We start from the raw sequence: 70,975 nt of genomic DNA, 5'->3' as shown, positions 1-70,975 counted from the left end.
AAACAATTTAATAACATTGCCATGCTCCTATACAGTCAAATGAACATTCAAAAGGACATGATTTTTCTGAGTGTTTATTTCAGAAAGTTAGAGTTGGATGACTGCAAATAAAACTAATAATATATTAATACATAATGTTAAAAATATACAGTTGGTCATTCTTTTTCCTATTCTACCACAGCTAACTGATTGGAAGTCAGTCTTAGTAACTACTACTAACATAAGACCCTCATTAATAAGTGAAGATATATAGGAAAATCCATAATATATCTAAAAAACATCAAAGATAAAATGATGATTAATAAAAATACAGTGACATCTTAGTTCGTATAAGAAACAGGATGACTATGAAAGCAAAGCCCACGATCATGTACAGGCCATGGAAGCCTGTGGCTGTCACGAGTGTTGACTTCTCCTTCATCTGAGGTTGTAAAAAGTGCTTTGTATAATCCTGAGGTTTGCAGCTATTGTAACCTCCTGAAGAGACTGCAATAAAAACACTTTCTAGAATATCCTGACGATTTCCATCTACCAGGCTATGGTGAGCTCAAGCAATACATACTTCAGAGGACAGAAGACAGGCATGTTGGGAAGTGGGAATGACTTCTACTGCACTTAGGGAGAAAGGGCATGTTGCTACTCAGCCTAGTACAAGTGTAGAAGCAACACCTCAGTGATTAAACCTTAAAGACTCTATAAAAATGATAACAACTGGTAGGAATAAACCTTCAGAAGTGCCTTCTCAGACCTCCCATCATAAGCACAAGCATAATAAAAACACTGAGCTTTCACGGTCTCACACAAAATTATGACAATGGCCGGAGAGGCTCCTAAAAGACATCAGGGCTGGGATTTACTGTAGGATGCACATCGGTTGAGTGCATCGCTATGTGTTATGAAATATGTGTTATTGACAGGGTGAAGGCATATTCTTGAATAACACAACCAAGAACACTACAAATTCAAGGAACAAGGCTACAATGACAATACCTAATTTCATGATGGTTACTACTTGGTAGGGCTAGGATTGCTTCACCCATTAAGTACTTAAATGGCCAGCTGTGATATTAGCCATTAGTTTCTCACTGTAATTCTCACTTAGAAACCGAACCTAATACTTTCCATGTTCACTAGCACAAGAATAGTGAAAGATCCTTGTAGAGGACAGTCAGACAGTCATGCTTCTGTTTTATCACAGAAGCTGCTTATGACCAGTCCTGCTCACAGACAGATTGCTAATTCCAAATTTATAGACAGTTATGCAGATATTCTTTACCAACTGAACCACCAGGGAAGCCCTAATAGCTCAGTTGGTAAAGAACCTGCCTGCAATGCAGGAGACCCTGGTTTGATTCCTGGGTCAGGAAGATCCCCTGGGGAAGGGATAGGCTACTCACTCCAGTATTCTGGCCTAGAGAATTCCATGGACTGTATAGTCCATGGGGTCACAAAGAGTCAGGCATGACTGAGCTACTTGCACTGTCACATGCAGATATTATTTTTTTAAAAATGTGGTAACAGATCTAGTACCTTTGTCAAGCTAATGAATGAGTAATATAAATATGAATAATCAACTTCGTCCTTCATAGTTATTACCATCCGATATTTGCTTTGAGAGGAGCTGAACTACTCATTGTTAAAGAGAAATGATCCTTTCCTCTCTGAAACATTGGTGAATCATTCAGTTGGGTGTGGTGAATAAAATACTTAAGGATCTAATACATAAAAATGCAATAGGCAAAGCGATAGATTTTTCGCTCCCGTTCTCAAAGGATGGAATATTTTGTATTTGCCCTGATTTTATGTCTTGACTTCATGTACAATTGTATATTGATATTTTTAGTTGAAATACAATGCTGCTAAGTTGCTTCAGTCGTGTTCGACTCTGTGTGACCCCATAGAAGACAGCCCACTAGGCTCTTCTGTCCCTGGGATTCTCCACGCAAGAACACTGGAGTGGGTTGCCATTTCCTTCTCCAATGCATGAAAGTGAAAAGCGAAAGTGAAGTGACTCAGTCGTGCCCGACTCTTAGCGACCCCATGGACTGCAGCCTACCAGGCTCCTCTGTCCATGGGATTTTCCAGGCAAGAATATTGGAGTGGGGTTCCATTGCCTTCTCCATGAAATAGGACTAAAAATATTGATATAATACTAATAAATCATGTTGGTATGTGTGGTTGTCACACATGATTCACAGGAGATTTAAATTCACAGTTGTCAATGTAAAGGAGTAATGCTATTTAGCTTCTTCATGAATCTATACCATGAATGAAGAGCTTTCTCAACGTATTTCACTGAGGAAACTACAAGGATGATAGGCATAATACTATGCTTCAACTCATGGATTTCCAAGCATTGCTCACAACGCAGATCTGATTTTCAACATTAGGGTTCTTTCAGTGTCCTTGAACAGCATTTGTTTTTCTGTTCAGTTCAGTTCAGTTGCTCAGTCGTGTCCAACTCTTTGCGACCCCATGAACCGCAGCATGCCAGGCCTCCCTGTCCATCACCAACTCCCAGAGTTTACCCAAACTCGTGTCCATTGAGTTGGTGATGCCATCCAACCATCTCATCCTCTGTCGTCCCCTTCTCCTCCTGCATTCAATCTTTCCCAATATCAGGGTCTTTTCAAATGAGTCAGCTCTTCACATTAGGTGGCCAAAATATTGGAGTTTCAGCTTCAACATCAGTCCTTCCAATGAACACCCAGAACTGATTTCCTTTAGGATAGACTGGTTGGATTTCCTTGCAGTCCAAGGGACTCTCAAGAGTCTTCTCCAACACCACAGTTCAAAAGCATCCATTCTTCTGCGCTCAGCTTTCTTTATGGTCCAACTATATATTCTGTATACAGAAGAAAAAAACTCATGAGTATAAAACTTAATCACATAAAACGAGTATATGAATTGTTATCTTCCCGACCCAGGGATCAAACCCACATCACTTCCATCTCCTGCACTGGTAGGCAGATTATTTACCGACTGTGCCACCTAGGAATCAATATACATTTCAAGAACCACTGCCATCCGCTTCTCCTGTTCATGACCAAAGTTGCATATTTCTGCAGTCATATTCATAATAGCATGAGTCACACTGGCCAACAAACAGAAGCAATCTAAGTGTCCACGGACAGCCAATTCCATAAACAAACTGTGGTATACACACAATGGAATATGATTCAGCCCTTCAAAGATGGTAATTCTGACAATGCTACAATCTGGATTAACCTTAGGGTCATTATATTAAGTGAAATACACCAGACCAAAAAAGGACAAACGTTCTGTGATTCCGCTAGTATGAGATATCCAAACAAGTCAAATCCAAAGCCAGAAAAAGCAGAAAGTGATTCCCAGGGAACAAAGACAGTTCATGTTTCATGGAACACACCCAGTTTCCTTTAGGGAAACTGACTTCCCATGATATCTCCAAAACCAATTATACAAATAATTGGAAGCCATATCTAATCAAATAGGAGAAAGAACATTGGAAGAAGTACTCGTAAGCGTATTGTTTAGTCAAGCAACTGTTATGTTGGGTACTCCAGTTATTACTGGGACAAGTCAGTTCCTCCAATGATGATGGGTATAACTGAAAAATTATTACAAATTCATGGGATGTGATGTCTACATGATAAATGTGTTCCTCTTATGCTATTGCTTCAGGTATGCCTACTTCAGCATGAAGGACTGCACTTAAAGGGATGCCTACTATTCCAGCTCAAGCAACAGATAGTGAAGTGTAGATCATTGTCCTTTGTTGAAAATAATCAGCAGTTTGTTAACATATGTAACATGCCAGAGCAAGCCTTGGGATGGAACTCTAAAAACAGGTTAGGCCCTCTTTTTGCCAAGCCCTGCAATAAAATACAAATCAAAAAAAGAAAAATAGCAATGCTTTTGTCAGGACTTCCTCACCTTTTCTTTCTGGATGGCAGGAAGCAGACATTGAGGCCAGGTGACTGCAGGATTTAATTGTGAGCTAACATTGGGTGGGGTGGAAGCTCATCACTCTAGTAAGAATGTGGCTCAATTAAACCATTGGACTTTCATTCACTTCATGTACATAGAGTTCTATAATCCTTCATTAAGGAATTAAATAAGTTATACTTCCTTATACCTTCACAATCTCTTGGTTTACACGAATGTAAATTCCTAGTCCAGCACTTATACAATGAGTATTACAGGTAGTAATAGTGCATAAGTGATGATGATCAATGATGGGAAGTTTATTTATTCTCTGTTTGAATTCTCTATTTTTACATAATCAAGCAGTGAAATATACTTACAGATGTGAATATTTTAGTGGCATGTATAAATACATGTTGACTAGTGTTATGATAACTCATAGTGTTGGCACAATAATTATCATGGTATTATGTCTTTTTCATATATTCCTTTTGAGATTCTGTTCCATTATATGTTATCATAAGATATTCAATACAGTTTTCTAAACTATACAGTAGGTCCTTGTGGTTTCTTTCATATATAGTACTATGTATTTGTTAATAATTCAAATACAAACTGATACGCAAATATTCATAACGACATTATTCACAATAGCCCAAAGGTAGAACCCATTCAAGTGTCCATCGGTGGGTGAATGAATATGCAACACAAGGTATATTCAAAAGCTTGAACAGTATTCTACCATACTGAAATGGTATGAAATGGTCTTAAATGGTTCTGCCACTGTGTAAGACATTACAGAAATTACTCCAAAACTAACACATGGAATGAACATATATTTCAATTCTAAATCATGCTATGTACCCAAAAGGTTTGGAAAAAGGGGCTGAAAAATTGCATATTTCTGCAGTCATATTCATAATAGCATGAGTCACACTGGCCAACAAACAGAAGCAATCTAAGTGTCCACGGACAGCCAATTCCATAAACAAACTGTGGTATACACACAATGGAATATGATTCAGCCCTTCAAAGATGGTAATTCTGACAATGCTACAATCTGGATTAACCTTAGGGTCATTATATTAAGTGAAATACACCAGACCAAAAAAGGACAAACGTTCTGTGATTCCGCTAGTATGAGATATCCAAACAAGTCAAATCCAAAGCCAGAAAAAGCAGAAAGTGATTCCCAGGGAACAAAGACAGTTCATGTTTCATGGAACACACCCAGTTTCCTTTAGGGAAACTGACTTCCCATGATATCTCCAAAACCAACTATACAAATAATTGGAAGCCATATCTAATCAAATGAATGTAGACATAATTTTACAATTTACACCAACCTCACTCAAACTTCTCAATGGACAAAAGGCAAAACTGTATCTATGGTACCTCAGCTTTGCTTAAAACTGTATCTACAGTACCTCAGTTTTGCTTATGAAATTTAACCAAAAAAAAGAACAAAACAAAACACTAAAGTCTATCCAAAAAAGGATATAAAATTTATGACATGAACTTTAAAAAATTATGAATTTAAACTGTGAAAAACCTTATTCACAAAACTTACACACAAGCCACAGAAAAATACATTTACAAAATACATATTTGATAAAGGATTGTACTCCAACTATACCAAAAAATCTGGAACAAACAACCTCATTAAAAATGTATAAATCTGAATGCCTGGCCAAAGAAAATATACAGATAGTAAATAAGCATATCAAAAATACTCAAAATCATATATCATTAGGAAATTACAAACTAAAACAACAGTGAAGTAGCACTGCACACCTATTAGATCCAGTAAACTGAAAAAAAGCGGAGGGGGCGGGGCTTCTCTGGTGGCTCGGTGGTAAAGACTCTGCCTGACAATGCAAGACACTCAAGTTCGATACCTTACTCAGGAAGATCCCACATGCCAGAGAAACTTAGCTGGATTTTTCCACAGCTAAACAAGGCTCACCAGTGACCTGAACACTACATGTTTAGCACTTAGTAAACAGCTTTGAAAAAGTATCCAGACAAAAACTATCACACAACAGCAGCTCTACTTGTAACAGCTAAATATCAGGATGTCTTTGGTAGATGACTGTGTAAGCAAATTGGGATACATCCAAAGTGAAGGGAAGAAAATGCTACTGCAAAATATACCTCTTAAGCGTGAGAATTAGTTGGACCTAATTAACTTTTTTTTTTTAAAGAGGACACATGATCATCTCTGAAACCCAAGTTCAAGACGGCTCTTCTGTGAGTCACATTTACAAGAGAAATCTCATTTCAAAGGAATCCTTGGTATATACCAGATAGAAGGATGACAGTCTTGTGAAACTCCTTTTTTTTTTTAATCAGTAGGGAAAGCTAAGATGTAAATCTGTACAACAACCATACCCTTCCTTTCCTTTGGTTTTATTTTTTTTTTATTTGGCTGCGCCAGGTCGACCTTCATTGAGGCAAGCCAGATATTTAGCTACAGCATGCAAACTCTTCATTGCGGCATGGGAAATCTAGTTCTTGGATCAGGGATTGAACTTGGGCCTCCTTCTTTGGGAGTGTCCAGTCTTAGCCACTGGACCACCAGGAAGCCCGGGTTCTGTTTTTAGATGAAGATGCTATCTAAGGTGCTATCTTGGGCCATTTCAGTCACTGACTCAGTTTCCTGAGTTTCTCCAAAGCATGCACAAGGTACACATTATTAAACTGGTTTGCAAAAGAAGTAAAGGTAGTTCATACTACAACACTCTATGCTTACAAATATCTAAATGGTAAATGGCATGTTATTTATTTTTAATTACTATGGGGAAAAAAAGAATGCAGGAGTCATGCATATTACAACATGAATAAACATTAAAACCCTCTTTAGAGAAAAAAATCCATATAAAAAAGCCCACCCAGATCCCATATTCACCGGGTCTGCTTTAAATCCATCAAGTTGGTCCAAATAACTGAAAATCTCAATAACACTCTAAAGCCCTTTCCTCTCGAAGTAGGCCCCAGGTCCCCTTGGGGAGGGGGTTGGGCCCTCTTCCCTCCACACTGCCAAAGGGTGGAGCAAAGCTAGCTCTTTCAGAGGTACAAAAAGAGCAATTGGATGGATTTTCAAGCTCTTGTTGGGCTGCAACAATTCAGGGCCCACTCGAGTGAAACAGGCACCCTGTGGCCCCTAGGTAGGATATGCAGGTTCACACCCAGGATGTGTTCCCATCAAAGCCAAGAATTTTCTGACAGACCTAGGCTTACTAGAGCTGTCCTACAGAGCAAAGGGGACGGAAGAGATGTGTGGAGGTGGGTCTGCCTTTCCCTGTGAATGTGGGGCTACTACTCCCCATGGCCCCAAGTTCAGGGATAACTGCCCCTAAGAAAGGAACTACAAGAAGCACTTTGCCAGGAGGCTGGCACTAGAGCTTTATTATTGCTTAATAATTGCTTTAGATTTCTTGTTGGTTAGTCATGATCTGTGCCATTCCTAACACCATACTTGTGTCATTGAAATAGGGAAGCTGAGACGGACAATACATGCCTTCTGGCAAAGTTACTTCACTCTGTAATAAATTTGATCCTCATGGTCTATATGGGATTTGTGCTTGGCTTGGGTTGGAATTCTTGGTTCAATAAACCTTAGAGGGTTTATTAACTGTTCATGTTTTTGTCCTAGTGGTCATGATGCTGGTTCTTTGCATCTGTCTGGGACCCAAATGCTTTTGAACAGCCACTTTATTGTCAGGTGATCAACATGATGATACAACAGGAAGGTAAGGGAAAATCAAGTCCAAACAACCATGGCATATTACCTCACATTTGTTAGAATGACTCTTATTAAAAACAAAGACAATCAACAGGGACTTCCCTGGTGGTCCAGTGGTTAAGACTCCATGCTTCCAGAATGCAAGGGATATGAGATTGGTTACTTGTCTGGGAATTAAGATTCCACATACTCCCTCAGCATGACCAAATAAATAAACACTGAAAGTAAATAAATATAATCCACCCATTAAAAAAAATACCTCACAATATAGTTAGCCATGGAGATGACTGAACAATCAGCCTCTAAGCGGTGAAGGCCGGAATTTCTAAAGTTCCTTGTATTCATCAACTTTCAAGCAAAAAAATGAACAAAAGAGAGGAACTGAGAGACTGAATATGCAAACAGACAACGGCCAGCCCATGAATAACCAAAGAACTGGAGTTCCCGTAACCTCTGCAGTCACCAGCCCAAAATGGTCAGGATTTTGTCAATGACTGCCAGCTTCCCTGTTTTATTTTGCCCCAATTTCCAACTTGAAACTGCCCAAAGAAAGCCAAATATATTCTCCAAGTGAATCACCCAAGATGCTGTTTCTAGTTACTTTAGTGCCTTCAGCCTCCTCATGCCAAGAGCCTCCACAGTATACCTGAAGCCTCCCCCACTATTTTTTTTCCTGTAAAGCTTTCTACCTCCTCTGCCTGCCTTTGAGTCTCTGCCATAAGCAAGAAGATGGTGGCCTCTTCCTTTGCAATAGCAAGTGCAGAATAAATAAACCCTGCATGTTCTCTTTTGGGTGGTCTTATTTCTACAAAGCTATATGGATGATTCAGCTCTCTTAAAAAGTACAATTTTCCATGGTGGTCCAGTGTTTATAACTCCATGCTTCTATTGCAGGGGGCATGGGTTCAATCCCTGGTTGGGGAACTAAGATCCTGCAAACAGCGCAGACAAAAAAAAATTCTATTTTTTGCCATAACACTTCTTTTAATTTCTTTCAATGACTGTCCTTTGAGAAACTGCAATCTTTCCCTCTTCTGTGTCATTCCTGACATTAAAAATTGTTTCCTATGGGCACTTTCCTGTTGGTCCAGTGGCTAAGACTCCACACTAAATAAACCCATACACACACACACACACACACACACACACACACATATATATATATATATATATATTTGTTTCCTGTAATCTTCTTTATTAATATGTTCATGAAGTCCTCCAACTGCTTTACCCTGGAGTTCTGAAAAATCCAAGAACTTTGGCTTCTCACGTCCTGTGGCCAGAGAGTCTCAAGGAAAAATTTCAATTTTTAAAATTGAAGTTTTAAAAATTTTTTAGTTTAAAAATTTTAAAAAAGTTTTAAAAATTTCAAGTTTAAAAAATTTTTTTAAAACTCCCAGAAAAAAAAGGTACAAGACATGGAGCAAGTCACTTGCTTTTGTTGAGAGGAGCTCCTAAGGGCAGAGTCTGTGACAAGGCATATATGGGCTCCCTGAAGTCCTTCAAAGTCCCTTGCCTCCGGTAGCAAGAGGCAGCCTTATGTTCTTTTCTTCTGGGCTATGTGTGTGCAGTTGCTCAGTCGTGTCCAACTCTCTGCACCCCCATGGAGCCCGCCAGGCTCCTCTGTCCATGGGATTTCCCAGGCAAGAACACTGGAGACCCAACCCAGGGATCGAACCCATCTCTTGCACCTTCTGCATTGGCAGGCGGATTCTTTTCCACTGTGCCACCTGGGGCTAGATCCTTCCCAACCCACAAGAATGACCTTCCTCTATGGGAAAATGAAAAGTGCAGAAAAGGACTGGACCACAGGTGAAAACCAAGTGCAGCCTGAAAGAGTACCATTGACAAAACTGACATCAATAAAAATAGGGATATAAAAAATGAACTTTGCATTTTTATTCAAAAAACTGATGGTCTGCATGATAAATACAGTCTGTGTCTGAAGCATCAAAAATTTTTTTTCTTGAAAAATGATTTTTTCCCTCTTAGTTTTAGAATGCACTTACCTCGACTCCCCACACCAATTTTGAACTTGAACTGCGCAGTGTCATCTGAAAGGATGCAGAATCATGGTCTCTCCTGGGGTGATACATAAGTGCTGTGGTCACACTGATTGGTGGTCTCTGGTCACGGCTCCCTCCATGTGCCTGGCCCAGTTCCTGTGACACTGATGTCCCTGAAGCTGACACAGTGAGACAACCTCCCAGTCACAGCCCCCCTGAGAGATTACCATTCACCAGGTCCTGTGACTTAGCACATTCCAGAAACTTCTGAAAAAATATCTTGTCACTTGATACAGCAATTGAAATCTGAGTTGCACAGATTAACGGATTTCTTTCAAGCATTCACATACGTCCCTCTTTAATTCTGGGAGTGAAGCTTATCCTCCCAGCTGTTAGTTAACACAGCCACCCAGCCAGCCTCTTCTGCAGGCACAGCACCATACTCCACAGTGAAAAACTCTCTACATACAGGTTCTGGTTTCTCCTGATCTCAGCCAAGAATTATTCATGTGAATCCCAACTCCCTAAAGATGTGGGAAACTCTACAAAGTTCTTTTAATTATTAAAAAAAAAAACTTTGGCTGTGCTGGGTGGCATGTGGGGGATCTTAGTTCCCTGACCAGGGATCGAACTAATGACCCCTGCTGTGGAAGCACAGAGTCTTAACTACCAGACTGCCAGGGAAGTTCCTATAAAGTTCTAGTGAGCCTGCCAAGGTTGTTTCCGTGGAGAAGGGATGGAGTGGGGCAGGCAACCTGAGTGGATGGTGCTTTCTGGATGTATAGGCCCACCCAGAGGGTAAGCACCACATGCAAATTCACGTGGAAGGGAGGGTGTGCCCCACTGTGGCACATGCCGTTCAGAGCATGTCTTTCCAGGGACACAGAGATAAGGATTTCTTCTGCACTTTCTAGAGTCACCCTAAATACCACCATCCAAATACCCCACATATAAACATGCTCAAAGGAGAAGAAGGAAATATCCACTCCTCTGCCTGGAAAAATGCTCTGTTTCTAGTGGGGGAAACTCTGCTTTCCCTTTTATGTTAAGCGTTTGTCCGAGACATGTTCTCAGATATTATATTCAAATACCTGCTCAGTTGCTCAGTCGTGTGTCTGACTTTTGTGATGCCATGGACTGTAGCCCACCAGGCTCCTCTGTCCATGGAATTTTCCAGGCAAGAATACTGGAACAGGTAACCATTCCCTCCTCCAATATTCAACTACATTTCTAGCCAAATAAGCTGACCTTGTGGCTAAGCAATCCTGTGTGGAGCTTGGTGGAGAATGTGCCTTTTCAGAAAAATAAACCACACATACACACACACACTACTAATGGAAGGTTTCTCCTCTTGAAAAAGGAGTTTTTCATATTTTAGTATTAGCTTTTTTCAACACGGGTTTCTAAACATTCAGAGGCAAACAACTGAGTCTAGAAATTACATTCATTTCCCCTCCCTGAGGTCTAGATTGAAGGAGGCACTAAGGGCTAGGAGCTGGAGCACTATGGGCCTGGGGCAGCCCCTGGGTGACTTACGCACCTGACTATGTGTACACGTGTGCACCCAAGGCCCTCAGTATCCAGTGCACAATGTAACCACAAATCAGACTTACGTTGCTAATAACTTGTGTTTCCCTACTGACCCACCATCTGCTCCTTGCCAGATTTCTGAGGAGCTCATAGCATCCCTGCATAACCCAACAGGAAGTCATAAACAGAAGCATTTAGTATTTTAGATTTCATAGTGGTTCAGAGCAAAGTTTTTCCTCCAATGGACCTTCAGTCATGACAATGCATTTTACAGTCTCTCTCACAACTGTCCAACTCCAGCTTCAAGAAACAAACAGCAAATTACTAGACAAGAGCAAATACCTGCTCTGTTTTAGGGAAGGAATCCTTTGAGTGGCAGAACGAGCTTAGTTTTCACAATTACTATAAATGTGGCTGTTCATGTACATATTATACAAGACAAGTCAATAACATCACCAAGAGCCCCCACGGTCCTTCGATCAGTCTTACTTCCCCAGTGGTCACCACAATAGATCCCCTTGTGATGTCTTACTCTTTATATGGAAACTTTAAAATCAGAAACCTAATGTTTCCAACCAGAAGGTTATAAAGAGAAAAGAAGTTTACACATTGTATGATACATGATTTTATTTACATAACTGAAATGATTTTCTTAGTCACCTTGACTACAAAAGCAAATTGACACAGTATGATTTAATAACCTTTCATAAACAGATTTAACAAATTTTAAAACAGTAATACTCAGTAATACTTAAATACTTAGTAACTTCTGTGTATATGCATATGAAAATTGTCTGATAGACTAACAAGTATGAGTATCTGGATAACTCAGGAACAGACAATTAGGTTATGAGTCAAGGGTTAACTCCCCAGCACTGGGTCAGCCAGTTAGACTTGGAGTTCTCCCCCTGCTGAGGACAAATCTGCTACAGCCTCTCACACTGAGTAGGCATTTTTAATAACTTGAGAAAGTTTCTCCCTACTTCTGCATTTAACAAGACTATCATCAAGTACATCTGAAACCCACAAGTTTACTACCATGACTAGATATCTGTAAAAGAACTTATCACAGTGCGTCTGAACAATGGCCCAAACTAAAGCCATGTTACATCTGCAGTTAAGTGTTTTTCCAGTGCTCTCCCTGGGTGTGTACACACACACATGCGTGCACACACAGATGCGCATGCACACACACACACAGCTCTTCCACAAAACTCATCCAATTCTTCTTGGCCACAAAAATGCCATAATTTTTACCACTTTACCACTTTGGTGAAATGGCTATAAAAGCCAGCATTCTCATGAGACATCGTTAGGTTCTTTCACAGTGCTTTAAGTATGAAGACCAGGCAGTATTTTGGTAACTGACCCTCTCCTGCAAAGTGACAGCATTGGGACAGAAAGAAGAGCCACCAGGACTTCCCGAAAGCCACCCCCACAGGATGGGAGGAGTGCTGAGTGTCTGTGACCACAAACAAGCAGTGAAGAATGACAAGAAGCTTATGAGTCATGGTCAGAACCTAAGAACAAAAATGTCTGGCCATAGCAGCATTACGTTACAGACACAGCAAGAGTGGACACATGTACCTTTTCACACAAGCTCTGTAAGAGCCAAAACCCTGTCGTTTCCCCATCAGAACTGTCATCAGAGGTGTCACAGTCCTGGGTCATTTGTCGACACTACTTCTAACCTAACTAGCTGAGACTGAGCACAAGTCCCAACCATGAATGTGTGAGATGAGCCCCTGCCACTTTGGGGCACTGGATGGGTGGGTACTGAAGGCTGTGGTGGGGTAGGCTGGGGAGTTCACGGCAGCCAAGTCTCTGTGGTCAGCAATACTTGGATATGAGTCCACTCCACTCCAAGGCCCCCTCCTCCATACACTTCTCATCACAGGGGTGTGATCTCTCAGCCAGGTGGACAGATGTATCCTAGAAGCCCCCTCCCCTCACACCACCTACCTACATACCAAATGTGGCATCACGTCTCTCCATTGTGCTAAACCTAAGGATCATTTTAATCATAATAAGAATCAAATGTCTTCCTAAGAAGAGGTTACATGATTTAAAAAGAAACAAAACAGGATATTGAAGGTTGCGGCGAGGCCTGTCCAGAAGTCCCCTCTTCCCCTCCAGCCTTGGTCGGGCTTTGACATCCCTATGCAGCCTGGCCGGGCTCTTGTTTTGAACAAGGACATGTTTAAATCATGTGACCTTGTTTGGAGGCAACCAGAAAAAAGTCAAACAGTTCAGGTAGTGAGTGAGGGACCGATACGTGTGAGCGCGGAGTGCGTGGTGCTCACGGATGCACCGGTTGGGTGCTGCGGAGGGCTGAAGAAGGAACACCTACACCGTCCAGTGTGCTACATCTGCTGGGTGGCAAGACCGCCAGCCAGTGTGAAATGTGCAAATAGGGGCCGGCAGATCTGTTCTCAGCATGTTTCTTCCCCTCCAAAGTCCATTACTTTTCACAAAGAAATGTTAACTATCAAACGCGTCCATTAATTGTGCCGCCGAGGGTGAAACCATCCAGTTAGCATATACACTATCATTTGCATATCTCGGACACCCAGTGTTGGTGCCAGCGGCTCTTGTGGGTGGTACAGGACTCTCTTCAGGCCAGTTTGGGTCTGACATGCCTAAAAATGAAAACAGATCATTTGTTCTGTGCTGAAGAACCCAAACTTCATGTCCAGACAGTAAGGCCTTGGCAAAACTCCCTTTGAGGTTCAAACCAAACTTCTGGTTTCTGGGCCAACTGCCTGCAGGGTTTCATGCTCCAGGTTTCCAAAACATGTTTGGGAGAAGGGGGGAACATCACATGTTCTCTTGGTAACTGTAGCTTACCAGAAACTACCAATTTTGACTTTTATAAGCTTCAGACTCTCAAATCTGATCAATCTCTGGTGACCTGTTTAACTCTTTCTGTAAGGCAGCATAATGCAACAGCACCTTGTTGTACTGCCTGGATATACAGTGCTCTAACGTAAAGGAGCCTACTTGTCTTCCATCCCAGCCTACTACGGAGGAGGGGATCTTTCCAAATCAAGGGTGCACGCAGCCCAGTCCCACAGCGTTGACGGGACAAATGGCAAGGAACACTAGCCAGCAAGGAATCAATGACCCAGGAGGCATGCGAAAGGAACAACCTCGGCTGAAAAAGGCTTGAGACTCCAAGAGTTCAAAACACTCCATGATGAAGTTAGGAAACAGGAAAAAAATTTCAAGTATTAAAGACAGAAGAAGGAGTTTTGGCAAGAACCATATTTACTGTCCATTGCAAGACCACAGCACCACAGACTACGTTCTTTCAAAAAGCATTTTGCTCCAGCTTTTAGCACTGACTTCATAAGTGACAACTGTCATGACAGTGTGTGATACAAAGGATGTGAAAACAGTACTCTGTGTGTGTCCCTCCCACCGATGGTGGTCCCCAGCACCGGGTGGCCTCCAAGCCGCCCCCCTCCACTCACCCAGAGCCTGGGGGGCTGCTGGCTGTGTTCTCAGTGCAGGCAGGGTAGTTCTGGTTCTGCCTTTCTAGATTAAATGCCTCCCCAGGTCAGGAAAATGTACCCCAGTAGTTAAATTAGAAGTACTATGACTAAATCCCCACCCGGGAAATGACCGAGTCATCATTTCTCAATATCCCCTGAGAGTTCTGCCCCGCCCTCTCCTCTATCATCTTAAGCTGCTGGGCAATGTGATCATCACACATATTTTCACATCCTTTAAAAAAAACATAGTTTTAAAAAAAATGCTTGAATGTAAATGGATGCAAAGTCAGACATTTACAAACAAAAAGGTTCAGAGCAGACTTTGGTTTCATTCAAACCAGAAACACTCTTAAAAAGCATTACAGAGAGTAAGGACAGTGCAGAGAGCAGGAACAACGTGGCTAGAATCTAGTAAATGCATGTGAAATTCTACCATAGAGTTTGTTTTCAATCCACGTGGAGGGGAGGGTGCGAGGGAGGGGAACATTATTACAGTCCCCCAGGGGTGTCTCCTCCTCTGACAGGCCATCATCATACAACAGTGAGTTGGATGGGGTGGACACGGCCAGGTCCAAGTAGTCCTAGAAGGGAGAGAGAGCTGGTCACTCCTGGAGCAGGCCATTGCTGGACATGCCCACCCCTCCCCACCCCCGCCCTGCCTGATAGCAGAAGCCCCAGCCGAGTCCCACCCCACACCTATCAACCTCTCGCCAGATCTGAGCCCCTGGCCAGGTCTGTCAGCATGAGTTCCCCCAGCCTCTGGTCCTCATCACAGAAAATCACCTCTTGGAGGCAGAAATGTGTTCCCTCATTGTTCTGGTCCTCTCTCTGCAGCGCTAGGGGCACCAGGCCCAGCACTGGAGAACAGGCCTGTTTATAAAACCTGAGGCTCTGGGATTGCAGTCCCGTGACTCATGTGGGAAGGCCAAGACACATTCCCCATCTGCTCCACACTTTCTGGCTTCCCTCCAGGCACTCCTGCCATCTCCAATATCAAGTCAGGACCAAGAAATCTGAGTCATCGGTGTGGGTTTTGCATAAGATGCTGCTAGAGGCTTCAGCTCCCAAGCAGGATGATTTGTGAGGACCGGCTACTTCCACTGCCCTGGTTAAAGGTGTCAAGAATGCTTCCAGTGTGTTTCTGGCTGGTTCTCAGCACTGTTCTAGGAAAGCTGTCTGTAGGCATCAGCTATTACCTCTGTTTAGGGCAAATCATAGGATGTGCCCAAACGATACACCAAGGTTGGGTTTTATTCCAAGGGGCCCAGTCCATGCATCTTGCCTTCCATGTTTGGAGAAATGACAACTTTCAGTAACTGTGTCAATTTAAGGATGAAACCACCAGAGGGCAAGCAAGGTCTGTGTCTATTTTCTTTACTTGCATCCCCAGCATCTAAGGCAGAATACAGGAGGCAGCCCATTGCCCAATCAATATTAGTGAAAACTGTGTTGATTTCCTCTATCACCTAGAGTTGTAAACTGGAGGCACACAGATATGTTGTTTGGCCCACACTGAGCTTTTGGAAATTGCTATAAAAACTGGGAAACATAAACATCCCTTAAAAAGCCCTGGCATGCTGGCACTCTTATTCCTACAGGTTACATTGTCTATGGTAAGAGGTCCTTCAGAGCCAGCTGGGAGGCTACTATTTGTCACAGTTTCCACTGCTCCCTTCACTTCCCACCCCTAGCCGGACCCTTCATAGAATCTGAATTTAGGACACATTCATTCCAACTTTACTTCCTCAAGTTCCATTATTGAAAATAATTTTGTTTGGCTTTGGCATATCTTCTTCCCATCCCTGTCTGTGGAGGGCTCTTCCTAAGTGTCAAGGTAAAAATCCTGGTTTCTCCCTAATTTCAAGAAGTCCAAGAGGCCTGGATTAAGGATAAAGGTTCGTGCCCACCCCCCCCCGCCCCCAATCTGCCCTGCCCCCTACCAGGAGACGACATGACCATCTCACTCTGCACAGCCACACTCTGCCTTTGTATTGGGAATTCCATGAACTGGGGTGAGGGAAGTGGCACCAGGGATTGGCTCCGGGTACTCACTCTGCTCTTAACCATCATATCTAGGTCTTTGCTGATGTCGGCAAACACTGGCCTCTTGTCTGGTTCCCGCTTCCAGCACTGCAGCATTAGACTGTACCTGGTGAGACAAACAGGTGGGTGGTGACAATCCAGCAAGGATTGCCCAGTCACAACCACCACACCCAGTACAGTGCACCTGGGCCCCAGAGGCTCTGGTCCAAAATCCCAAAGCTGTTCCTGTGTCACTGACATCCTTCTCTGAGTTGGGCCAGGGTATGATGGGTCAGCAGGGGCTCACAGTGTCTGGCGCTGTGGTCCAGCCATGCTTGTTATGGCAGCTAAAGCAGAAATGCCAGTCCTTAAAACTCTTATGAAGGATGAACTGTGTATGAACACAAAAACCTGCCAAGCACACTCTGTCTTGCACCTCCCTCCCTCCCTCCCCTGGGGCTCTGGCAGGGCTGCAGGGGCCACCTTGTGGGTGAGTGCTCGGCCTGTGCCTGCCAGTCTAGGGTGCTCAGGGAGGCAGCACCTACTCACCCTTGCACTCCCACAGCCCTGAGCCAGGCACATGGCAGGTGCATGACAGACTTTGTAGAATGAATGGACCAGTGTGTGTCTAACTATGGACGACCCCCCTCTCATGTGTTCTCAACCTGTTCTCCAAGGATCATCTGATGGAACCACCATTTGATGAGAAGATTCTGGTGCCCTCGAGCTGAAGTCCAGGTGCCATCTGCCTGCTCTTTGCCTGCCTTGGTGTCTCCACTTGGGCGCTCCCCTGTATGTACCCCTGGGGCCATTCTGAATTACCTGCCCCTCCCCAAGCATCCTGGGACAGGTCTCTAGCCTTAGATTGAAGCTGCTCCCTCATCCTTCCACCACCTCTCCTGGGGTCCTGCTCCCCCTCAGCTTGTAAGTCCCCCCAGGAGGCCCACCCAGCCCCCAGTGGAATCTGGGTCCCCAGCATCTGCCATCATGCCCAAGGGTGGTTCTCTGTCATCTGTGCCTTTGTCTTAGCCCGTCGCTTCCAGCTGCCCAGCTCGCCTGGGGCTGGCACCCAGGGCTGCCCAGCAGTGGGAAAGGATGAGTGTGCATGACCCCACCCCTCCAAAACCTGGAGTGTCAGTGTCTGGGGAGGCTGGACCAGAGAAAGCATGCTCACATCTCCTCGCTGCAGTTGTCTGGCCTCTCCATCCGATAGCCTGTCTTCAGAAGGTTGAAGAGCCGCTCTGGAGGAATCCCAGGGTAGGGGTTGCCGCCCAGGGTCACAATCTCCCACAGCAGGACACCAAAGGACCACCTGCAGAACCAGAGGGCCAATGAGCGACTGCACTGAGTCTGTGGCATCCTCAGCGCCCCAGATATCCTCCCCCTGAGCAGCAACAGGACCCGAGTTCCCTGTACAGAGAGTGGTCCAAGTGCCCACAGTTTCAGCCTAGGCTGACCAGACAGATGGAAGTGGAATGGAGGCGGGACCAGGTGTCTGCCTGCCCTGCCCCAACCCCCTGGCAAGCTGCTGCCCAAGCTCAGCCCCCATATCCAAAAAGGGCAGGTGGCTGACCCCTGAGGTGGAGCTCTGTAGCATCAGAGACGGCACAGGGAATGCAAATGAGCACAGTGAAAAGCAGGTCGAACTGAGGCCACAGGGCACCAGGGCACTCTGCAAAACCCCTTCACCTTTTCTGTGTGCCTGGAAATTTTCATAAGATGTTAAAAGGAAAAAACACTCCAATGGGAAAATATCAACTGTGAGGGAAAATTTACTGTCAAGTGGGGACAAAATCATCACAAAACAGCATTATCACACAAGCCCGTTTACAGTAATAAAGAATGCCTGCATGCCACGGACAACTCTAGGCAAGGCCTGTGAGTGCTGGCCGTAGTTATTTAGGGATGGTGGGGCCCCATTGACTTTTAGTCTCTTCATTATGCTTTCCCCTGCATTTCCAGTTGTTTTACAGTCAACTTGGTAATCAGAACACAGCTGTTAAAACTGTTTAAGAATTGCCTTTTCACAGCCTACCTTATTTAAAACATGCAAGGCTGTTTACAGCAGAACATTTGGAAACAAGTCTGTTGTGGTTTTGAAAACAATTGAGAATGCAGTTGGACTTGGAAGACTGAGTTTTGGTCTTGGAGCAGTTTGGGTACCGGAAACCCATTCAAGGTCACTCCACCCTAAACCTGTCTCTGGGTGGGGACCAGTCTCCAGGGACCTGCTTGAAGCCCGCTCACACTCAGGCTCACAGAGAGGGAACTGTTCAGCTGGGACTGTGTGTCACTGAGATGTCCAAAGAGAGGGCAGGGGAGGTGGGGGAGGTAAGGGGGGCTGCAGCTATGGCTCACATCCTCATGCATTCCACCGTGGCACTCAGAACTACTGCCTGGGCCTTTGCCATTTGCTGTGTGAGTACACAAAGCTCCCCCATCCGCAGCCCCCCAGTTTGGGGAGGTCACTCTGGACGGCTGGAATGGGCTGACAGGGACTCAGGGCAACTCTGTTCCCCAGCGGAGCTGCCCAGACAGGTGCATACATGTAACCTCCACCCCAGGAAGGCAACACCCAGACTCACACATCACTCTGGGTGGTGTAGATATGATCAAAGAGGGACTCAATGGCCATCCACTTGACTGGGATCCGACCCTAAGGAAGGAGTGAAAGAAAGGCATTAACGTTGCTCTGAGATCCTAGGAACTGGTGTGTGTGGGGGACACATCTCAGGCTCTTTCAGCTCTTAGGGAACACTGAGTAATGACTCCAGTGTGTTCCTGGGTAGAGGCCAGCAGCCCAGCCTCACAGGTGCTGGAGTCCTAGCCCCGCCTTCCTAGGCTTGGCTGAGACCCGTGAGGGAGTCAGTCGGCCTGCCCACAGCTATACAAGGTGTGCTGGTCATGCACCACATCGCAAGGAATTGATGCTAAGTGCAAGCCAGGCCCCACTGTGGTCACTTCTCGGGAGATCAGGGGCACCGCACCCTGGGTGCTGCCCAGTGGGTAGGCTGGAAGCACTTCCATCAAGATCTCCCCTGATTTCTGAGGGTGAAGGGGTCTGGGAAGCCAACATCCAGTGTTTCCATCTTGGGAATTTCTGACACAAACGAACACACTAAAGGCCTTTCTAAGAAGCTCTGAGCGAAGAAATCAATGTGAGTGTCTTGAGTCTGATTTTTCCCTCTTATTTTATCCCAGGGCCCTTTTAGCATCCTCTGAAAGACTGTCCTCCACCATGGAGAGGCTGGAGTTCAACCTAACAAATCCTTTCTAATGCAACTTAAGAAATAGCTTTTTGGTACAAATAGATCAGCAGGCTTTCCTGGTGGCTCAGTGGTAAAGAATCCACCTGCAGTGCAGGAGATGCGGGTTTGATCCATGAGTCAGGAAGATACCCTGGAGGAGGAAATGGCAACCCACTCCAGTATTCTTGCCTGGGGAATTCCATAGACAGAGGATCCTGCTGGGCTACAGTCCATGGGTCGCAAAGAGTCAGACACGACTGATCGATTAAACAACAACAAACAGGTCAGCATCAAGGCACAACCAATTTAAAAAAAGGCATTTGCTTTGGATTTTAATGCATTTATTGTACTCCTTTTTTTTTTTAAAGTACTATTTAGGATTCATACCCTACATGAAGTGTGACTGCTTCGAGGGTGTGTGTTTCTAACAATGCAACCTGCAGGCTGTGCTCTCAGGGGCCGAGCTTGGGCACCTTGTGCTTCCTTGCTGGGTGACACAGGGCCTTCCTGAGGACCAGTGCATCAACAGGAAGTTCCATCCAGCCCCCTCCACGGGGTAGGGAGCACCCCTCTCCACTTCCCCTTCAGCACTTCTAAGACGTGCTGTCACAACAGAAACCCCACAAGAAATCAAATGTCATCCTCACAGCCCCAGGAGCACCTGGGCTTCACTCGCCCCTCAGAGCAAAGCTGAAGTGTATGTCGTGGCTTTCTGTGTTTTTCTTTTTGAGCAGCATCTGTTCTGAATGCCAGCTTAGCTGTGTGTCTTGAGGGGGCCTGTGATCTTCCCTGTCTAGTCTGTCACAGGGAGGCTACTAGAAAGGGATTGGGAGGATAGCAGCACCAAGAAAGTCAAGACCAATGTCACAGGGAAGGGGACCATACCAGGGAACCAGGTTTCCCAAGAAGGTCCCCGAACCACCTGTTTTAGTGACTTGGAAAAAGCTTCCCAAATCTCTACACTGCAACTCTGGACTTTGTCTCCAGGATCCTCCTGATTGCCTTCCAAACTCACTTAGTCAGCCGTTCCTAGGCCCTTGGACCAGGAGCATACCCTGCTGTAAAGTGGTTCAATCCTTTCTGTAAAGAATGACTAGCAAGCTTGAGTTTAATTCATTTCTTTTCCCCAAGCAAAGGACTAAAGTTACACAGAAAGTAAAACAGTGACCTTCACTCTGCAGCAGTGAGAGGAGCAACTGCAGACAAGAAGATTGTTATTTCTGCAGTGGTGGGTGACCTTTAGAAGTGATAGTGATGAAAAGTGAGAGAAGCTGCAGGAACCCCACTCCCAGCAGGGAGCTCCAAAACAGCACGTGTGGCTGTGAGGAAGAGAAGGAACAGGCTCAAGACTGAGTCCTGCTCTGGGTCTCTGGGGACCCAGGACTAGGAAAGAGTTCGGGGATGAGGACTGGAAGTTTGCACTCTAAAAACCCGCTTTATCTTCCTCAGATCAAAATCTGTCCCCACCCTGTGGGCTCCCTGACCATGCCCTCTGCCCTCAGGCCATCACACCCCAGAGCCTGGTACCTCGCTCCTCTTCACGTAGGAATCCTCTTCATAAACATCTCGGGACAGACCAAAATCTGAGATTTTCATCCTGTGGCCCTCGGCTACCAGGACGTTTCTGGCTGCCAAGTCCCGATGGACAAGCTGTGGAAAAGACAACAGCAGGGACCCCTGAACCCCGGGCCAATCGCTGGCGGAGGGGGCGCGGGGCTGGGGCGGCACGCACCTTCATCTCAGCCAGGTACTGCATCCCTCGTGAGATCTCCCAGGCAAAGGAGACAAGGTCGCCCATGGTCAGGGCCTGCTCCTCCAGGTTGTCCAGGTAACTGGAGTTGCGGCTGCCCCCGCTGCCCACGTAGCCAGGTCCCGCCTTGCGGCTCTCTCGGAGGAAGCCCCGCAGGGAGCCGTACTTGGCATACTCCAAGATGAGGAGCAGTGGCCCTAGGGGCAGAGCAGTAGGTACGTGGGCTGGCTGCTTAGGTGACCCTGGGCAGGCAGAAGTTGGGCCAGCACGGGGCAATCACTTCCAGCATCCTGAGGACTCAAGCCTCAGCTCACTCTCACATCACTCTGCTCTCCACCTTGCAGCGCTATGTTACTTCAGTCATGTCTGACTCTTTGTGACCCTATAGACTGTAGCCTGCCAAGCTCCTCTGTCCATGGGATTTTCCAGGCAAGAAGAGTGGAGTAGGTTGTCATGTCCCCCTCCAAGGGATCTTCCTGACTCAGGGATTGAACCCAAGTCTTTTACATCTCCTGCATTGGCAGGCAGGTTCTTTATCACTAGTGCCACTTGGGAAGCTCCTGCATCTTGCAGGGGCTTTGGATTCCAAAGCCAGCTGCCTGGACAGTTGACCACAACCTCTTTCCTGGGTGTCCAGGGCAAGCAGTCACTCCATTTGAAGCTGCCCTGGGAGATAACCACTGCTGCTCGGATGTCAGGAACTTTCTGTACCCCTGGTCTTGCCACAGTATGGCCTGGGGACAGCTGATGGAGGCAGAGGTTCTGGACTGCCCCTGGCCACCCTCTCCCTGCCCTGCCTGCTCTCAGGCCACAGTCCTCCCCGAGGCCCGGCCCTGAGTGCTACTGGTGCCCCTGCTGCTCTCTCTCTGTCGGCCTCCCATCTCCCTCACACCCCAAATACACATGCACCCACACGCACACACACACACACACACACACACACACACACACACACACACACAAAGTGGGAGGCCCCCAGGGACACACACACACACACACACACACAAAGTGGGAGGCCCCCAGGGTGGCAAAGCAGTTTTGGAACACCAATAGAGCAAAATGCTCTTATGTGAAAAACGATCTGCCATTGCCTTTGCCACCCCAGGCTGGGGTGGGGTTGAGATCACCTGGAGGTTATGGCATATCTAGTAGGTGCCCAGGAGACACTGCTCATCTCTGGACTTCCCTGTCTTAAGGGCTCGGCCTGGGGCAGGGTGCTGACAACCAGGATGTCGCCAGAGACCCCAGGGAACACTCCTGTGGCAGCCCTCATGGTCCACTGACACACAAGTTTCAGGCAAGGGCCAGAGAAACCATGCTTCCAGGAAGAGAGAGGACAGGTGCCAGAGAAGAAAAGGATGGGGATGAGGGAGAATGCAGAATGGAGCAGCCCAGAGCCCCTGGCTTGTGCCCAGCAGCTGCTAGTCCCCGGCTGGTCTTACCATCCTGGCTGCAGGCCCCGTACAGCTTGATGACTTGTGGGTGGTTGAGCTGCTTCAGGAGGTTGAACTCTGATAGCAGGTCCCTCAGCTCGCTTGGGGAGGCATTCTCTGAAATGCACAGAAACAAAGCAGGTCACAAAGTCCCTGCTACCACCGTGCTGGGTCACAGGCGCAAACAAGGGGTCTACACAGACTTGTCTCCTTCCCAGACATCCTACTCAGGTTCAGACTGAGGCCTGCCAGGACCTCACTGCTTGGAGCTACTCTCAGCCCATGGGAGGGTCAACAGCGGCCTCAATTGCCTACAGGGAGTAAGAACCAGAGGAGCGCACTTCCAAGTGAGCAGAGTCTTTCCACGGAAAGCCTTCTGGGCTGGGCTATGCATGCAAATGGCATTATTTCCCTGCAATCACCATCTCTCAAAGACAGTGGCGTTAACCCTTCGTTAACCCTTCTGGGGAGGTAAAGGGACTCCCTGGTGTCCCCAAACACCTGCCAACCAAGCACTTGGCAAAGGGGGGTGAGGCCCTGGAGAAAGGTGAAGGCCATGAGACTTCACGGAAGTCGTCTTGCCATGCTGAGTGTGTGTTTTCCAAGGGCAGAGATAGTTGTGCTCAGGAGCTTGGGTGTGGAGGTCTCCTGGCCAACTGTCCTCCTGGGTCATGGCCCCACATCCCACTGCCCAGTTGTGCCACTGCCTCTGGCTGTAGACTTGTCTGGAAATGAGAAGACAGCTGCAAGATGGGGCATTGGAACCCTTTGGACCACACATGAGTGACCCAGGGCCAGTCTCACTGTGCCCTCTTAGGGCCTGGGGTCTCATAGACAAGGGGCAACCCTAGTCTGAGGGCCTGGGTAAGTACACAAAAGTACCCGGCACTGCATGGCTCCCCGACTGCTGAACATCAGAGTGCATCAACCTAAAATGTGCCCATCACATGGCCACTGGGCCCTCAGTTGGTCAAGCTGAGGCAGAACTCAGCCATGGCAGAGGACTGTCTACCCAGTCCCTGCTGAGAAGCAGCAGTGAGGATACCCAGCATGTGCTAAGACTGGGGCAGTGCTGGCCCACTAAGGGCTGGGGGGGATGGGGACTGGGAAAGGCAGGGACCTGGGGGACAGGGGCCAGTCCTTACAGGTGGTCTCTTCACCAGGACCTCAGTGGACGCTTGGCGAAAGAAATTAATGGGGCAGACTGAGGTGGGGAGAGCTGTCGGTTTTGAACTTAAGGGCTTTTAATTTAAACTCGGATCTTTACCCAACACTGATACACAAGCAACATGGCTCTGAAAGCTTTCAAGGGAGGAATGTCTTACCCTGCTTCTCCAGGGACTACACCAGCCCACATCATCCATGGTGGAGGTCCCTAGACTGCAGCCACTCAAGAAGAGCAGGGGAGGCGTATTGGTTCTTCAGGAGGCAGCAGGCTGATTGCCAGAGTCCTGGCTGTCATAAGGGCTTCATCCACCCACTGGGGCCCCCGCAGGTGTGAGTGGCAGAGCCCCCTGTGTACTGCCTGGGCACGTACCTTTCAGCATCTTCACAGCCACAGTCGTGTACCCTGCTTTGCCTTTCAGCCGAAAGGCTGTGGCCTTGACCACTTTTCCAAATTCACCTTCTCCCAGAGTTTGTCCAAGCACCAAGTTCTTCCGTGGGAATTCCCACTTGGGATCCTCCTACATTGGGTTTGAAGGAAAAAGAGAGGGAAGAGAGATGGCGAAGGTAAGAAGAAAGGAAGAAGGCAAGAGCCGGCGGACAAGCTCCGTGTGCAGACGGCCGACTGTCACCTGAAGTGACAGGTGACAGTCACCATGTCCAAGGGCAAGACCCCACAGTCAGGCCCTGAGGTGCCATGACAAGATGCGTCCCCCCACAGGAAGGCAGGTGTTGCCACAGTCTGGCTGGACTCCGTATGCTCATACCCTCACTGGCCTCCATCTACTGTAGATGCCCTGGGCCACCTCAGGCCCAGGGCCTGGTATCTCCAGTGAGGGAGTCAGGGTTTACTCAGCACCCACAGGTGCTCACAGGGGGACCACAGCCTCTTCCCTGGGACTCAGGCCCAAGCCTCATGGCACCACCTCTGTTTTGGACACCAGGCACTGACAGTGGCCCAGGCTCCAGGACTTCCAAGAGAACTCAAGTGGCAGCTGTGGCCCCAGTTGCCTATCAGCCCTGCACTCCCAGCTACAGGAGGGGGTGTCAAGAACACCTTCCTGGTGTGGCAGCCTCTAGAAAGTTACCACTGTGCCCCTCAGGTACCCCCCCATCCCTCCCTGACAATGTGTGGAAGAGTCTGCTCCTCCCACAGCCCAGCCACTGGCCAGAACTTGCACACACCGGCCTTCCCAACACACCATGCCCACTGAAGACCCCTCTGGGGTGGGGTCTCCAAGACTGGCTCGAAGACCTGAACTCTGGGGATGCTGAAGCCTGTCTGGAACCTGCCTTCCCGTCAGCACTGGATGCCCAGGTCCCCAAGTCTTGCTGTGGCTGGGTGTGGGCATGGCTCCATGGGCTGCTTATGATGTGCCTGGCAGGCTCGCCTAACCCACAGACACACACTGGTGACCCACTGCCCCCCACCCAGGGACCAGAACCCTGTGTTCTTACGTCTGGGAGCACAGGCAGGCTCCTCTAAGCACCACGGCCAGGGGCGCCTTCCAGCCAGCTCCCCAGGTGTCCTGGTGTCTCAGCTTCCCCAATAACCCATGTTGTTTGTTCTTTAAGTTGCAAAAGAGGCAGTCGTGTCTGACTCCCATGGACTGTAGCCAGGCTCCTCTGTCCATGAGATTCTCCAGTCAAGAATACTGGAGTGGGTTGCCATTTCCTCCTCTACCAAGAATCCATAGTCAGGCTCAAAGGTGACAACACAGTCACCACCACCCTGGTGTCCACCCTGCACTGGATAACAGCTGACTGCACACAAAGACTGGGCTAAGAGGGGATATCTCTGATTTGTTTCTCTTTAAAAGTGTTAAAACCCCAAAGTGTCCTCCCCACTTTATGTAAGACAGAACTAAGGCCAAAGGGTCGAATAATGTGTCTAAGACCTCAGAGCTGGTCAGTGTGGTCCTGGGCCTGCGGCCCAGCTCTGGCTTCTCTGCACTCTGGGCTAGAGGCTGAAAGTGGTCTGTGGCCCCCCCACAAAAGAACCTCTCTCATTGTGTGTCTCAGCACAAACCGCCAGGGCATATAAGGGAATCAAATGGCTCATCCCTGGGCCACGAGGGCCATTCCCAGATGTGGTGGCCACAGGGGCCTCCTTCCAGACTTTGCTGGTTCCAAACACTCAGCAGGTGGGAGGTCTCCAGCCCCCAGTCCCCATAGTATTTCAGTCTCCTCAGCAAAAACACTGGAGGGCAGACAGGCGGAGGAGCAGCCTGGCCGGGCAGGAGGTGGTGTCTGAGCCTCCCACACTAACTGCAGGCCCAGACCATGCCATGGAGGAGGAGGCTTGGGCTGATTCTCCCCTCTTGGCAGGCCAGTCACAGAGTCCTGGGGCCAGGCTCCCCTGATGGTGCCTGAGAGGCCTCTCAGCAACCCCACTCTCCAAGCCACAGGCAGAATCCCCTCCTGGCTGCGGCCAGGCCCCCCACCTGCCAGTCTCTCTCGCCTGGATGGGGACAGTGTTTCATCATGGGGCTCCTACCCAACAGACTCCCCAACAGAGCGACCCGTGGAAATGAAGGCAGAAGATCAGCTTCCAGCCCTAGGGTGGTCCTACCTTCTGAGAATAAAACCCACACACTCCTCCTCAGGGCCTCCCCCAAGGCTGCATCCTCCAGCACTTGGGGCCTCCGTAGGAGATATCTTAGGCGGGTACAGCATGGCCTGCCCTCTCCTTGGAGCCTAATGGCCCAGATCTCAGTCATTTAAATCCGCACCCATCCTTTTCCACACTGATTCACGCTCTCTGCCCCACCCCTGCCTTCTGCCCTCCCTGAAAGACAGCTCGGTGGAGGTTAGAAGACAGCTGGAAGCTCACGAGGTCCTCCTGGCAGGCAAGGATGCAACAACCCCAAGGGCCCTGCCCCTTCTGTCCCCCCCTCCTTCCCCAGCTGCCCTAGACCAGAGGCTACCCACAGGGCTACCTGGAAGGGCTGCCTCCCTGGCCCTGCTGCCACATGGAGAACCTCACCGGGATCTTGAAGGTGTCCACTAAGACCTGGTTCTCCATGGAGTCCAGAGAGGGCCGGCAGGCACCAGATGAGGAGTAGCTGACCGGGAAAGCTTGGGCGGGTCGACGGAAGGTCATCTCAGCCGAGGCAATGGGCGGCTTGTGGGCATTCTTGCGGTAGCGGTGGATGCAGAAGGTGGACAGCAGCACAGACAGCAGCACAGGTACGATGGAGAAGACCACAGCTGCCGTGATCACTGTGCAGCAGAGGTCATCACGCAGGGTGTCTGCGGGCGAGTAGGGGCTGTGAGAGTAGACACCCCACAAGGGGGACCCCCAATACCCAACAGAGCCACACCTGTGACAGCCAGAAGTGGCTGCTGTGACCGACTGTGAGCTGCCTGCCAACCCTCCTGACCCATGGCAGGTACTGTTCTGTATGTTTTTGCTACAAGAGACTATTATTGCCCTTTTCTGGAAGGAATGAGCATTTATAAACATCCTGCCTGAGGTCACACACCAGAGGTTGTGCACCCCTGCACCTCCCCCACCCTGGAACGTTGCACTGAAGCCAGAGGCCCAGGGGCCCGGGGGGTGGGAGAAGTTCTTCTCCTGCATTCCTAATATCTTCTGTATTTTCTTCATGTTCAATATATAGTGGAGAGGAAAGACAAGTGGCCCAGGATCTGGGCCATGCAATGACCACCCAAATGCCAGAAAAGCTCCCCATGTGTTCAGTGGGGCCCCCCTGTTCTAGAAGAAGCACCTGGAGGGTGCTGGGAGGGGGGACCCAGCTGGCCAATGCCACAGGCCCAGGAAAGGCTCTACACAGGCAGAGTCTGAGGATGCTATTTGGTGGAATAACTAGTTTTCCAGCCCAATCTTTATTATAGAACTTGAGGCCAGGGAATTCTTTGGTGGTCCAGCAGTTAGGACAAGGAGCTTTCACGGCTGTGGCCAAGATTCAATCCCTGGTTGGGCACCTAAGATCCCATAAGCCTTGCCAAAAAAAAAAATAAAAGGAACTTCGGGCCACAAGGCAGTCTTAGTAGCCTTGAGCCAGCTCCTTGTCTGCACACATGGGGGAACCAAGACCCCAGGGAAGGAGGAAGATCTCCTAGGTTTCTCTTCCTTCCTGCAATCTTCTCCCTTGCTCCCTGGAGGCTCAGGGAGGTGTGGGGATCCCGGCCAGCTGTGCCCCCCACCCCCCCACCCCCCCACCCCCAATGCACCTTGGCTATCCTCCGGCTCGCAGAAGCACTTCTTCTTCTCAGGGAAGCAGTTGCAGATACCGAAGCCAGCTTTAATCCCCCGGCGCTCCCCAGGTTCGTGCCCACCAATGATGCTGCCGCCCCCTGAGGACAGACACCACCCACTCAGCAGCCCACTCTCAGCCTCCAGGGGGACCTGGCCAGCCAGGACCACCAGACAGGATCATGAGAGGCCCCTCCCCACCTGATGTCAGCACTCTCACGCCCAGGGAGCACAGTGAGATCAGAAGTCTAGGTCACCCCAGGCAAGAGCCTCAGCATGCATGCATGTGTGCTAAGTCGCTTCAGTCAGGTCGACTCTTTGCAACACTGTGGACTGTAGCCCACCAAGCTCCTCTGTCCATGAGATTCTCCAGGCAAAAATACTGGAGTGGGTCACCAGGCCCTTCTTCAGGGGATCTTCCCAATCCAGAGATCAAACCCGCACATCTCCTACATTGGCAGGTGGGTTTCTTTACCACTAGCGCCATCTGGGAAGCCCCAGTTGCAGCATGATGAGCCCCCAAACCAGCTCCCTGGCTGCAGCAGGTGAGAGGAGGAACCCACAGGCTGCCCTGGGCCCAGGTCAAGGTCCACACTTGGTTACTTTTCAGAAGCAGAAAAGGGGCAGAGGGGGCAGCTGGCAGTCAGCAAAACGGGGGACAGGGAGTCGTGCCCCATGAGTTGGCTAGAGCAACACTGGAAGGGTGTGGGTCAAGCCAGCAAGCTCTAATTTGGGGGGAGGAGCGCCTTTATTAAAAAAAATGTTAGGAAAGGGCTCAGCACGCAAAACCCAGAAGCTTGGCTGGTCTGGCTGAAATGCAGGTGAGAGTCCAAGCCCCTTTAGCTTGTTACTCCCCCCACCCATTCAGGCTCCTGCTCGCTCAGAGTCACGGTGCAGGCTCATCGGGCTGCTTACGGAGGCAGTCCTGGGGGCAGATGTTGGGGTCTCTGCTCTCCACGGCGTCACAGTGGCCATCGGGGCAGGTCCTGATGCTGGGGGAGCAGGTGGAGAAGTTCCTGGTTATCCCTACAACACAGAGTGGGCAGTTATGACCACAAGGGAGCAGCTGCCCTGTTCAGACTGCAGAGCCAGGAGAGTCACACCCCAGGGCCTTCCAGGTCAACCCTGTACCCCACCCCATCCCCTGCAAGGAAGAGCAAACTGAGATCTGAGCAGAGAAGAACCACACACAGAGCCCCACCAGCAGGGCATCCCTGAGGTACAGGGCAGCCAGGATGGTGGGGGCCAGAGGAGCCAGGCAGTCCCAGAGCTGTGCCAGGCTCACATCAGAGAGGCCAGAAGAGACCAGATGAGGCTGGGACCCTCTCTAGGCTGCACTGTGGGTGGGACCCTCAGATTGGTGGGCCCAGCTGGCAGCCAGTTACTGTCCACACCCAAGGCTGCTCAGGTCCCTCCTATTTGGGTCCATGTCCCCTGGGCTGGGACCTCCTGGGTAGAGCCTCTCTGAAGACCACTTTGGATATTTTGAATTATTTTAAGGTTTGTGTTTTCATGAAGTAAAGCCAACCATAAATGACATGTCAACAGTGTAGTCTACCTTAATTCCTCCACTTCTTGGATGCACAGTAATATTACCAAGAGATCTTCGAAAAGTGTCTGTGAACTATGTGTTTAAAAACATTGGGTGAATAGGGGGAAGAGTGGGGAGAAGGGATAGTCAGGGAGTTTGGGATACACATGTATACACACTATATTTAAAATAACCAACAAGAACCTACTGTATAGCACATAACTCTGCTCAATATGCTATAAAAACCTCAACGGAAAAAGAATTCGAAAAAGAATATATACACGTATATGTATAACTGAATCACTATGCTGTACACTGGAAACTGACACAACATTGTTCATCAACTATGCTCCAATATAACATAAAAAGTTAAAAAAAAAGAGAAGGCATTGGGTGAATATAGTGGCTCAGATAGTAAAGCGTCTGCCTGTAATGCTGGAGACCTGAGTTTGATCTCTGGCTTGGGACAGTCCCTGGAGAAGGAAATGGCTACCACTCCAGTATTCTTGTCAGAGAATTCCATGGACAGAGGAGCCTGGTGGGCTACAGTCCACAGAGTCCCAAAGAGTCAGACACGAGTGAGCGACTAACACTTTCAATTTCACATTCACAACTGCACATGTATTTATGTGTATATGGGTAGAGAAATGGATATATACATGTTAATTACCATCTGGTTTAGGCACCAATACAGAAATTCAGAATTTTAGAATAAAGTAAAAAGAAAACACACACATCTCAACTTTGGCCCCGACCTTCTCAAGTCCAGAGCGAGCTCAGTCTCAGGCACCTGTGATCCCATCGGTGATAAACAGTTGGAAGGTTCTCTGTTCCCTGCGCTCGTGACCACCCTCTCCTGGCATCAGGAGCCACGGCAGGGACCAAGCGCAGGGGAGGACTAGATGGGCAGGGGTGGGGGGTGTCACAGAGGCTGGCAGGGCCCGCATGCACAGACCCTACTCCCCCTCAGCCCCCATCACGCTCCCCGCCGCCTGGCTCTGCCCAGGGCTTACCTTTGCCATCTCCCTGTCTCCACTCGCACCTGCCCGTCAGAGAGCCCAGGCCACCGCATTCCTCACATTCGGGCTGCCTCTTGCTGACCGCGCAGGACAGGGGGCAGCCAGGCTCTTCAGGCATGTCTAGGGGTGGCAGAAAGCAGTCATGGGGGGCCAGCCTGCCATGGGCACCCATGGGTGCAGGCAGCACTGGCTGGAGCTGTCCCGAGTTGAGCCCAGAGGGGAGGCAGTCACTAAACTCTGGGGGCGCAGGGTAGTGAGGGGGCTGCTGGGGGAGGGGTGGCATCATAGTCACACAGCAGGGGCAGCTAGGGGGCTGAGTATGGAGTGGGGATGGGAGGTGGCCAGACTCATCCAGGGACACGCAGGACACCCAGTTAAACTTGAACTTCAGAGAACAGTGAATACCTGCTTTGTGTAAATATGGCCCTAATATCACAGGGACATAGGGGAGTTTGTCTTCTAATTCACTGCAAAGGCTGCACGAGATGTACTTACACCACAAAAATTGCTCGTTGTTTACCTGAGATTCACACTCAACCTGGGTCCTATATCGTACCTGGCAGCCCTAAAACAAGCGCACACGTAGGACCCGCTGACAGAGGCAATGGGCAGCAGCGGCCACCCACAATGCTATCACACTGGACTAAACTGTGTCATGCCTCCCCCATCACCCTTCCAGTGCAGCTGTGCGCTGTCTTCTCGTCTTACAGAGGAGGCTCAAGAAAGCCCACTGATCAGTGACGGGGTATAGGACAGCACCCCTCTGTAGGAATAGCCCGAGGCTCTGCCACGCCCCATCCACCCTGACCCTTCCCGCAGCCGGGCACTCACACTGCCCTTCCACGGTAACGAGCAGCAGGGCCTGCGCTTGCTGGCGGGTTGGCTTCTCGGCGGCCACCACTGTGTACTGGAGCTGGGAACACTCGGGCCGCTGCAAGGCCTCCGTGTCATTCACGAACAGGGTCCCCGAGGTGTCCTCCGCCGAGGTGACCATCCCCAGGGCGCTGCAGTTGGCGCTGGAGGGCTGCAGCCTGTACTGCACTTGGATGCCACTGAACTCCTGGCAGTTTTCCACGCAGACTTTCCCGATCTAGGCATGGGATCACGGAACCCTTAGCCAGGTGAGTGGACCACCTGGGACAGTGGCTGGAGGGGCTCCATGCCAGCTGAGTCCCAGGACAGTTTCCCACTCAGCCCAGAGATGGTGGCCCCCAATCTCCCCATGCTCCATGCCCCTGGAATCTGCAGACCCATCTGCCTGCCTGGCCTGGCCTGGCCCTGCGCAGACCGTGACACCACCCTTCATCCCTGCTCCTGGGAGCCAGAGGTGAAAAGAACACAGGTGCCGGGCTTTGGTTTAGGGACTGGCCCGCCCGGGAGGCACTTGCTGGCTTGCCCGGCTCACCCCTCACTTGCTCCCTCATTCGGGCACAGAGGCAACCTGGGTGCCTCCCACACACCTCCCTCCCCTCTGGGCACCACTAGGGTCCATCCTCAGTGTCCTGCCTGGGTCGCCTGCCTGGTCAGCCAGAGCTCAGCACCTGGGCCATAATTCACACAGCAGGGTTGCTGTCCCACCCAGGTCCTGGAGCCTCCTCCAAGACTTGGGCCGGAACCCCTGGGAGAGAAGGGATACTTCTCCAGGGATGCCTCACGGCCGCAGTGGTCACTGGGGCCTGGACTCTCCTTTTCCCTACCTCACCACCCAAGGTGGAGTTAGGGCTGCTGGGGCCTGAGATCAGAAGCTCTGACCAGTCAAGGTCGAGGGCTGCGGGCCTGGCGGCAGTGGTGGCACAGGGCCCCCTGCCTGCAGCCACAGGCCAGGCCCTTGCTCAGCCTTGCTCAGGCCCAGGGCAGAGCCAGGCTCCACCAAGCCCACTCCTCACATCACAACAAAACTACCTCCTAGGCTCCGAGCACTTCCTTGTACAGAGCAGGTTCACTTCCACTTTCTCCTGTGATCCTCAAAATTGCCTGAGATCACCACTTTCAATTTATAATCATGAATGCTAAGGGGGGGCTGGTGAGAGACAGCAGTGTGTGTAAGGCTGGGCTGAGACTCGGGTCTCTGCACCCTCCTGAGTCCAGGCACAGTGAAAGACTTAGTGGTCAGGGGTGGGAGGTGTTGCAGAGGCTGGTGGGGCCCGCCCTCCCAGACCCCACTCCCACTCAGCCCTCATCACCCTCCCCACTGCCTGGCTCTGCTGACACACCCCTGGCAATGCCTATGCCCGCCTCAGCCCCCCTGGACACCCGTCAGGCCCCTCTGCTTCGTCACCTCTCACCAGCCTTGCCCTCTGCCTCCAGGAAAGGCCTGGCGGGGGTGGCAAGTGGGGAGCCTGGCTGTGTCCAAGGGTGGGGCTCTTCTTGTGCTGGGTACTAAGTGGCTGTCAGGAGCGGAGGTGGCATGGGAACCAACCACAGAAACTGGCAAAGCCACTGTCCTAGTTAGGAGATGACCCTAAATGGGATATTCTAAAGGGCACATGGCCACAGCTATGCCATTAGGAGAATGCAGTATATTAAGTCATGCTTGCCATAATTGCAAGTAAACTTTAAAAAGTGCTTCAGAGAAACATTCTAGAAAGAATTGCACCAAAACGTAAAACACTGGCTGATATGAGGAAAAGAGATCGCTCTTATCTATCCCTTATATCCTTTTGACAAATTCTTACTACTTCCCTTTTTTTTCCTACTTCTAATCACTATTTTCTGATGACAAATGCAAAATAAGCTCTAGCAAACAGACTTGCAGGAAAGTAGGAAATAGAAGCACTTCCTGTCTTTCCTTGCAGAGGTCTCCACTAATGCCTGTGTTTGCACACTTGGAAATTTCTAGCAATGAAGACTTGGTTTTGAACATACGGAGCCACCTAAGACCAATACTTCTGCAAACTACTTTTCCCACTTCCTTCACCGGGAATGTCTTTCCAAGTCAGCATAGATTTACCTGGCACTGCTCTTTCATTAGTAAAAAATGTAAAAATGCTGAGAAGGGAGAGGGCAAAGAGGGGCCCACAAAGCCCACCAGCCCCACTCCTTTCTCCCACGGCCTTAGCCTACTTGGCTTTGTGCCTGTTGCTCCCCAGGGCCACTCTGTGTGCTCAGGGAGGTGGTGTCCCCCATGTGACCCCACCCTGGGGGTCCCTGCTCCTCCATTCCCCTCCCCAGGCTGGCAAGAGGCCAGGAGCTCACCTGGGCAAAGCGGTGGGCCCGCCGGCTCACCGAGAAGGAGTAGGCACTGGGCAGGCGCAGGCTGACGGGCAGCACGGACACATTGAAGTGGAGGAGGACGACACCCTCCCCCGGGCCCTGGAAGTCTGAGTCGTTGACCAGCACGGCCAGCTGCACAGCCCAGCTCTCCGAGATGGGGAGGCTCCGGTTGAGAACCAGCCCTGTGGGTGGAGGCACATGATGATAGGTAGGGGCCCTGCCCAGGGTGGAGACCACTGCCCCACGCTGCTGCACATCTCCCCTGCAAAGCATTCCCTGGACACATGGGCGTATGTGTGACAACAGGTACTTCTACCCGCACGGTACACAGACAACAGACCTGGCTGGAGGCACTAAGGTTGAACTATATTAAATGTGAGTCACTGTGCTGAGCTGAGCCCAGAAGACCCTCCTCAGCTGGGAGGTAACCTCAGTGAGGTGTGTGTGTGTGTGCATGTGTATGAGAAAGATGCATGTCGGGGCAAGCACACACAGGTAAAGACCCACCACCACCACCAGCAAGGTCCCAGAAAGACTGTCCTGGCCCCTGAGAACTCCTTGCAACAGTACCAGCCTCCTATGGACCCTCAGGTTCCACAGGCCTGAAGCACCCAGGGGCTTCCGCACTCCTGAGCTGTCACCGTGTGCCAAGGCTAAGATCCCCATTCAGTGGAGAACAGAGGAGGCAAGGATCTCTGGGTGCACGTGGCATACAGAGGGAGTGTGCAGGGGCAAGGATGACATTTTCCCTTGCACAGAACAGAGGTCATCAGAGCTTGGTGAGGAAGAAGACAGGAAATAGGACTGGGTCAGGCAGAAAGGGGTAAAGGCACCAGTGATCCTGGGTTCCCCAGAAGCAGGCCTCCAAACAAGGATCCAAGCACAAGTGGCATATTTGAAAGGTGATCCTACAAAACACAGGCAGGAGAGCAGGCGAGGGAGGTGGGGAGGTTTGGCAACTGGCGAGGACACCCCATCCTGCAGGTGAGCCCTGGGGGCACGTGGTGCTTAGCCCTGAGGGTGGGCACATTTCAGAAGTCAGACAGGACAGTCATCCCAGAACCCTCCAATCTGAGGGCACAGAGCTGCTACTGGACATCAACTCCTGTTAGTGGAGAGTTGCTGGGGAGGGTCAAGGATCCCTGGACACTTGGGCACCTAGGAGGTTGCAGTGAGCCCTGGCATGGTCAGCACAGGGTAGTGTGGTGGGGGTCCTGCCAGGGTCAGCCTTGGCCTTGGGGCAGTTCAGAGAGAAAGGACAGCCTGTAAACACCCACCAAGGTGGCCAAGGTGAGCCCAGCAGAGACAAAGGCTGGGAAGAGGGTTGGAAGGGGTGGCCACCTGGGGCTGAGAGGGCCAGGACAGGTGTCTACTTGTGCAGGGTGCTGCTCTGCCCAAGAAAAGCAGGTCGCCAGTTCCCCAGGGGGCCCTGTCAGGCCACACTGGTCCCCTCTTACTGTAGTCATGCACGGTTGCCCGCACAAAGCTGCCGTTGGCCTGGGCCAAGGTCTCATTGGGCATGTGCTCCACTCGGAAGGTCCGGAGGGCCTTGGCATCCCCAGAGAGCAGCGTGTTCGTGTACCGTCTCAGGAGCTCCCCGGAGGCTGGCACCACGTCTGCATCGAAGACACGTAACGTGGCTACCACTGTGCCCTGCAGAGAATACGGGGGCCAGTCAGGGCCCTGAAAGCCAGAGCCCATAGGAGGGCACGTGCCCCGCAGGTGGATCAGGTGTGTGCGGTCAGAGCTGGCTCCAGAGACAGACTGACCAGGGTTCAAGCTGCAAGGGGCCCCCAGCCAGCCTGCTTGTCACCCTTCCTGGGCCACTGCACCTCACCTCTGCAACAGGTGCAATGGCATCTCCAGACTTCCCATGATTATGGGTTAGAACAGATGCCCTGGTGCTCTGTGGAAGACCTCATTCAGGTCCCCACAGGGCAGAGTGGGCACCCCCACTCTCCTTCCAGGAAGCTGGGCCCCGCACAGTGGAGAAGTTAGCTCAACGTCATGCAGTGACAGATGACAGAGCTGGGACCTAAGCAGTGTCCACCAGAATGCTCTCCTACAGCTTCTCCTGTACCCCAGGCTAGATGGGGTCATGAGGGGGGTTCTGAGTAAAGCCACATGTCATCTCTGCTCTCACTCCTGGCCAGGCTCCACAGTGTTACCATGGAGCTGCTCTGCCAGGCTCATGGGACATTTCCCTACTCCATGTGCTTTCCTCTTGCCCATCCATCCACCAAACCTGCTCCCTGGGTGTCCAGAGAAGCAGCCAACTACAGCATATCTGACCCCGACCCTCCCCTTGCTCCCGCCAGCCTGCCGGCTGCAGGACAGCCCAGGGCCCAGCAGGTGGCAGTCACTCTCCGCCTGCACGGGCAAGAGGAAGGCGGGGCCCCGATGGGAGGGGCGGCGCAGGGACACCCCTGCCGGATCCACTGTCCTGTCTTCCTCCACTCCGGGGTACCCTCCCTGAACTCACTGGCCCTCCCTTGAGGGGCTGACAGCCCGAAGAAGGGAACGCCCTCCTGGCAGATGTCCTCTCCGTCTCCTTGGGGCAGTGTGCCCCGCCTCTGCAGTACCACAGTTGTGCCCCTCTGATGCGAGCCCTGATGGTTGAGTCAGAGGCTGGGCACCCTTACCCTCAACCCCACCGGCACCCCAACCCCTCCCCTCACCCGCTTCCCAGGGCAGAGGTCAGCTCGGGGCCAGCGGGGCTGGTCCTCTCTCCTCCTCAGCTGTCCTGGAAACCAACAAAACCCCAACAGACAGACTGATGGACAAATGAAAGACGAATAACCACAGTGATGGTCAGCCACATGTCTGGATGGCTAGATGGACAGCTGAATAGACCGAGGAACAAATGACGAATGGAGAGACCCAGATGCCCAACAAAGAGATGACAGACACTAGAGAAGCACCAGACAAACGCATAGGCACCTCCTTCCGCTTGAACTCCACCACCGCGCTGGCACTGTCGACGCCCCCGAAGAAGGTGGGCGCAGAGTCGTCCTCGTCATACACGGTCACAGGGAAGGGCACCATCACCTCCTCCTCGCGCATGCCCATGCGAACCGTGCATGCGGCCACCAGCTCATACTTCTCCCGCTGCTCACGGTCCAGGGCCCAGTGCGTGCTCACCTCCAGGCTGTCCGGATCGCAGCGGAAAGGCAGATTCTCACCTGAGCACCAAACAGACCAGCAACCCCAGGATGACCCTGAGCTGAGGGGAGGGTGAGCTGCCTTCCTCAGGGCCCCACAGGGAGCAGTGTGCAAGAGGAGACAGAGCTGGGGTGCATGCTGGGCCTGGGCCGTGGCCCCTCTTCAGCTTCCACAGTGGAGCACAGCCTCCAAGCAGTTTGCAGTGGAGATTATGCTCTGAGCGTCACTGTGCCTGCAGCCTGCACTGGTGCTGATAGGGAAGAGCAGGGACCAGGAGGTCTGCCTCAGGTCCTCAACCCAATCACCTAGGAGGGCACACCCCTTCACACACCCTGCCTGCCTCCTCTGTGGCGAGGGCTGGCACCAGTCACGCTGCAGGCCCAGAGATCCAGCTCCTAGCATTTGCTGGTATTTGAAAAACTGTCAGGAATTTTCTTAACTGTGGAAGCAAGACATGCTCATTTTAGAGAATGTGAGAAAAAAGCCACAATTCCACCACTTGAAAACTAACATTGGGGACATCTGGTGTAATTTCATGTTAACACACAAATATTTCTGACTGCCTGGTTTGGATCTCTGCCCTATACACCTGCAGGCTGCGTGGCCTGAGGCTGATGGTTCTGTCTCTGTTCTTCAGCTTCCTCGCCAGAAGATGAAGTGAAGTGAGAGTTGCTCAGTCGTGTCTGACTCTTTGCGACCCCATGGACTATACAGTTCATGGAATTCTGTAGGCCAGAATATTGGAGTGGGTAGCCGTTCCCTTTTCCAAGGGGGTCTTCCCAACCCAGGGATTGAACCCAGGTCTCCCGCACTGCAGGTAGATTTTCTATCAGCTGAGCCACCAGGGAAGCCCCAGAAGATGAGATGCTGTGTGTATTCATCGCCAGACACTGCTGTAAGTTCAATGACTCACTGCAACCTGGTGAGGGGAGGACCAGTAATAACAATATACTCTTCAACCCAAGCCTGTCCTGGAATTCATCCTCCAGAAAGGACCCAGAAAGGGGGAAAAGCTGAACGCTTGAAGGTCAACAGTGACCACCCCATAGCCAACCTCAGGAGGGCTGTCAACTCCACTTAGTGGAAAATCACATCAGAGCCACATATTACATGTGAACTACACATTTCCCTATATTGCTTATGGTTACAAAAATGGCTTTTCTTTTTAAGCGAAAAAGGCAGCACACTAAACCATATGCTTTGGGGACAACTTTGTACAAAGACATCCATCCCTGTGGCAGGATAAATGAAGGGATGTGGGAGTGTGAGTGACTACTTTCCTTACACTACTGAGCGCTCCTTTAACGTTATGACCATGTGTGGGTGCCATCAACCTGGTGGGAATCCAGGCTTCACTTACCAGCCGTCCAGCGTAATAAGTGTCCCCTTTAAGTCCCCTTTAAACTGTCCAATGACACCTCACACAGCGGCTCAGTTGCCTTCTCTCATCTCCACTCGGATCCAGTGCCCTTCCCCTACCCCAAATCCATGTGGCTTCCCCAGGGCCATCGTGTGGTAGGACTATCTTGTGACAAGGTCCACTGTCCTTACAGTGGCTCAGGCGGAATCCTGGAACCATGCTTGGTCCCCTCGTGAATCTCTCAACACCCCACATTCAACTCCCCAGAAAATCTTGCTGGATCTTCCTGCAAAAACATGCCCAGAATCTGCCTGCTTCTTGTGGCCTAAAGGCTTTCACCCTCAACCCCAGTCCTCATCCTCTCACTCAAGGATGTCTCCTGCCTCTTCATAGTTTTCCTGCTTCCTCCAAACCACTCGCCCCAAATCATTTCGAACACATCAGCCCGACTAACCTTTTAAAGTAAGTTATATCCTGTCAATGACACCCTCCCCCCCACCCCTGAAAACACCTTCTATGGCTCCCTAGTCCCCTCATCAGGAAGTCCTGCCCCCTCCCTTGCATTTTTCTGCCCTCAGTAGCCTCTGCCCTCCCCTCCAGCCGCACTTCCCCCTCCGCACTTTTGAATGAGCTCGCCCTGCTTGCTGGGCACCCTCCTTTACCTTGCTCCAGCCACCTGACTTAGGACAGTGGTCTCCACCACTCTGTGCCTTCTCAGCGTTACCTCCCACCTGGCCCCTTCAGAGGCCACCCGACGTCCTTCGCGCCTGTGTGGTCTCCACCTGCCCCAGGCGTGGAAGGTCCAGACAGGCAGGATTTGGGCCTGAACTTGTTCACTGTTTCATCCCTGGTCCCTAGAACCATGCCTGGCCTGTGGCCAGCATACATGAGATACACGTGGGCCTCTGAATGAATGGATGGTGGGGTGGTGTAGTCAACTTGGACGGCTCATGTAGAGGAACCGCAGGGCCATGCCTGGCACTCGGCAGGCATCGAGGAAGGCTCCATGCGCCTGGCACTCACCTCCCAGGAGCCTGTAGGCCACGCTGACGTTGGGGCAGAGGAACTGCACGGGCAGCAGGCGGAACTGGTGGAAGGTGCCAGGGGGCCTGTTCTCCCGGATGCGGAAGGACAGGCCTGACTCAGGGAAGCAGAGCTCCCGGGGCTTGAGGGTGCCGCAAGCCGGGAAGGAGGCGTTGATGATGGAGAAGTACACTCGGGCACAGCCTGGCCACTGGCACTCGCCCTCACGAAGGGATGTGGGTGACAGGAAGACCCGCAGGTAGATGGTAAGCAGCGGGAAGCCGCCGTCTGCAGAGACAAGTCAGGCCCCGCCAGGGTGTCAGCCACACCCACCCAGCTGGGACCTGAATGGGGAGAGGGCAGGAGCTCGGGGCTGGCGCAAAGCCTAGTCCTCACCAAGGCTAGCAGGGCTCTGCTGGGAACCCCGCCCTGCCCCCTACCTCCTGCTTGCCCCCTACGGCCCTGGACTTGGGATCTGGCAGCCTCAGGGCCCTATGGCTCTGCTCCCTCGTCCTGGGGGGTGCCTCACAGGTCCATCTCTCTGATTATTCCAAGTCTCAGTTCAAATACCCTTCCTCAGAGAGGTGCGCTGAACCCTGGGTCTAAGATGGAGTGCTTCCCCAAGGCAGGCTCTTGGCACCTCAGGTGACCTCCCTTCCCTCCCTCACCCACTACCCCAACCACTTTCTTTCTTTTCTCACTTTTAAAAACACTACAGGGGTGGAATTGGGTGGGAGGGGGGAGAGAGGTTCAAGAGGGAGGGGACATATGTATACCTATGGCTGATTCATTGTGATGTATGGCAGAAGCCAACACAATACTGTAATTATCCCTCAATTAAAAATAAATAAAACACTTATTCTATTCTATTTTTGCCAGTGTTGCTGCTTGTGGGATCTTAGTTCCCTGACCAGGGACTGAACCCAAGACCTCAACAATGAAACCTCAGAGTCCTAACCACGGGACCCCCAGGGAATTCCATGCCACCCCTGCAGAGACACAGACTTCCCCAGCACCTAGAGAGGGGATTTCTGGCAAATTCCATCATGGAGGCACCATAGCAACCCCCGTCCAACCCATCTGGATCTCAGCTGGGGCGGGGGCTCTTCCTGGGCCTTCTATCTTAGCTCTAGGTAAGTGTCCCCCCGCTACATCTACTCCTCCCATATTCATCAGTTCTCTGCTTCTTATTAGCCTGTCCTCTGTTGCTCCAGTCCCCTGCTGTGGTTAATAATTCTCCGTATAAACTTTCTCTGTTCTAATTACTGTGATTTCTCTCCTGACTAGAGCTGGCAGGTGCATGAGGCTGCTCTCCAATCACAAACAGAACAGGCCTCCTATGAAACTCAGACCCTTGGCAAATTTCACTCTGGCAGTACTGTTCACAGCAGAGTGTCTGCCTCTCAGCACTCACAGGAGCTCAGAGCTGGCGTGAGGGTCCAGGGAGGCCATGTCTATAGAGCAAGAGGTGGGGTTGTGATCACCATTTGGTGCCACAAGGCAGAACTCTGCTCCACAAACAACCTCCTCCCAGTACCAGGGTCACACGTGGCCTTCACTCCAGCTTGGACCCCTGCTCTGAGAAGCCGTCCAGGCCTTCCTCCTGCTCCACTTTCCTCCCCGGCACCAGGCCCCAGTCCTCACCAGGTGCCAAGAGCAGCCTGCTGCTGATGGTAAGGTGGGCTTTCCGTGCAAACAGCTGCTTCTCCACCAAGTTCCAGATCATCCACTAAATCAAGATCTTGGGATGTCTCTAGCCTTTCTTAACTCTTCTCTCACAACCCCACATCTCTGTTAATCCAACTGGAAGACATTTGGAGCCAGCATGGAGAGAGCCCCTCAAGTCCTCCACATAAGTTCTCCAAAATCCCAACAGCCTCAGGAGGCCTGAGGGTCATCAGTGGTCCTCAAGCTCATCCTGGCTCCCTCACGGGCTGGACAAAGAGGACAGGCCAGCCCCATCTCACTTGCTCCACTCTTACACAGCAGGAGTCGTAGGAGCTGTGTGATGGGCTCTAAGGAAGGACCAGGTGAGGGCGGGGCGGGGTGGGTAATGAGGCATGTGGGGGTGGGGTCAGGGCCGCCCCCTTACTGAGGATGTTGAGCTTCTCCCAGGAGCTGTGGTCCAGGCTCTGGTTAAGGTAGAGAAGCCCCGTGTCCTCCTGGATGCGGACCCAGTTGTTCTCGTGCAGCCGCGTGTGGTAGGCGCTGTAGAGGTGCTGGCCCAGGCGGAAGCTGGGCATCTCCTCTGGCACGTCCTGCAGGGCATGGACATAGAGCAGGGGCGTGCCGGCTGGCTGGTCCACGTATAGCTTCTCCCAGTAAGCGTCCCTGGAGAAGTAGAGTCCCAGCGGGGCTGTGGGAGGCAGGGAAACACGTGAGGGAAGGAGGGACTGAGGGACGACCACGGTGCAGAGCCTAGCAGCCCTCCCAGGCAGACCACCTTTCCCAGCGGCCTAACTTCACATTTTAGTAATAGCTTCCTTGTGGGCCAAAAAAGAAAACTTCACTAATTTAAAATTCTGATCTAAGTAGGTCTTTCTCATCTGTATTCCTAAGAACATCAACACACAGTTATCTGTATAGCTAAACACTAGCTGCAAATACACTGCTTTAAAACAGAAAGAGGAGGAAGTGAGGAAGCATAAACAGTTGCAATATCATCCTCGATTACCTGAGATAGATAAGCATGTAAACCACTCGGCTTTCACCCAAGCTTCTGAGCAAATCACCTGGAGCCAGAGTTTTGAAGTGTACAAGACGCTGCCAGAAAAGCAGAGCAGGCAGGGAAGATGAACTAGAGCACTTTATAAGTAACAACATTCGTGCATGCTAAGTCGCTTCAGTCGTGTCCAACTCTTTGTAACCCTATGCACTATAGCCCTCCACTCTCCTCTGTCCTTGGAATTCTCCAGACAAGAATACTGGAGTGGGTTGCCATGCCCTCCTCTAAGAGATCTTACTGACTCAAGGATTGAACCTGCATCACTTACACCTCCTGCATTGGCAGGTGGGTTCTTTACCACTAGTTCCACCTGGGAAGCCCCTGTAAGTAACAAAATCTTCATCTAAAGTCAAACATGCTCCTACCATAGTACCGAAAAATTCCACTCCATTTATCTGAGAAAAATGAAAACATATGTCCGTCAAGTGACTTGTTCACAAATGCTGGGGTTATTCACAGAGCCAAGAACTGGGAAGAACCCAGATGTGTTCCAGCAGGTTATCAGATAACAAACCCCAGTCCATCACACCATGGAACCCTATGCAGTTAGGATGGGGCACAAACTATTGATACACACGACAGCCTGGACACATCTAATAGACATCCTGCCAAGTGGAAGCAGCAGCACAAAAGAATCACATGGCACCGTTCCAGACTGATTTTAGGTGACAGAAATCAAACTGGGTACCAGCTGGGGGTAGGGGAGGTAATAGACTGGAAAAGCAGGGGGCATATTCTGGGAAACATACATGTTTCATATTCTGATGGGGTGTGGGTCACACAGGGACATCCATTTGTCAACAACATACAGCCAAGATTTGTGCATTTCAACGTATGTAAATGTGGCCTAAATTTATCACTGAGAGGCTATGGGTAGAGCTGTAAATGCCATGAGGAAGAGGGATGCTGACCATGGCCACGCTGGGTGAACCAATGGGGCACTCATCCTACTACTCTCTTGACTTGGTGTATGTTCAACATTTTGCATCATAAACAGTTATTTTTAAATAGTAAGAAGTTTTAAAAAGATGGATAAATGGGCAGGTGATGCTTTAAAAAAAAACTGAAAACCTGCCAATATTCTCTACAAAGCATAAAAAATACTAACACACAAAGCAAACATGAGAAACATTGTACTTGTGTGTAAGCAATTTCTCTTTTCAATCAATTTGTTTCCACCTACATTCTGCTTCTCTTGCAGCCACCAAGGTGAGTGGTTGGTCCGCTCCACACCAGTGGAAGACACCCTGGGGCTGCCTGGGTCCTTGAAGACGCACTTGTGTGTGGGAAACAATCAAGAGCCAACTGGAGTCAGGTGAGGAGAACTGGTGAAGACCTTTTGGATCCCAAAGTGGTGAAACAGAAGAAAACTGGAAGGTTGCCAGCACTGTGCCAGGCTTCCCAAGGATGACTTCAAAGGCAACCCGGCTGGGAATGCCAACTTGAAGTGTGCATTGATTGGGTCCCACCCACCCAGTGTGGGTGCTGCCCTGCCAAACAGGCTGGACCACGGAGCCAGCAGGAGAGGGAGGGAACAGGAAGAGAAACAGAGGGAGAGAGAGGGAAGGAGGGAAAAGACAAATGGGGCTAAGGACAAAGGTAAGTAAGGCGGAGAGGATGGAGGGGAGAGATGCTCTGGCCAGTAGTCAAAGGCTACTGCACACCCGGCACTAAAGACAGAGATGGAAGGAGGGGGCTGCAGGTACGGAGCTGACTTATTAGACCTTCGGAAAACTGCTCCCTAGGAGTGCTGTCCCTGGAGTGGGACCCAGAATCACTGGGTCTCTGCAGGTGAGGTACTGGGAAGGGCAGCTGAACTCCAAGGAGCTGGCCCTGTGCCCAAGTCAGGCTCTGCGTGTGACCTTCCTGCCCTGCCACCTCTTGGGGGAAGGGATCCACCCAGAGCATCATGCTGCCTGCCATCCAAGGCGGTGGCAGCTCCAGGAGCCCTAGGAAGAAGTCACTCTGGGGAACTCTGAGGAGGGAGCACTGAGACCTGACTTCCCTTGCCGGGGGTCTCACTGGTAGAGACCACGACAGGAGCCACCCACACATGGCTGGATGCCACCCTCCTGTCCCACAGCCTCCCAACTGGCCATGAGGACATGGGCTGCCTCTCAGATACACTCAGAGTGTTCATTTCTTTGGGATTTAGTAGCCAACCCTAGCAGGGATGGCTGGCAGCTCAGAGAACTGTGTCAGCCCCAAATGGCCTCAAGACTGGCCTTGATGCTTCTGTGAAAAGGCAGCCAATGGCACTAGCTCGGAGCAGGCCTTTTGCAAGCTGGGCAGAGTGACAGGCCACAGCTGACAGATCCTCCTGCACAGCTAGGATGCACTCCACTGGCTCACGCTTCCTGAGAAGTACACAGTTCGGGGTCCCAAAGAGGACCCTACAGCACTGCTCATACTGCTCTTGTGACAAAGGCAGGAGGGTCCCTGTGGTGTTTCCTCAGCCAACGAGAGGGAAGGGGCAGCTGCTCCCCACCTGTAGTGCACTGAAGCCCCACTGCACTGCCTGGCAGAGTAATAAACCTGGGTCTGCACTCCTCACAGAAATCAGAAGGGCTCCGAGCCCACGGTGGCCCCCTGTCCTGCCCCAGTAAGGCCGGGTCTGGGAAGGCAGATTCAAAGTGGGGGTCAACACCAGACACAGCCCTGCTGCCCCAAAACAAGTGCCTGATTCATAAGCAGCAGCCCAGCTTCCTTTCCCTCCAACACTCCATGAAGGTTGCAAGTCAAAGAGTCTAGGGGGAGCTCTGGGGTGGGCTGTGGGGGGCTGGGGAAGGAGCGCAGAAGCTGATGCTCACAGCCCTGCGGACAGCAAGAGGAGTGGCTTGCTTTTCCCTCCACTGCCACCTTCTCCAGAGGACCTGGCCCACCGCATTCACCCACCCCGCCTCTCAAAGGTGCAGAGTGGGGTGAGCACGGCCAGGTGGACTCACACAGCACGAGGCCAGGCCCCGTGGCACATGGTGACCCTGCATTTTCTTCGCAGCCCCAGATGGAGCTGCTGATGGGATCACTGCTTTGCAAACAGACACCTGGGCAGGACAGAAAGAAAGTTGTTTGTATGCTCGAGGGCACATGTGCAGCCAGCCAGGGGATTGGGATTTGGAGGGCTGTCTTTCCAGCAGCATAGCCCTCACCGGCCTGCTCAACCCCATGTCACATGACCCAGAACCCACGGTTACTGTGCCCACCCTCCACCCCCAACCCAAGTCCTGAGCGGTGACCGCAAGTCAGGGACGCTGGCCTGCAGTAGAAAGCAGCCCCGGAGGGTGCACCATCTTTCGGGAAGGTTGACTTTCTGGCCACAAAGAGAATGAGAGATTTCCCAGTGGCTTGACAGGGTGGTGACCTGGTGGCAGTCCAGGCTTGTGACACCATGCTGGATGGGAAGGGGGCTCTGTGCTGCCAGCCTCCTCCTCATCCTGGCAGAAAGGTGAGCGCCAACCACTAGCGATCTGAGATGCTGCCTTCAGGGCCCCAACCCCAGAGCTGCAGGAGACTCAGTTGGTGGGGAGGGGGGAAGCCCAGGGTGGGTGTGGGTGGGTCCCCCAGATGGCACACAGCCAAGGGCAGCCTGTGTCTGCCAGCCTGCCTGGCCACCAGCTCTCCTTGGTGTGCCAGAGCTCTCCGTGGAGAAGTGAGGTCTGCATTCTGGTCTCCGGAGTACTGTCAAGGATGGTGTGGGACGCCTGCACCCACATCAGCAGAATATCGCGACTTTTGCCTTCTTATTCTCTCAGGATATAATCCCTGTGGCCTTGGTCAGCTGTGCAAGAACTGGCAGCCCTGGGAGCCACCCATGGGGGGTAGGGCTTGCAGATCGGTCTTCTAAGCGGGGGCGAGATGCTCACTCCACCTACCAGGTAGTGAGGAGCAGATCCAGAATAGGGCTCCTCCCCTGGGGCCCCCTTGAGCACATGTACATTCAATGGTCCAGGGGCTGGGAGGTGCCTTGAGCTCCAGGGAGCCCCCACCTCCGAGCTGGTCCAGTCACCACCACACAGACTTCACGTGCAGGATGAGAGCACTGCCTGCTCTCATCTCTGAGCCAGGTCCTACAGGATCCATGTGGGGCCTGGTCTGTTGCTGCCAAAAGTGATTTGTGGGTTGGGCGATGATTGTGAGCAGAAACAGTCTTAAATGCACTTAAAACGCTTCCCAGGTGGTCCCTACTCAGGGCATGGCCGCCTTAATGCTCCTCCTTGTCACAGACACGTTTAGATGGAAAAACACATGGTCCAAGGTAGGGAACGAGGGTGTGGGTGCAGGGCTGGCCTCAGGGGGGTGTAGCCTGGGGAGACCACAGTTCCCCATACTTGGTTTAATGCTCTCCTGTCATTGTCCTAAAATAATTCATAATTCTAGAACAATCTGCATTCTATGGTGGGCCCTACAGATGATGGGGCCAACCCCAGAGGGTGAAGGAGAAGAGCCCAGAAAGGGCCATCAGAGGTGTCCAGTTTCCTGGGTCTGTGCAGCCTTTGTAAAGTTCTAGCCTCCTCTGGGCCTCATTTTCTCTGACTGTGAACAAGAGAAGGGCAGGCTGGGGAGAGGAGGAGCTGGTATAGGCCTCACCTTTGCACAGGTACACGCGGTATGAAGTTCACACTTCCGATTTATAATCACTGGGCAAACCTCTTCACTGCCCCATTAAATAGGTAAGAACATGGAGGCTGGGAGGTGAGAAGACTTCCCATGGTCAAACAGCTGGAGGGTGGGCATCTTGGGGTTTGGACGATGACTAAGAAAGCGGCGATGGGACTCAGAAGCAAGGCAGATGCTGGCCCCACCAGGAAGCCCCAGGCCCTGCCAGCTGACCACCCCTCCCTGCTGGCACCGTTTTGCCAGGAAGGGCTTTTTGACCAACCTCTGATGAGAGTCTCCCCTGGAACTTGGGTCAGGTCAACACAGCAGGACTTGTAAAACCTGCCCCACCCACACCTTCCACCCCGAATGCTGCTGGGTGACAGGGTCCTCCCCAACACCTAGTCCCACGTTTCTGCCTCGACAGGTGTTGCCAGCACCATGTGGGGTTCTGGCCCCTCAAGTTGCCCTGGCATCACACCAGAGGGTGAGGAGCTGGGCTTTGCTCTCACAGGAGTGGGGATGGGTCCCACACTGCTCATGACATACCTGCCAAAGGCCCTGGTTGCTGCTCGCATTTGCAGAGACCCCAGGCCCCCTTCATGGCCTGTGTGTGTATATGCATGAATGTGTATGCACAGGTATGCAGCAGATGGAAACAGAGACAGGCACGTGGGCCCAAGGCCCCATATCCTCCCACCCTGCCCCATCCCTGCAGGAGAAGATGTGCAACTAACACTCAGTGGGGACAGCAGGCAGTCCTGTTCCAAGGAGGGCCTCCTCCAGCATCTTTACAAGCAGAGCCACCAGGCATGGATAGTCTCATTTGGCACACGCAGTCACCAGCATTTTTGTATCCTGGAAAGGCAGTCTTCAATGCTCCACACCTGGCTGGATGTGTCATTTACTCACATTTGTATGCAGAGAGAAGCAGGCCCAAGTTTCTACTTCACTTTCACTCATTCAACTGTCCACAAGCTCAGCCCTGTGTGAACACTCACACATGAACACTGGTCATACTCGTACACATTCTCAGACCCACACAGAAGCTGTGAGTGCCCTCCTGTGCGGTGGAGGACCACGCAGGTGGACGAGGGTTTCTGGTTGCCATCCCTCACTTCTGCAGCACATTGTGGGGACATCCTGCATGCTCTGCCTCAGTCCATGCCAAATGCACGCAGCCCCTTGGCTCCAACGTAGCCCACGCCCTTGCCCCGCGATCACCTCCCATAGCCCCCAGATGCACCCATCACCAGCCTTTGTGCACCAGCCTCAGCTCCCCCGTGTACTGGAGGGTCACCTCCCGCTGGCCCCCGAGGCTGCAGACCAGTCCTGGCCCCTGCAACCCAGCCAACTTCTCAATATGCAGTGAGCTGTGACCCCACTCTGGGGAGGGAGCCCCTTCCCCAAGCTCCTGCCCTCTGCCTCAGGGTGGCCCACAGCTCTCTTACACTCATCACTGCCGATCAACTCTTATGTTAACCTCCTCTGGTCCAGTCGCTGTGTGGGTGTCTCTGGATTGGACCCAGACTGATACACACATCTCTCTTACACTTAGCATGTCACATGCACATTCTCTCACACTGTTGCAGACCCACCCCCACCTCCCCCATCTTCTTGCTCATTTAGTGAGACATACCGAGCCTACCCAGCCCTAACTGCAGGCTCACCTCACCAGTGCCCCCTGGTCAGCCCTGGCCATGAGAGGCCATGCACAACTCCCCTGAGGTTCCTTTGACCTCCTTGCTACCCTCGACCGAGGATGTGCTGCCAGTCTGACCATACCAACCCAGATCCAGGCAGGTGCTTCCTAACTGGGCACCCTTGACTAGAGTGAGTGGCAGTCACCGTGGTCATCCCACACAAGGCCCCAGACAACCAATGTCCTAGGACTGCAATGTAAAAGCCAGAATTTGGGGCTCTCAAGAAAAAAACACATGGCAAGATGGTCTGATCTAAGAACTGAGTGGGGTGATAATAGTGCCCACATGTGTGTGCAAGGCAGTACCTTCCCGCAGAATCCACTCACCGGGCAGCCCTGCTCCTGCCTGTGGAGCACCAGATCCTGCAGATGACAGCTTTATTATGGCCCAGCACAATCTCCTTAACAGACGGTGGTTTCCTAATGCCATCACTTCTGCAGGAACAGGAAGCAGACCTCATGGACTCCTCCCCAGGGGCTGCCCCTCTCCCTGAGGGCCAGCTGTCCCTGTGGAGGGTCCCCCTAGCCCCACCGCCCAGACAGCAACTTTTGGCACCATTATCCTCTCCTCGTCCACCCCATGCCCCTCCTCTCATATCCTGTTCACATTTTCTCTTTATTCTAGTTGAATATTTGACATGTACAAGCAGTATATTTTGCAGAACATTTATGTCAAAATAGTGTTCTGCAACAGACACTCATGAACCTGTGGCCAACTTAACTGGACGTTTAGCAACAGTGCTGCCCCTCCCACACGCCCCTTCCACCTCATACACTCACAGAAACATGAATCTGGGTCTTTGTTTCCCTTGCCCCTCTTTTTAAAACACTTTTACCTTATTCTTGAAAGGCACTTCTGCTGGGCAGAGAATTCTGTGTGTGTGAGTGTTCAGTCATGTCCAACTCTTTTGTGACCCCATGGACTGTAGCCTGCCAGGCTCCTCTGTCCATGGAATTTTCCAGGCAAGAATATCTGGAGGGAGTTGCCATTTTCTCCTCCAGGGGATTTTCCCGACCCAGGGATTGAATCTGCATCTCCTGCATTGGCAAGCAGACCCTTTATCAACTGCGCCAACTGGGAAGCCCACTTGGGAAGCCCTGAGACTTCTACAGGACAGTTATTCTGTCCTTCAAAAGCGTGATTCTGCTGTCCTGCTTCTGAGAGGTCTGTACTCATTCTGATGATTCCCTTCTTGGTTCTCTCTTCTCTCTGGTTGCTTCAGGACCTCCTGTGTTTGGTGCTTTCCTATTTCATTCTGATGAGCCAGCCTGCTCACCCCCATGTGGGTTTCCTCCGTCTCAGCTTATCTTCTAGGTGTTCTCTCCAGAGCATCCTTAAGCAAATGGCAGCCAGTCCCACAGCTCGAATGGCTGCCTCTGGGCCAAGGAATGCCACGTTCACCAGCCCTGACCTCCACCCAAGTACCAGAGACATCCGTACCAACTCGCTCCATCCTCTCCCTCATCTCAGTTCAGCTTAGAGGACCACCTAGCCTCCCTGAGCCCACTCTTTTTTTTTTTTTTTGGCTGTACTGGATCTTAGTTGTGGCATGCAAGATTTAAGTTCCTGAACCAGGACTGAAGCCAGGCCCCCTGCTTTGGGAGCACAGAGTCTTAGTCACTGGACCACCAGGGAAGTCCCTCCTTGAGACCACTCTTGACCCCATAGGCCACTTGCCCCAGAGCAGCCAGGGTCAGTCAGATCATGTCACAATCTGTCTGAAACAACAAACTAGTGAGTGAAACAACAAAGGAATCCAGGAAGGAACAAACTAATACATAAATGGTTTTAAGCACAGAGTGGCGGGGGGAAGGTGGGCGGGAGGTTAACAGCTGGGCACATTTGGAAAACAGTGAGACTTTGGGATAGGAGAGGGGGCAGGGTATCAGAGAGATGGGTGATATCACCTTGGTCAAGACCCCCTGGCTTGGTCTGACAGGCACAGGGAGCCACAGGTGGGTGGCCAGTGGCAGGATGAGTGCAATGGAGCCTCACGGATGCCCCTCCCCGCCCCATGAGGCTCACGTGGGGCACACAGCACCCTCTAGTGCACGACCTGCCTGGGTGAGGCCAGAGTTGGCATTGAGCAAAGAAACCCTGAGGACACCTAAGAACAAAATCACTGACCACGGCTCAGGAAATGATGGCCTGGTAACTGAGGAACACTGCCAACTGGGAGACATTAGGCAGAATGACACACACATGCACACACACACATGTGCACTCTCAGGCAGGGTCACCCTGTAGGATGCTCCACACACCCCACGATCTCCATTTTTTGTCCCAGATGGAGGCTGGCTTTGCAAGGGATTGTAATGTAATTTTGGCTTTTTAGGAAAAAAGCACAGGTCAGGAGAGCCAGTGCCTATGAGCGCAGAGAGAGCCCTGCAGGCCAGCCCCACTTTGGCCATAAATGGGGCTGATGGTATGCTCAGTACCTCCTGTGTGTGGCCATAAAACCATCACCACCATTACCCAACCACAATCACCACCCCCAGCTACACCATTACCACTACCATGATCACCACTCTCCCCACGAGCACCATCACCTTCACCCCCCTCACCTACACAGCATCACCACCACCATCACTAACTTCACCTGAACTCCAGCCCCCCACTATATTATCATCCCCACACCCTAACCACTACTGACACCATCACCACCCTCCCCACAACCATCACCTCACACCTTCACCCACCAGCTTCACCACTACTGCTGACCATGCCTACACCATCACCACCCACCATCACTCCACCCTCCAACCATCGCCACCATCATCACTCTGCTAGGCATCCAGAGGCTTCCAAATGAAGCAGCTTTGCCAGGTTTGACCCACATAAGATGTGGGAAGAAAGCTGGACTGGAAAGACCCACAAAGCCAGCCCGGGCCTGTCCTGTTCACTGCTGCATTCCCAGAACCTTGCCTGATGCCTGGCACAGAGCAGGCGAGAAGGGAAGGCCTGGGTGGCCCTTTGAGAGCCAGCCACCTCTGTTCACGGGTCCTGGGCTCAGCTTAGATGTCACAAGCCAGTGCCTCCTTGTAGGGAATATGACAGCTTGCCCCAGTCCTCATGCTGGGAACTGAAGCCTCTCTACAAAATCATCAAGAAAACTCTGGCCTGTGTAGGTGTACCCAAAGCTGGACAGCTAAGTGCATACATGGGTGGTGAATACAAGCCAGGGCTAGCTACTTTACTTGGTGCCCAGTGAGGACACTAGTCACCATGAGAGCAGCCTCAATTCCAGTCTTAAATTCCCTCTTCCCAAATGCAGCCAGCAGCCCTCAGTGGACAGCCTGTGTGCCACTGTGGCCACAAGGCTGAGTGGCCTTCCTGGCCCGGACTGGGCACACAACAAAGGCCAGCTGGCACAAAGGCCTGGCACACAAGGAGGAGTGAGCAGCCACCCTGGCACACCCTGGATGCCCGGGGCTCTCCATGCTCCTGAGGATTCTGTCTAGCGCCGAGCCCAGGCACCTGCCTGCCTGTCTGGTCAGGGGCTTCACACATAGCCCAGCTCTGCAGACCTTCCCTCCATCATCCCTTCAGACTGAGCCTCATCGTGTGGTCCACAGTGGGCAGGGCAGGCGATCACATGCAGGGGTACTGTGTCTCCCCACACACCTGTCTGTGTGGGCCCTGCCTGGACAGGGTGGCTGGTGGCCTGGAGAGAGGAGGAGAGACCTGAGGACCAGGCCTTGCCTCAGAGGCACCACAGACCTGTACGTACAGGTACCTTCCTCCACACGTGAAAAGCTCTGACTTGCCCACCTTACCCGAGCTCTTACTGTAGACCTCAGTCTCCCCGCCTGTTTCCCAATTCTGAGAAAGAGAATTCACTTCTTGCTCTCAGAATGGAACTGCAACCAGGCCTAGGTCTCCTGACAACCCCCTCCTCTGCCATGCCATCTACGTAGTCCTCTGCTGATGGGCAGGAAGGGGTCAGGGTGTGGCTGAAGTTTGGGGTAGTGAGGTGTGCAGACGAGATCTGCAGCCCAGCTGCATGGAGCCAGCAGCCCAAATTCCTCCCTTGTGCCCAGGCCCCAACCTTCTGCTCCCAGAGGCCTGAGGGCCAGGCTGCACCCAGCAGGCACCCGTGGCCACCACCCACGTCCCCACCCGCCCAGACCAGCTGCAACAGCCTCGCTCAGATGATGGACACTCATGCCCAAATGTGATTTCCCAGCTGCCGCTGAGTTAATCACCAGCCTCACTAGCAGTTCCTTCTGGCTTCTATGCAAAGGAAACTGCCAATTAGGTTACAATTAATTTCTTTACCCAGGGCAAAGCCTGACTGGAAAAAGACTGGCCACCCAAGTGGCCTGATGATGACTGTTCTGCAGGTCACCAGGCTCCCTTGGCTCTGGGGTTCCTGCGCTCTGTGGCCCCAGCCAACGGCAGGTGTGTCAGCCCCGGCCTGGTCAGATCAGCCCTGGCGACCGGTCAGGACATCCCAGGCTTTGACTCTGGTGCTGCTGCCCAGCAACTGTCCCCCTCACACCCAGCAGGGCACCATGACTCAGATCTCAACAAATCTGTCACCTCGTTGGACCTCCTTGAACAGCCATGGTCCTGCCCCTTTCTGCCCCTCCCCCCAGCACCAGTTTCGCCCAGCCCAGGTTTACCACTAACCAGCAAGGGCTTCCCCAAAGGTTCATCAGGTAAAGAATCTGCCTGCGATGCAGGAGACACAGGTTCGATCCTTGGCTCGGGAAGATCCCCTGGAGGAGGAAATGGCAACCCACTCCAGTATTCTTGCCTGGAGAATCCCATGGACAGAGGAGCCTGATGGGCTACAGTCTATGGCGTTGCAAAGAGTTGGATTTGACTAAGCACGAGTGAGACTTCTTTATTGGGTTGGCCAAAAAGGTCGTTTGAGTTTTTAATGCATGATATTACAAAAAAACCCAAACGAACTTTTTGGCAAGTAAATGCATTCTTACTGAGAAGCTTTATTCCAAATGTTTCACGTGCATCACCCTACTAATGGACAGGACAACTGCCAGAGGTAAGGACAACTTCTGGTTCCTGTCTTAGAGCAAGGAAACCAAGGCAGAGAGAGGCTACCTTGCCCAAGGCTGTACAGAGTGAGTGAGCCAGGACTTAAGGGTTCTACTCTTAGGTATGCGTGGCCACCAGGCTCCTCTGCTCGGTGACGGCTGTGCACACACATGTGGAAAAGCCAGGGCACCATGACCTGGGACTCCAGGCCACCCATCCACCTGCTTGCTGACCAGGTGGAAAATGCAACCTAAATAATCCTCCATAGTCTTCTTCAGCCTCCTCAAAAATGCAGGTGCCCTTAAAAGTCTCCTCGTGGAAATTTGCTCTTTCATATCTCACTGAAACAGAGCAAAAGCCCAGGAAGACGTGACCAGGGGGGAGTTTGCTCAGCCAGCGCTGTCCAACAGGGATGGACATGGTCAAGGCTGCTGAGTGTGCAGGTACCTGGGGATGCTAGGGGCCTGATGTGCCCATGCCCCCTGGACACAGGACTGAGCCTTGAGGGGTCCTTTTCTTTGCCGCTGTTAGATCCTACTATTTGATACCTGGGTCGGGAAGATCCCCTGGAGGAGGAAATGGCAACCCACGCCAGTATTCTTGCCTGGAGAATCCCATGGACAGAGGAGCCTGGAGGGCTAGAGTCCCTGTGGTTGCAAAGAGTAGGATACAACTGAGCATGTGTGCGTGCACACGTGCACATGCATGCACATACACACACACATTTCACCTTCAGAAGTGAGTCTAGATACAAAGGAGAGATTTAAGCATGACTCGTGAAAGCAGAGAGACAAGTGCAGAGCCAGGCCCCGGCCACGCTCCTTCTCTGTCTTGCTGCATGGCCCGCTCAGTGCTCAGCCTCCCTGCGTCTGTTCCCAGCTGTGAACAGGGACAGGGACCCTCCCTGGAAGGACTGCTGGGACCAAGCGCCTACTGGTGGGAGCCAGAGCCACTTCTCCTCTTTTCTCCCTCTCTCTTTTTTTTTTTTTTGCAAAGAACATGTGGTTTATTAAAGAGAGCTTGTCGTCAGCAGCATTTATTCAACGAACAAAACAAATGAAAAAATAAAAGCAGACTAACATTCTGACCATTGGAGTGAGACTGACTGAATTCATTCAGCCCAGTGTCCAGAGTCCCAGGGGCAGCTTCCCAAGGAGGAAGCCTTGGAGTCTCGGGGTCTCTTGGCACCTCCCTTGAGAGTCTTGCGGGGGGTGGGGGCGTGGAAATTGCCAAGGGCAAGCCTTCCCATTGGAGGAGCTCAGTCTAACCTGGGTATGGTCCCTGTGCTCTTTTGACCTTCATCACAAAGTCAAGGAGAGGACACTGGACCCAGGTCTGCCACTGAGGCAAATCAGATGCAGTGATGCAGGATGGTCCCAGGAAAGAGGAGGGCAGAGGGACAGGCAAGAGGGAATGCACTGGGGTCCTGGTCAGTGTCTGCTGGGTCACAGCTGCGGCCCCAGCCTCAGGCTGTGAAGGGATCACGCAGGGGCTGACCACCAGCAGACGAGTTCTGGTACAAGGGTGACCCAGGCTGCTGGGAGGATGTGTGTTTTTGCCTCATACTGGTGTGGTGTCTTTACATACTAGTTCTCCCTTACACCCAGTTCTACTACAGAGCTCAGAGCTCCCCCAGCCAGGACCTCCTGGAAAACCAGGAAGGTCCCAGAGGCAAGGAGAGAGGATGCTGACTGACTCTGGAAGGTCAGGAAGACCATGTCTCCAACCTGCTTCCTCCTTTCCAGCCTTACCCTTCATTTCCAAACCAAGCACTTGTCAACCTGCAATAAATAACCAGGAGTCTGAATAAAGAGCAAAAATCTCCAAGATACTGTGTGGGAAGAGGAAGAAAAAGGGAAGCATACAAAGTCCCAGAAGCATCCACAGGACAGCCTGGCAAGGAGCCGCCTCCTCCCTGACTCCTGAATGAGACCTCCCTGGGCCCACAAAGGCTTCCTGATAACCCCCCAGTCAAGATCTTCCCACCCTGAGCAGGGTCCCAGCACTCATGCAGCTTCTGGGTGCAAGGGGTGGGGCACACTGCTTTGGTACATTCTGCTGTCCCAGGAAAACAGCTTCAAGGAACTGGCAGTACGACATCACACAGCTGCAATTACGGTAATCAACTTACGCCAGATCTGCCTGGTTATTTTTAGAGTCTGGATTGAGGCGAAGAGTTGACTCGTTGGAAAAGACCCTGATGCTGGGAGAGAATGGGGTCAGGAGGAGAAGGGGACGACAGAGGATGAGATGTCTGGATGGCATCACTGACAAGATGGGCATGAGTTTGAGTAAACTCCGGGAGTTGGTGATGGACAGGGAGGCCTGGTGTGCTGCGATTCATGGGGTCACAAAGAGTCGGACATGACTGAGCGACTGAACTGAACTGAACCAAAGACAGGGCAGCCCTGGGTTCTTCTATTGCTCAGTCCTGCCTTGTCAAGCGGGCTGAGTAGGTCACTGGTCCCCAGAACCTTGCATCTTCCTCCCCAGCCCCAGATCTTCTACAGAATGGTCCTTGGGCACTGGCATCTCACTTACAAGAAGGGACACCATTGCTTCTGGGACATTTGAGCTCAATGTGGCTTTAGGGTGTCTTCTGAGACTATCCTTAGGGTCCCAGTGGGGTCACAATGACTCAACCCCACAGAAGGACACTGGATGAAGCCATGTCCTCTTCAAAAGGGACCTGGGGTTCGGACACTGAAATGTTTCTGGCCAAAAACTGCTTCTTGGCAACACCTGGTGGAAATTTGATAAAGCAAAGTAAACTCAACAACAAAAGAAGGTCCACCCAATTAAAACAGGGGCAAAATAGTTGCTTCTCCAAAAAAGATACAAATGGCCCAGAAGCACTAGAAAAGACTCTCAGCATCACTGATAATTAAGAAAAAGCAAATCAAAACCATAGATGAGGACACTGTTTGTATCCAAGAAGATGGATACAATTTAAAAATATAAATAGAAAGTAACCTGTTGGTGAGGATGTGGTAAAACTAGAACTCTCACACACAGCTGGTAAAATTGTACAATGTTTCAGTTGTTATCAGAAAATAGCTTGGCAGTTCCTCAAAACAGAGAAGTTGAAATTAACATACGACCCAGCAATTCTACTCCAAAGTAAATACCTAAGAGAACTGAAAACAGGGATTCAAACAGATACTCACACAAAAATATCCACAGCAGCATTATTCACAAAAGTCAAAAGATGTAAACAACCCAAATGTCCCCCGACATGAATGAATAAATAAATGTGATACATGTTGCATTGGCCTGAAAGTTCATAAACCCAAACAAACTTCCTGGCCAACCCAATACATGCAATGTAATATTACTCACCCTTAAAAAGGAATGAAATACCAATACATGCTACAACACGGATATACCTCCAACCAAGTAAAAGGAGCTGGATACAAATGAAAGGTCAATTTATTCTAAATATCCAAAATAGACAAGTCCATAGAGACAGGTGCAGAGTGGCAGTTACCAGGGGCTAGTGTGGGGGGACTAGGCGCACTGCCTAATGGGTATGGGGTTTCCTTTGGGGGATTAACAATAATGTTCTGGAATTACACAGGGGTGATGAATATGCAATGCTGTGAATGTGCTAAATCCCACTCAACTATTCACTCTAATTTTGTGTTGTTAATTTCATACCTCAAAAGAAGTGAATTTTAATTGTTTACCACCCTGTTCTTCCCCCCATCTCCGCAGGAGAGACCACCCTGGAAGACGCAAGGGCACAAGTCCAGAGCGGACCCCAGGAGCCTGCACAGGTGCCCCAGTGTGCATCCCACCAAACCACCGTGCTCTCCTCTGCACACCGGCTTCTCTCTCAGAGAAAAGGACCCTGTGATGGGGTTCCAGCCTGTGGAAATGGGCAAAGAGCCCAGGGCCCTACAAACCCGGCTCCTCAGAGCTCTGGGCCCCTCTTGTGCACACAGTCAGGTGTGGAGTGGCTGCCAAGGGCAGGGAGCGGGGATCAGGAGACAAATGAACAGTGTTGAGACGTTGAGACTGGGGGTTCCTGTCACCCCCAAGTTCACAGTCTTTCCTGCTCACATAGGTACAGGGGATAGGAGGCTGCAGAAGAAGATTCAAGAGGGTCCCAGGGGAGACTTCTCAAGGCTCTGTGGAGGCACATGTGTGATCTCCTGTAAAGATCCCCTGCAGGTGCCAATCTGATGAGGAGGCTCAACCCAGTGACAAAGCATGTGCTCACAGCACAGAGTACACGGTCACCTTGCACCCATGTCATGGCCAAGAGGTGGCGGAATGGAGCCCTGATTCCATCCTTTCTCCTTCCCAGAAAGAAAAAAAAAAGAGCAGCAGATGCGCCACGGGCAATGCTGGAAGGGCAGGATAGGGGAGGAGGGAAGGAGAAAGCACACTCTGAACCAGCCCCCCAGCTTCTGGGTCTTTCGCTGTTTCACCGTATCTGTGTCTTTGACTGTTTCAGGGGCAGAAAAACTTAAGAAACTCCATAAACTCCTTCCCTCCACTCGGACTCTCACCACCACGCTGTGCACCCCAGATCGCCCCCCACCCCCACACCTGTCTCACTCTCAGGTTCTGGCACACAGAACATATATCTTCCCAAGCATTTTCCAGGCTGTTAGTTAAAGCTTAGGAACTTATAGTTTTTCTTTTCCTTTTTTTGTTAATTAAAGCTTAGGACTTATATGGTTTCTTTCCCCCTTTTGCTAAGACCAAGAACCACTGGAGTTTTCTGGCAATCCCATAGGCAGCAATGGGGGACTAGAACCAGTTCTGATGTCCATCGTCTCACCAGGGAGGTTCTGATTGTTTCAGAAGCAGAATCGTTTCTTCAATCACAGGGCAGTCAGAGCTGGTACTCAGGACACAGCTTGGAGCTCTGCCTCTCTCTCCCAGCCACCCTGCCCCTTAGATACTTCTCTGGAGCCCAGGGCCCTGTGGAACCCAGACAGTAGCTCCCAGGTCAGAAAAGTGAAGGCTTAAGATGGGGATAAAGTAAAGTCCCAGTACCTGAATCTGGGGGCGGTGGGCTGGGGCCCCCAGGACCTGGGTCGGGTCCCAGAACTGAGCCCTGCCCGCCACAGAGGCCCCCAGTCCCACTAGGTATCCTTGATGTCACGGAGAGCCTGCATCGGCCGGACCAACAGGTGGGCACACACCTGTCCAGGTGCACAGGTGACCTTTCTACAGTGGTGCCTTAGCTGCTTTACTCTGTGGAGCCGCTCACCAGGCAAAAGCAAACAGAGGTGTTTGCTCAGGGCTGGCCACCTGCTCTCCTTGAGGGCCCAGGTGGTGCCTGAACTGCCTTCCCCAAGCTCCTGCTGGCGTCATCACCCCCACAACCACGCTTTCTAGGGGGCGTCAATTCTACCTCCCTGCTCTCTCTCGCCCCACCCTACCTTGCCCAGGGTCTTGCAGTGGACAGCTGATAGGGCCACTGGCTTTCAGGCTCCAGCCTCAGGGACAGGTGCCAGGGGCTCCCACAGTTACCCAGCTGTGAGGCCAGAGCTTGATGGAAGCCCAGGTCTCGTCTGGTCCAGAGCTTGGGAAGGCGGATGGTGGGAGGATTGGGAGGTGAAGCCAGGCAGGAAGTGGGCCCCGTCCACAGGGGCTCCCAGGGCTTCAGCCCAAAGAGGACAATACCCTCAGGTCCTCTCAGGTATGGCGGAGCTCTGTCTTGGGAGCCACAGCCTCCCTTGAGCATGGGAACACGGGGGTCGGGGAGGGGGACCTGCGCTGCCAGTCCGCTGCTCTGGGGTAGGGAGGGAAAGCCGTGTGGGCTCTGGAGGCCTGAGTCTTCATACCCCTTCAGGCTCCTCTGAGACCACCCAGGTCATGGCCCTGGGTGATCTCTCTGAGTCACACCAACCCCCCAGCCTTCCAGGAGCTGAAGCATGCCCACCCATAAAGCATAGCACTCTGCCCTTGAAGACCCAGGGGAAGCAAGTGAGAAGGAAGGAGGGAGGGAGGGAGGGAGGGGGATGTCCTCCACCGCCTTCACACCCTGTGGCCCAAGCCCAGAAGGGCCCCTTTCCTGCCTGGCAGCCCACCATCCCCGCTTCCACCCTGCCCCATAGCCTGCCTTCTGCCATGCACTTCCATTTGATATCACACACACACATTTGAGATAAATGACAGCTTGGCGCTTCCTTTACTGCCCATTTCTCCTACATGGAGATAGCTCTGAGGTCAAAGTCACCTTCTGCATTCTCCCCGGGTGCACCCCTAGTCCTGGAGAAGCTGCCTGGGTGGCAGGTGGTCCCTCGGAGCGTGTATGTGGGCTGCTCACCAGTACTGTTATTGTTACTATTAAGTCACTCTCTCAGAAAAACAATTGCAGAAACCAGGAGGAAGAAGAGAAAGAAATGAAGAGGAGAAGATGAGGGACTGGAGCCTGAACACAACCCCCACAGGAGGAAGTGTCCTCCCCCACATCCACAGGAAGGGGGTGGGTCTCCAGAGTGGAGACTAGCCACTTCTTCAGGATAGAAGGAAGCAATACCGTTGTTGGGGGGCACTTCTCCAGCTCTGCCTCTTTCCTGGGGAGCCCAGTGGGCACTTTCTTCTCCCAGAATGTCCTGGAGTCCAGGTAAGGAGACACAGTCATACCCATGTGCCCTGAAGCCCAGCCCCTGCCCTCCCCCACTCCTCAGCACAGTGGCTTCTGTCAGGTTCTAGGTCCCCAGGCAGAGGCGGGTACAAGGGTCACACTCTCAGCCTACACCACTAGCACGCTCCCTCCCCTGGGGCCAGTTATGACAGGATCCCACCTGGAGGCAGTTCCTGGACCTGTAGGACTCCCAGACATCAGCTGAGAATCAGCCCGAGTCCTGGGGGCTCCTGACTCAGGTGTTGGGGAGCATGGCAGCACACTTCCGTCCCAGACCCAGGCCAGGCTGTCCCTCGGGCCCCTGGAGCACCCCACCAGAGGGTGACCAGTGGGTGAGCAGACTCAGGGCGACCTTCCCCACGCCCACCCCCGGACTCCTCCTGAGCCCTGTTGCAGGCCCCCACCACCGCTGGCCCAGAGGAGGGGCTTGCTGAAAACCAGAGGACCAGGGCCACAGAGTCATGAAGTCCTCTTCACGGGCTCAGGTACACGGGCTGTGGGAGCCTCAGTTTTCTTACCTGTGAAATGGGAATACAAAGCCACATCCCTCAGGGTTTCGGGAGGATACAGTGAGTAGCAGACAGGCGGTGCTGAGCACAGGATCAGCATGCCGTGGGCCCCCTGGGGTGGCCATTGCTGGCATCACCTTATCCAGTTAAGACCAATGGGCAGAGGACACCTCTTTTGGGTCACAGGGGGAGAAGCCCTCAGGCAAGGCAGCAGTTTCCTGCCCCCCCACCCCGCTTCCGCTTGGCACCCCATACTCCAGGTCCCATAATTTTTAATTTGTTTTCTCCTCCCCTGGCTAAAAGGCCATTAGCACCCCATTAGGTAAAAGAATCCCATTTTCTTCACACCACCAAGGAAACAGTGATTTACTTAGCCATCCTTAATGCAATTCTGCAGAATAAAGGCAATTTTGCAATGGTCTCAATAAACTTCCCCATTTGCTCTCTGCTCACAGACCCCACTCTTAGGAGCCTACCAGCTGACCCAGCCCCTTGCTCCCTCAGAAGGCTGGACTCTGCTAGGGCCCAGGACAGTCAGTGTGGGGCGCAGGCAGCTCCCAGAGGCCAGAAGGGCTTTAGGGGGACCCAGGTGAGCCTGGTGAAGCACACCACCACTCGTCCCTGGCCAGAGAGGGAAGGAGCAGAAAGAGAAACAAAGAGGTCAGCAGAGCAGTCTTCCTGGCTGAGGGGCTGCACTGGCACCCGCTGGTCCAGCAGAAGTGGTCCAACTGCAGAGGGGCAGGGCCCGCAGCCTGGAGAGAGGCTGTAAGTCATGGCCCATACTGGGAGTGAGAGGCCCCAGGGGCGTGCAGGCACAGGGGGCAGGTCTCTCCTTGTGGGCAGAGGTGCTGAGCAAAACGGGACCCCAGAAGCCAGGCCAGGAAGATGGCAGGTGCGAGGCCTCGTGAGGAAGAGCAGGGGGTCAGGGAGAAGGTGCTGGGTGAGCAGTCAGCCTGAGACATTCAGGGAGAGCCCTGGAAGCTGGGAATCAGTCTCTTCATCCATGCCACGGGGACATCTGTACCTGCACTGGAGCAGTAAAACGCCACACACTCTTCTGAGAACAACTTCTAGATGGGTCCAGGATGCCCCAGGTGGACAGGCTGTGCCCCCTGAGTGTGAGCAGGGAGGAGCAGGTGTCCCTGTGTATACACGCGGGGGTCGCAATGTGTGGGAGTAGCAGGGAGGGGGGCTGGGTTTCCCAGACAAGGGTGTAGTGTGAGGGGCCGAGCATGGGTGTGAGTGTGTCCACAGGCCTCATGATCACATATCCTTGAGAAAGGGCAGTGGTGTCTCGGTGATCACCAAGAGTGAGCATGAGAGTGAGTGTGTGTGTGTGTGTGTGTGTGTGTGAGCATGTGAGTGTGTGCCCATGTGTGCCCTCACACAGATACCAGAGTGTGGGTGAGGAGTACTGCCCTACTCTGGGAGTCTGTGTCTGGGATGGCACCTTTTTCTGAAGGCGTGTGCATTCTTACACAATGAGAGTGTGTACACATGGAGAGGGGCACACACTAGGGGTCTGGTGATGTCCTATGACCTTGGTCTGAGCACCCCTGAGCCCTCTAGCCCATCCCTGCCAGCCCTGAGGCAGTGCTTTCCTTCCCTAACACTGGGGTCCAGGCCACTGCCACTCCATCTGGTTGCCTCCCTACCCAGCCTCTCATCAGCCATCCAGCACAGAAGAGAGCTTCCGGTCTGGGGGAGGTAGGTCTAGGCCAGCAGGGAGGGCTTTCATCCCCTAGAGACCCAGCCCATACCCCAGGTAACAGGCACGGCCACTGAAGGGCTGCATCCACAAGGGGGCGCCCCGATTCCGGGCTACTCCCAGCCTGGGCGAGTCCCGGAGCAGTGGCCCCCGCTCACTTGCGGCAGTCTGGAGCACCACACCGAGAGGGCTCCAGAACTGCCACTCTGAGTAGTGTGCCCGCAGGCCTCTCCAAACGCCCAGCTGTCTCCTCCTGAGTACCGCGGGGCCACCTCTCCACTCTCAGTGTCGTCAATCACGGTTTCTTACTCATCCTGTTGGAAGAGTGGGTGGGGCAGGAGACCTGCTTTCCCTGGATTGGAGGGCCTTTCTCCCACCACCCAACTCCTTGAGTCCAGGCTGTGAAAAAGCCACTTGCATTCCTACCAAGTGTCACAGGTCCATGCTGGCAGCCCCGCTCCCAGTCCAGTCCTCCTAGCCTCAGCTGGACACCTTGGCTAAGCACAGGAGAGGCATGGGAAGTCCTCTGCTAGGTTCTGAGGCCGCCCAGTCCACCCTGGCTTCCGCCTCTCACCTGATCACCCGCCCATTACTACAAAGTTGCAACACAGAGTTACAAGAGATCTTCTGAACGCCTTGCCTGTGTTTACTTCTGCCCTGTTTTCAACCTTCTGTTTCCGCCTCACAGCACCCTGACCCCAGACTCCCAATGCTTCCCCCATTCTTCCCGGGGGCATGGGAAGGATTTCTCCCCTGCCTTTCCTGTGATGGGCTGGGGGCCCATCCTAGTTTAAGTATCTGACTCTTGAGCTTGGGATCCAGTCATACAAATGAAACCTTGGGCAGGCCTGTGAACCCACCGTCAGTGCAGGACCCAGGGCCAGAAGCAGGGAACCACTCACTGCCTCTTGTATTCCTAAAGGCTGAAGGGAAAGGTGGGGAAGGGTGGCGGGGGCTACTCTCAGAGGGAAATTTAGTACATACATATAAGTATTTAAGAAAAAGAAATCGGGGACAATTTTAGAGAAACTAAAATTCGTGGCCACGGGGGGGGGGGGGGGGCGGGGCGGTAAGGAGCAGATTCCACAGCCTTGGGATTCATTCATCTGTCGAGAGTTTTGGAGGTGGGGGCAGTGACCAGCCTTTGCAAAGCCACTTCGAATCCTCCCAGCACCTATGCTGACGACACACAGCCTTACTCCACTCCAGGATGGTAAAAGCGCTTGGTGCATGTTGGCCCCGAACGGTCAAATGGTGCCAAAGGCCGCGCCTTCAGGTACCCCTGCGGGGCAGCAACAGGAGACTCTAAAGACGCGGGTGGGACTGGAGCCAGGGCTGGCGGCGCTGGGCCAGCCCGAGCGGGCCCTCGAGGGCAGCCTCCCTAGAAACCACAGGCTTGGGGGATTTTTAAGAAGTAGGGTGGCAAAAACTCACAAGGAAAAGCAACCGTTTTAAAAAGAGCAGATCTCCTCCGGTCTCACCCCAGAGAGGATATCAGAGCCGGAGGAGAAACGCACCGACGTGGAGTGTGACAAGGAAACCAAGATGGAGCAATCGTTTACAGAAACACAACTCCTCCTGCCCCAGTGGCAGGCTTTTCAGGGCTACCTTACCCGTCGTCCCCCACCTGCACCGAAACGCCAACAAGATCCGCTCGGTTCGCCCCAGACGCCGCTGTGGCGCGAGGCGCGACCAGGCAGGCAAGCGCGGCTGCGACTCGGGCCCTGGGCACAGGCGCCCGGCCCGTGTCCCGCTCCGGCCCGAGACCCGCCCAGCCTGGGGCCCGAGGCGCGCTGCCCGCCACACCACCCGACTCCCAATGGAGCCCAAGCGGCCAGTAACTGCGTGGCCCGCTGCCCGCCGCGAACAGAAAGGAGTTTTCGAACGCGTCCACTCCACCGCGCGGCTCCAACTTCGCCCCGACCGCCGCGGGCACCAGTCCCCGACAGAACTCACCTTCGCCGAGCAGGGGCAGCAGCAGAAGCAGGAACCGCAGCCCCACGGCGCTGGCCGTCGCCTTCGCCATCGCCGATGCACGCTGCGGCTGCGGCGAGAGGGACGCTTCCTTGGGCTGGGGGGCTCAGCAGCGGGGTGCGGCGCTCAGCACCGCCCGTCCTGGAGCGGAGGACGCAGTGAACACTGCAGGCACCGAGCGTCGGGGCGCGGGCTCCAGGGCACTCTCCGCAGCTGTGCTCGGGGCTCGGAGCACATGACTGAGGAGGGGAGGGCGCGGGCTGCGCACGAGGCGAGAGCAGGGGCGGGGCAGGGCGGTGAGGGCGGCGTGGGGGGGGGGCGGGGCGGCGGGGGGGCGGGGCCAGGGTGCGGAAGTAAAGGCGGGGCGCCGGGTACCTCCCCAGGCGATCCCTGGTGCGGTTACGCCGGAGCGAGGGTATGGAGACCAGAGCCGGACGCGGGGTGCAGGCCGGGCGGGGCTCGAGTAGGGGCGAGGTGCGGGATCCAGTACCGGCCTGGCAGCCGCAGCCCCAAGCCGTGCACCTCCGCACGCACAGTCACTCTTCCTCAGCCTGTGCGCCCTCTCGCTGTCTCTGCGCTTCGACCTTCCCTGCCGCCCAGAGAGGGCAGGGAAACCAGGCGGGGATGCGGGGTCTGGGCGGACTGGCTGGGGGTGAGCCGGAACGGACCTGCAGACCAGGCAGGCGCCCCGCCTCCAGGCTCCGGGCGCGGCGCGCATCCTCCGCCATTTCGCGGAGGGGGGAGGTGCGGTGGGAGCGCGGCCTCTCTGGCGGCCGGAGGCGGGAGGAGGGGAAGAGCCCCCGCGAGGGACCCGGAGCCGGCGCGCCTTCTGTGCACTCCAGGGGTGCGCATGGCGAGTGGCTTCCGTAGTCCCTCTGGGGGTGTCCTAGCGGTAGTTTGTGAACCCCTCTTTAGGACTGGTCCAGCCAATGAAAACAGGAATCTGACCGGGCACACCTTTCAAAGAGACGGGGAGCCGGCGTTAACGGGATGCTTGGAGGGTAATACCCTTTCCCCCCCACCACACATTAGAATTCTTAGGATGTGGGGCTGACAGGGTAGCAGAGCAAGTAGCAAGAAGGAACTGGAGCCCAAAAGAATTTAATTTTTGCTCCAAGAAATGATGCCTATAAACACATCTGATACTAAAAAGAGGGAAGACTCTGGGTCCCTAACATGGGAGGTCCTGGGGTGAGGCGGGAGGTGGGTACTAGGCTCCTGTGGGAAAAGTCCACTGTTCTCCTCCCGCCTCCCAGCTGCCTTTTGAGGTCTGGCCCCCACCGGGGCACAGAGGAATGGGATGCACATAGGAGCTTGGGGTGGGAGGATCCCAGGTCCCTAGACCTGAGGTGCCCCTATTTCAGGGTCTTTTCTTCCTGCTGTGCACAGAGCCGCGCCCTCCTGCCTGGCTGAGCTCAGAGCTGAGTAAGAGCTGCGCACATCACTGCAGATAAGAAGTCAAAGTGAAGTCACTCGCCATGAGGAGGAGGAGCTGCCAAGACAGGCTGGCTGGGGGCTCTGCCCCCTGAGATGTCCAAGCCAGCCTGTTGGCAGAAGGCCAGGGCACAGTGCTATCAGCTCAGGAGAGCCACCCTGCGGCCACCAGACCTTATGTTGCCTGCCTCACCCTCCCAGGGCTTCAGGCTCTTGGACATCTGGGGCTGGAGTTGGCTGTGGGGGATTCCCCTGGGTGTGGGCGAGCTACCTCTGGTGCTAATAGTAACCACCAAGGCTGAGCTGCTCAGGCCTGTGCACAGCAAAGGGACCTGAGTTAGGAAGGGAGATCCCAAGAGAGACTTCTTTGTTACACACAGACTTCTGTGACAGGAGGATGCAGAATGAAGAGGGGTGGCCTGGTGCATTCTTTCCAACTGGCCCCACCCTTGTGGAACTGCCCCAGCCAAGCCTTGGCTAACACTGGTCAGGCCGGATGTCCAGTCGTGCTCTGGGTGACCACCTCAAGGGCCCATTGGACACTGTGCTCCTGCCTGATCCCCTCAGGCCCTTCCACTCCTTCTCCACCACCACCCTTGGGGGTCTTGAGAGGACATCTAAGACTGTGGTGGGGGTATTGCCTTCTTCTTAGAAAAAAGTCCAGGGAGCCTCCTATGTGTAGTTTTATCCCCGTCTGTGTATGTACACATGTATGCATGAGCATATACCTGTGTCATGTGCAGGACACGGATGTACACTCGCCCCCATGTGTATGCCCAGAGACCTGACCAGATAATCATCCAGGAGAGGGCAGAGGTGAAGCGTTGGGCTTTCTGGCCTTGGGTCCTGCATATCTATGAGACCCCCATGAGTCCCAGACAAGGCCCATCTCCACCAGGAGGCCTGACATCAACTCTTTGCCCCAGTCACCCTTCCATGGGCCACCCCAATGGAGTTGTTTTTCTCCTCTGAATTTCTGGCCCCACCTTGCTCTTTTCCCTTCCTTCCTCTGTTCTTCCTTTTCCTCCCTTGCCTGCTTCCCTCCCTCTTCTCTGGAAGAATCTCTTCTCCATTCCTCCCCACAGCACAAGAACCAGGCTAGCTGCATCACTGGGGCCTTGGGGTCTTCATCATGTACTAGAACATGGAAGTAATAATACAGTAACTACCTGGCAGTGCTGTGAGGCTGAACCCAAATGAAGCTTTGACAGAATCAGCACTGTTTCTGGTTGTCTAGAAAATGAGCTTTTTTTTTTTTTTTTGGCTCTTCTTCCAGGGGTCCTCTAAAGTCCAAGGTGCTGTCTGGATGTTAGGCTGGGGGCAGTGACCTGGTGTGAAGGTTGCAGGTAGGCTCTGAGTTGTATTGAAGCCATCTCTCTCTGGTCTGTGTGACCTCAGCATGTTTGCAACATCTCTGGGCCTCAGGAAAGCAGAGCTCTCTCCCTTTAGGTGCCTGAGGACAGGTGAATCCGAGGCAATGGGCAGGAGCTGTCCTTGTTATCACTGGTTCCCGTCAGCTGTGGAAGCTGAGATGAGGCAAGAGTGGTCAGTGGACCTAGCTCAGGTAGCACAGAACACAGGTGACCCCTAAAACGGGCTGTCTGCTGCCCCAGCTCTGGCTTCCCACCTGCACAGGTAACAAGTCACACCTGCATGGGGCTGGCAGCCAATGATACCAGCCTGCAGGAGCCAATGCCTGTCTCCAGCCCTCCCCACAGGACCTACAGCTTTCTCAGTGGAAGGAGAGAGAGCCCTAGAACCCCAGAGTCCTCTTTGCCACCGCAGCACTTATCTGAGCATGTAATTACACATTCGGGAGTGGTGGGTTGATTTCTGCTCATACCTCACCCAGGCTTTGGGGGCTTTGCTCACATCAAGTCCCCAGCCCAAGGGTACCACTGGCTGGAGACCACTGGAACCTAATGGGGCCTCAGGCCTGGCAGTGCCTGCCTCTTGCCTCAAGGACACCAAAGAGAAGGACTGACCTAGCTTACAAGCAAGCCATAGCAGTAACAGGGAGCTCGAATTGGCCAGTCCAACAGGTATGACCTGAATGCTCTTTAGAAAAAACATCTCCCAGGGCAGTTTCATAATCTGCCTCGTAATGCAGATTTAGACAAGTTTTTACGAATGCACTTTTTAAAATAGGTCTTAATGGGTCCTTTGCAGTAGTTACAGCCCATTGTGTAAATGCAAACAGAAGGTTTTTTGAAAACATGTATTATTGATCAGAAAGGCAGCAGCAATTAGAAGCCAGTATGTCATATCATTCAATACACACTTCCTATACAGTCCTGCTTGTGCTCATTCATAACTTTCTGACAAATTATCCTGTCACTGGGAAGCCTTTTCTTTTCCCTTTTGCTTCTAGAAGCAAAGGCGAACCTCTCCATCAGTTATTAGCTAGAGGTGAATGAAAAATTAAGTTTACCTTTACCATCACAAAACCTATTTATGAATTCTCCAGTTTCCAGACTGAAATGACAAAACCTTCAGGTAAGATGGATGATGCCTCTCGATTTGTTCTGTGGCCCACAGTGGAAAAACAAAACAAAACTGGTGACAGGTAGCATATGCTACCTGTCATATTCAGGTGGGCAGAATCACAAAGCCAGGGAGGTCTGCCTTGTGGCAGGGTTGCTTAGCCAGAGTCTACAAGGAGGGGCCTTGGATGTCCCTCCCTGGTCATGTAACCTAAAATGATCAACAAGCATGAAGTTGAGCCTTGTTTTTGCTCAAAAATTCACATCCGAGTCTTTATTTCACCTGATCTGCACATTTACCATTTATTCTTCTTCTTGAAAAGTTCATCTATTTAATAAATACTTGCTGGGCACTATTTTCCCAGCACCCTTTTCAAACTACAGTGAGCTAAGCCAAGACCCTTCCTTTGGGGTGCTTCTCAAGGACAATCACCAACACATAAGGTACAGACACACAGAGCATTCACAAGTGACCCCAGATGGGGAGGGGCATGGGGCAGGGTGTCTGTCAGGGCGGATGTCCCGGGGAGTTGACTTTGGGCAAAGAAGACAGAGCTCTGGGGATGGTGCTGCCCACAGGGAGTGGGGGAAGTGACAGGGTGGGCCTTGGGGTTTCCTCTGTTGCCCCAGCAGGGATAAGGGGTCTTTGTCTCCCCATGAAGCACCTCCTTGGCAGCCTCACCTCACCCCTCTAGAAGGTGCAGTTCTGGTCTCTGAGAGGGTTACAGCCTGCAGGATTGGCAGAGTGAATGCTCTGACCCAGGCAATCTTTAGGAGTGGAAAAAGTCTGCTGTGTTCTTGGTGTGCTGACAAATAGGAAGTCCATTGACTTAATGTCCTGTAATGGCTTCTGAGGCCTCCTTGCCCAGGATGGGGTGGGTGCAGCTCCAGGCACGGTGTGCTGCTTCTACATCCATCTCAGGCCTGCGGGTGCTGAGGCAGTGTGTGTGTGGGGGTGCCGCCGTCCCTGAAAAGGAGGGGGAGGGGGGCCGGCCACCTGCCTGTGGGAGGGCATAACCTGTGTGGCTCCCCCAGCCCCCTGTGCTTACAGACAAGCCCACGAGCAGCAGGGCACTGACTGACCCCCGTTCTCCCCACCCCAATCCAGGAAGTGCTCCTAAAGACCTTGTTCAGTGATGGCAGCAGCCCCGGGTGGCCAGGGGAGGTGGGGAGTGCTGTCTCGGGTAGATCTAGGGTGCCACCATTGCTTCCTCTCTAACACCTCCCTAAAGGTGGCTATCTGAACCTAGGTGCATGGTTGGGAGGTAGCTCCCAGCTCTGCTGTAGACACCTCACCCAGCCCAGGTGGGCACCCCTGAGCACCCCTGTTTGCTGAGAAGCTGGCCAGCCTGGCCTTCATCCCCAGTGCTGTCCACAGAATGTTCTATGATGGTGGTAACTTCCTCCTCTGTTCCATCCAATGTGAGGGCCACTAGCCAAGTGTGGCTGTGGAGCACTTGAGATATGGATGGTGCGACTCAGGAACTGAATTTACAACAATGTAAAATTAAGTAGTCATACATGGCTATGTACTTATTGGGCATTGATGCTCTAAGAAACACCTTCCCGGCTTTTCCCTGGGGCTCCTGGGCTGGGCAGGCTCCTAGCCCAAACCTCCCCCGCTGTGGGGAGAGCAGAGAAACCAGAGCCTGCTGAGTCCCAGTGGGCTGTCTGATCCAGCAGCTTCCACTCTGTTTCCTGGTGGATTGAAAGTGCCAGAGCCCCCACCCCCACCCTCAACAGCAGCAGTCTTGCTGGGGTTCCCCCTGGGCACACTCTCTCTCGTCCTGGGGAATCTTCTGTTCCCCTGCAGACCCAGCACCAAGCCTGACCACGTCTACTGAAACCCCTGCCTCCTGTAGGCAGAGTGGGCGTTGGAGGGCCCTGTTCTCAGGGGCCTCTTTGGAAAGGGGCTGATGAGCTCATGCATGTTAATATGTTGTGATGAAGGGCTGTCAGGGGACTCTGTGCAGCAGCCTGAGACCCAAGGGCTTGCTTGCTGGGGCTGGGAGCTCAGCATCTAGCCCCTCTCCAGGGCCTACCTCCCTCTGCTCCCGAGCCACCCTGCCTCCAATGGTCTCAGACTCCCTACGTGTTCTGTGGCCACTGACCTCCACTGGCTGTTCCTTCTGTCTTCCTGCCTGCCTCTGGCCCCCTCTGTTGTTCAACTCTTAATTGTCACTCAGAAGTCTGGGCTCCAAGATACCACTCTCCCTAGCCGATACTCAGATGCTCCATCTAAACAATTTGAAGGGAACCCAGTATGCTTCCTGGGTTTCCCTGGTGGCTCAGTGGTAAAGAATCTGCCTGCGTTGCAGCAGTCACAGGAGACGTGGGTTTGATCCCTGGGTTGGGAAGATCTTTGGAGGAGGATATGGCAACCCACCCCAGCAACCTTGCCTGGAGAATC

The 70,975-nt window shown here is 52.3% G+C and overlaps 1 protein-coding gene and 1 long non-coding RNA gene across 2 annotated transcripts in view; one reads left to right on the top strand and one right to left on the bottom strand.

The window, feature by feature from the left end:
* Positions 1-14,990: 14,990 nt before the first annotated feature.
* On the bottom strand, positions 14,991-64,875 carry LOC122691266 (proto-oncogene tyrosine-protein kinase receptor Ret-like). Its single transcript, XM_043897919.1, has 19 exons — positions 64,631-64,875; positions 41,918-42,181; positions 39,826-40,113; positions 37,221-37,462; positions 35,738-35,933; positions 34,263-34,462; positions 31,899-32,157; positions 31,062-31,187; positions 29,433-29,543; positions 28,496-28,618; positions 27,285-27,550; positions 24,672-24,819; positions 23,144-23,251; positions 21,684-21,898; positions 21,479-21,601; positions 19,289-19,359; positions 17,878-18,015; positions 16,734-16,830; positions 14,991-15,262 (listed from the first exon to the last, which is right to left on the bottom strand). The coding sequence occupies exons 1-19, from the start codon at positions 64,698-64,700 to the stop codon at positions 15,083-15,085; spliced, it is 3,225 nt and encodes a 1,074-aa protein (XP_043753854.1). The 5' UTR covers positions 64,701-64,875; the 3' UTR covers positions 14,991-15,082.
* Positions 64,876-67,354: 2,479 nt separating this feature from the next.
* The window catches only part of LOC122691267, a 20,367-nt gene continuing 16,746 nt past the window's right edge, over positions 67,355-70,975 (top strand). Inside the window, exon 1 of the long non-coding RNA XR_006340373.1 lies at positions 67,355-67,428. This is a non-coding gene — a long non-coding RNA (uncharacterized LOC122691267). The remainder of the gene's footprint in view (positions 67,429-70,975) is intronic.

Source organism: Cervus elaphus, unplaced genomic scaffold (genome assembly GCF_910594005.1).
Source record: "Cervus elaphus unplaced genomic scaffold, mCerEla1.1, whole genome shotgun sequence".
NCBI classification, from domain to species: domain Eukaryota; kingdom Metazoa; phylum Chordata; class Mammalia; order Artiodactyla; family Cervidae; genus Cervus; species Cervus elaphus.
This window is presented reverse-complemented; position numbering and strand designations above follow the sequence as displayed.

Coding starts and splice junctions, on each gene's coding strand:
- LOC122691266 (XM_043897919.1), bottom strand. CDS start 64,700: ATGGCGAAGGCGACGGCCAGCGCCGTGGGGCTGCGGTTCCTGCTTCTG. Junction 35,934..37,220: donor TGGAGTTCAAGCGGAAGGAG/GTGCCTATGCGT, acceptor TATTCTCTGCAG/GGCACAGTGGTAGCCACGTT. Junction 23,252..24,671: donor GGCTGTGAAGATGCTGAAAG/GTACGTGCCCAG, acceptor TGTGCATTTCAG/AGAATGCCTCCCCAAGCGAG.